Source organism: Nothoprocta perdicaria, unplaced genomic scaffold, assembly GCF_003342845.1.
Source record: "Nothoprocta perdicaria isolate Ctin4 unplaced genomic scaffold, notPer1 scaffold_73, whole genome shotgun sequence".
Classification (NCBI taxonomy): domain Eukaryota; kingdom Metazoa; phylum Chordata; class Aves; order Tinamiformes; family Tinamidae; genus Nothoprocta; species Nothoprocta perdicaria.
The window spans coordinates 1,147,814-1,208,761 of record NW_020456010.1 but is presented as its reverse complement, the minus strand read 5'-3'; the positions used below and the strand labels follow the sequence as shown (position 1 = coordinate 1,208,761).

General features: G+C 41.8%; 1 protein-coding gene across 1 annotated transcript; it reads right to left on the bottom strand.

The window, feature by feature from the left end:
• Window positions 1-467: 467 nt before the first annotated feature.
• On the bottom strand, window positions 468-35,159 carry VIT (vitrin). The gene is made up of 18 exons (XM_026051189.1): window positions 35,096-35,159; window positions 33,481-33,546; window positions 32,701-32,857; window positions 30,434-30,567; window positions 26,917-26,994; window positions 23,967-24,047; window positions 21,922-22,128; window positions 21,177-21,227; window positions 17,622-17,660; window positions 17,464-17,520; window positions 16,788-16,850; window positions 12,525-12,572; window positions 10,059-10,121; window positions 8,499-8,646; window positions 7,612-7,715; window positions 6,852-7,078; window positions 3,860-4,373; window positions 468-3,169 (listed from the first exon to the last, which is right to left on the bottom strand). Exons 1-18 carry the CDS (start codon window positions 35,124-35,126, stop codon window positions 2,991-2,993), a joined length of 2,247 nt encoding a protein of 748 aa, XP_025906974.1. The 5' UTR covers window positions 35,127-35,159; the 3' UTR covers window positions 468-2,990.
• Window positions 35,160-60,948: the final 25,789 nt, after the last annotated feature.

Sequence of the window (60,948 nt, the reverse complement as noted above, 5' to 3'; positions counted from 1 at the left end):
CAGCCCCACAACTGTTATGAAGATTTAAATGTAAGTTATCTTGATTCTTTTTATACMTATATAAAAAATATTATTTTAGAGACTTTCCTGTATTTTGCCAGTATTTTGCTTGCTATGAAAGGTGAAGGTTGAGAGGAGTGTCTTCTGCCTTCATCCATGTGCTTGCTACTGTTAATGGAAACGGGTATTCTTGCAACTTTTGAGACTTATCCCTAAGTTTACAGTGTTTATGAACAGAATGTCTATTAAACTGCTTTCCCACTTTCACACTGTACAATCTTGCGGTGTCCTTGAGAACTTAATAAAAATGCATATTATTGGGCAAGTACCATCAGCACTCTATAAGGGCCAGATAAACTATTTAAGCAACAACAAACCTTGAAATGCGTTTTATAAATGCCTGACAGAGGAGGACTAACAAACAGTTCATCTTCTCTATGAGTAGCATTTGAAAACTTGCTATTGTTGCTTGAAGTTTGAGCTTTGGGAAGGAATTAAAATGCTTGTCCTAAAGAATGTACCTGGCTTTAACTGTCCCTAACGCCTCTGCCATCTGTGCTGTGCAGAGCACAAGTCCTACAGTGGGAATCTCTGAAGAGCATCTTGCTTGAGCTGTGAGAGCATATTCAGTATGGAGCTAAGTATATGGTGACAAATCTGTGACAGATATACACCTTGTTGCATTAAAAACAAGTGCAGTAAGAGTTAAAATGTAGGCTCTTTTCTCAGGTGGATGTAAATAACACCCCAGGCAWGCAGATTTTCAAAGAAAGCTGAGACCTGAGCTAGAGTCCTCAGCAAATCTACTTTGTGAGTATGAGTTTTGTCCAGAGCAGCCTTCGTGAGAGGAGAGCGGCGCCTTCAGCAGGATAGTGCTGAGGAAACGGAGCTGAGRATCAGGGATGGGAAGTACTGGGCGTGTTCTGATCCTATATAATAGCCTGTCCTTTATTTTTTCAAGCAATGAGGCTATTGCTGTGGAAGTGCTGCAGCATAAATCAACGTTAAAAACAAAAGAAAAACCTTATGTGTACATATTGTACRTATTGATATGTGTTAGTGTCCTATTCCTTTTCCTCTAGCAGTAACCTATGTCTTCTGTGTGGGTAGCATTGCTTTGTTTTAGGTGTTCAGTTAAACTGGAATGGACCCCTTCTGAACGGGGAAGCTCCAAATCTTCCCAGGTGAAACTGTTGCTTCCTCCGGTTGTGTTTCTCTCGGGAGGATCCTAGCCTGGCTTCTGGCAGCCCACTRCAGAGATCCTGTAGAATCACGTGCTCTTTAGCTGGGTTTTTGCTTACTTCACTGATCTTTCTAAACTGCTCAAGTCGTATTTTCAAACATAAAGATTCAAAAACTTGTGCTAATTTTGTTGACAGAAAGGAGTCTCCTGTGATGGCATTTACTTCAATTAACATTTTTAAGTGAATAGATATTAAACATCCTTTGGTCATGGATATTTGTTAAAGTGTAAGTCTATCAAAGCCCAGATTTGTGAATAAGAAGTGAAATTTGAGCTTTAATTTATTTCAGTTTCCTGCTGGGTCAACAAGCCTGAAGCAGGATTGCTTTGAGAGCCAGAAGGTGTGTGAACACACACGTTGCACTGGCTCTGAAGCTTCTTTCCTCTTCCATAGCTTCTGCTTCRGGAACATGTTTTCTTAAATGACAGTGTATGGAAACATAACTGGCAACTGCTGCTGCCTAATTAAAGTGTGATTTCTTTGACCCTCTTAATGAATCACTCCTAGCACAGAATCATCAATGGTAGAAGCAGAGGGGTGTTTTGAATAATCACAGGCAAAGGGCAGGTGCACAATCAAGCACAGGAGGGTGCATTTTGAAATCCATCTGTAGAGGAGAAGCCAGTTCCAAATTCTGAAGAGGGCGTCTGTAAATCCTATAAATCCTGCTTTTTCCCAGTGAACAGTACGAAACATTATGATTCTTTCCTCTTAAAATCCTTCTAATGGCCCTTAAATAATTCTTTTTGTGTTAGTGACTGCTACAATCTGACCAACCTGGGCCATTGTGTCAGGACAGAGAAGTGGTTCKCAAGCACTTGTGGATTGTCAGCAACTTCAACCCATGATTTTTCTCAAGAGTCTCTTCTGTCTTTGCAAGTCTTCCCCTGTACTGCAGGCCTTGAGCTGCCTGACAAAGCAGAGCAAGAGAGAGCCAAGGGGGAAAGGTTTTCTTGCCAAAATCAAATTTAATGCAGGGCTGTGGGAAGTAGGAGAGGGAAGACTAAGCTACTAGTTTCTGTGTTGGCTGCTTTGTAGGTCTGCGGCTTTATTGGGATTGATAGATGTTTGTAGGGCCCCACAGCTATAATAGGCATGTGAGCTTGAATCTTTCCTGTCACCTGTTTTCCAGGCTGTGGGTCTAGATAAATCTCCGCTCTTGAATTTACACTAGCTGGAACTTAACTTGCTAGCAAGACAGCTATGGGCAGAGTGGCCTCTTTTAAGAAGGTGTTCAAATTTTAGTCAAAAAAAAAAAAAAATCTGGAATTTCAGTCCTGACCTGGAGGGCAGCTCATGCATGGGCAGTCTCACATGGAGCTGCTTCTGCCACAGCATGGAGCTGCTTTCTGCTTCTGAAAGATGCTGCAGACCAGGGCTGAGGCCAGACACTAGTTCAGGAAGGAGGTGGTTCATTTTAAGGAGCTTTTGTGTGCCTAAATGTGGGAATCAGTAGTTTATCTATACAGGAAGAAACTTTTCAAGCAGCTCCAGTCATCTCCTCCATAAAGCTTACCACTTTTCTAACTCTCCATCAATTTCTGAAGCCTGCAAGAAGAAAACAAAAATCAACAGCCTACACGGAGAATTTCATGCATAGGGAAAGAGCTGCAATCAACCTTGCTAACTGGAAAGTGCCGGAGAATAACAATTCCAGTATTTCTTGAACTTGGAGCTGGCGTTACACCTATAGCATTTTGTGTGTCTTCAGCATTCCGCCCAAGGACTCTGCTTTGCTTGATTCAGTCAGTTCCGTGGCTGAGAATTAAACTCTGTGCAAATGTTTTGAATGAGCTGATTAACAAATTGGTAGAGGTGGTCAAATTCATCCACAAAGAAAGAATGTTCCTTGTCAGGATCTGTTGCAATGGCTTCCAGTTCATCATGGGCTGCCCAAGCAATTCCAATGGAATAAGCTATGACTCCTGAAAAGAAATCCAGAGTTTAGAGGGCAGCTAAAAGCAGTCATTGTGTTAATCTTGGTTTGCTTACATCTGATACCGTAAGTATAGCTACCAGGATACAAAAACATGGGCAGTGAATTGCAGCACTCTCTCTCCCTACAGAAGGGGTATTTTCGAATTTCAACAGGCCTAATCTGCTCTTTGGAGCTAATTTCTGTCACTAATATGAAGTTTTAAATAATAGAGAAATTGTAACTGTGGCAGTAATCAACACRCTCCTGAGTAAGAGGTTCAGTGTGAATGTCTTGCAGTAGGGYAGGCAGAGGAATGAGTAGCCTAACTGGAGAGCCAAGGGAGGCTTCATGTATTASTAAGGCAATAGGAATCCACCAAGATCTCCTAGGAGTAGATACATATTGCTCATTACCTATGTAATCTAGGTAATTGGTGGTTCTTTTGCTTTTTTACTTTTCTTTAAGTTACTAAAGTTACTACATATCTAAGTTAAATAAGTTAACTTAAAGTTATTACATACTTAAGTTAAAGTTACTACATATTCAGGTCTTGCTCAGAGCCTGACTAGACYACACCGCAGGCTGCTGTGTTTCCTTCCTAAAGTTTCATCCTTCTCGTTCAAATCACAGAAGACTCAAATCCTCTGAGCGGGATGAAAGCTGAGGTAGAGAGCAGGCAACAACGAGCCCAGCTTACCACTCTGATGAGCCGCCATGGCCGGCACTCTGACRTCGTCATAGGACCTGCCGTCCGTGATGAGAATCATGATCTTCCTTTTGTTGGGCTTGGATTTGCTGAAGAGCTGCTCCAAGGCGTAGCTGATGGCTGCCCCCGTGCTGGTGCCTCCGCTCCAGTAACTGATCCTCTTAATAGCACTGAGCACRTCCTGCTTGGAGTTGTACCTGTCGAAGGCGAACTCCAGCCGTTGCTCRTAGGTGTACTGAACAGCTCCGACGCGCGTGTCCGTGTCCGAGATCTCGAACTCCTTGCTGACGTTGGCCACAAACTGGAGCACCGTGCGGAAGTTGCCGGTGCCGACGCTGCTGGAGCCGTCGATGACGAAGCCGAGGTCAGCGGAGTTGAGGCACGTCTTGCTGCAGGCCAGCCGGTCCGTGTCGCACACCCGCTTCACCAAGGGCTGCACCGCCTTGTGCAGGCTGAACCAGCTGGGCACGCTGAGGGAGTAGAAGCCGTTTGTTCTGCATACGGCCTGCAAACAAAGCCACAAGGAAGGCAGGGGAGACGCTGTGCGTGTGTTTCAGCTAGGATTTTAGCTAGACTCTAAGTTTGGGTCCTGGAAAGGAAGATGCTGGAGTCCAAAGTGGCCTCTCCTCCAGTTACCAGCTGCTTCCCTTAGAAGTGACGTCAATGCAACATCACAGATACTTGTGTGAAGGGCCAGTCTTTCCTGCTGCTTGTTTATGAATGGAGCGATGGAGCTGATGTTGTTATACTAAGGAAAGAAATGCAATGGGGAGGTTCGCCACCTGTCAWGCTTTTGTAAATAAGCTATATAATTCCTGGGAAAGGCATCCAAAACACAGAACGAGGGTTAATTTGGCTCTGGCGGGCATTTTGGGAGCCTTTCAGTATGGGAACAGCAAGCCCTGCTACCTTGAACTGAAACCTGGGGCTGAAGTTGGGTTCTTCCTGGCTTAGGAATAAATATTCCTAAGCATTAACAAAAAAAGACCAACCAAACAWGGAATTTTAGCCCATAAAGTCTCCCAGTTTTGCTTGCTTTGCAGAATGAATTTTATTGATTTGTTTTGTTATAACTGAATACTGGTAGGGAATTAGGGGTGGCACAGAAAAGTGAGTGGAAGAAGTCAAGCTGCTGGGGACAGATAGAGCAAATTGACCTTGGCTTTAGTACCTCTAAAYTGCTAACGTCTAATTTCTCTGAGAATATTTTGTTAAGCCAGGCCTTCTCTATCAACTTCTTGTGCATAGGCCTGTGAGATGAAGGAACTAGGCATTGTTGTCTTCCTCCCCAGCTTACAGCTGTTATACTTCATGTGAGACAGGTCTTCCCTGTGCCTTTACCTGGCTCACATGAGGTATCACAGCTGCAAGCCASCTGGGCTCCCATCAGGCTGGATATCTTGGCACATCCTGCTCTCATTTGTTTTCTTCTGTTTTGCTGCTTTTTCATGTTATGTTGCAGCTGCACGAAGCCACTGAACACTCTTTGCTTTCCTATATTGGTATATACTATACTCTTAGTTTTGCTCCTCAGAGCTCATAGAGTCTCGCCATAGCTTTACCCTGATAAAAAGAACTGAAGCCAAGGAAACACTGATGAGAGAGAGCGAAGCTCTCTGGGCAGCTCTGAAGCTCACTGGAAACGCGTTTCATGGTGGAGCAACGTGGCTCACACAGGAATCTGTTTTCTAAAAATACCAGATCTCTTCCGCCCTGCTTCCTCTACCCAGGCTGGCCTGGCACTCGATGTGTTCCTCCATAACCTCGTGCCAGTTTGCCCTGAGGTGCTGTTCAAGTGGGCAGCTGCCACTAGTGCTCAGTTCAAGGCTTCTCCTCCTTGATGCACGCTGCAGCTTTTCACTCCTTTTTTTGAAGAGTTTCGTGACAGCAGAAGGACATAACTTAATAGCTTCAGATCAGCCACTAATATAAAACGTTAGTTATCCAGTGTAGCTAAGGAATTGAGGTATCCCTGTATTCGGTGTCCCAACATTCACATGAATGGGTGTTTCTTGKAACTTGGGCATGGATATGTCTGGTCTTGGGGGCTCCTCTCAGAATTGCTGTCCAGATACCCTTTAGCAACATTCAAAAACACTGCCAAAATACTTAAAACTCCCCAAATATGGTACACTTTCATTTAAAGTTGATTAAAATCCTCAGTGTGACCACTGGATTATGCCTAGTGATTTGTCCCAGAATCCCACAATGGTTGAGGCAGGAAGGGACCTCCAGAGATCATCTAGTCCAACCCACCTCCTTATGTTTAAAATGTGGTGAATCATAACTAACAAAGATTTGGTCTTTCTCATCATTGAGCTTAACAGCAACAAAGAAAAGCCCACACATTAAAATGAAGTCACTTCCACCTTKAACATTTCTCTACAAACTGTGTATCTGGCTATCTATATCTTTCTCTATATAAAGCGTGTTTGGCCTTTTCTTTGCTGCACAATGTCGTGACAGAATTTAGTTACGTATGGTAAGCCTAAAAACAAAACAAAAAACTCACTGCAAACCCCAAAAGCCAGCACAGTACCATTTCAGCTTGGCAAAATGTTCATATCATGCTTCAACTTAGATTTAAGAAGGGTTTTTTTGTTTTGTTTTTGTTTTGTTTTTTTTTTTTCTCTGACTCGCCATCTCAGAGCGGTTTGGGTGGATTTAGAGATTCTGGATATCCTGGTACTGATCTGCTGGTGTTTTTTACTCTAATAGGTTTCTCAGCAGTGAATCTCACCATCAGTGTTAATTTATCTGTGAAGGCCTTTAAGAATGTTGTTGTTGCTAGAGCTCTAGCACCTCTGCAAGATGAAATAGATTTTAATGGTCTGTTTTTGTTACCCTGTTCATCCACCTGAGAATGGATCAAGAGCATCAAGAAAACGGGGATCTCCTGTGAGGACTGTGACCCCTGCTTGAAAGAGCTTGAAAAATCAGAGTTGGAGCCCAAATTCCAGCCATAGCCCAGCCCTGCGAGTACCTTGTCCACAAAGTCCGGTTCAATAACGTTCTGCTTTTCACTTTCAGCAGCTTCTTCAATAGTGACAAAGAAAATATTGATCCCTGACTCTCGGGCCAGCCTGGAGGCCTCCTCCACTTTGTCGGTGGGCCATCCGTCCACCATYACTATTGCCACGTTTGGTGCCCCGCCTCTGTTCCCATTGGCGTCCGAGAAGAAGTTTTTGTTGACAAATGAAAGTGCCCTTCCTGAAAGAGAAGGGGAGATGGAGGATGAGTTGGAGGATGGGCAGAGCTTATGTGATCCTGTCTCTGGAGGTAGGGAAAGCCTCCTTGTAAAACACCAGGCAAAGGGAAGATTTAAGCGCCAGTGCTCTGAGGAGCTCTGACAGAGCTCTGGGCAGTGGGTAGGAGCAGTAGGGCAGTTTATCTAGGCGTGCAAGCAGGATAYGGAGGCACCTTTAGGGATACAGGTCACTCTGCCACCCTGCTGCACCCTCGTGGCCACATGAGCCTCCCTTCCTTGCCCCGTGGTGACCGGAGCCGCGCTGTGGCAGGCGGCAAGGGCCCTGGTGGAGCTGCTGCTGAGGACGGAGGTGACTCCTTCCCTCACGACAGGYACACAGGGCCCTGCCTGACATGGCTGCGGAGGCGCCGAGCCCCGGTGTGAGCCACTGGAGCCCTCCGCGCCGCTCAGGCCCTGCCGCCCGCGAGGTGCTCACAGAGCCACSCCAGCCGCGGCTCTGAAGCCTCCCGCGAGCAGGCAAGCAGCCCACACGTACCCACGTTGGAAAGTCCGCCTTTCTGTGGGATTTTCTCAATGGCGTTCCTTATATCCTTKGAGTTGGTGTACGTTTTCAGGTTAAATTCTGTGGAAGGGTCRTTGCTAACAGATCAAAAGAAGAAAYAAAAGCAGTTGTCATTTTGTTGCTTTGCATATATTGTAATAGCTGTAGATCCTGCCRGTGTTTCTGGCTCCTAGGAGTGAAGAGAAGTGTGACCTATCCTGTGATAGCTACACAGCGAAGCCCACAGGGTCGGAGTAGCACGTCCTTCAGAAGCCCCCTGGATAACATCTGGCTGCTTCCACRGGCCATGCAATAAGATGGAGAGGGCTGCATGAGGGTGGCAGGCTGGGATAAGCTACTTGTTGAAGCAGGGAGTGTGACCGTGGGTGTTAAGGGAGGATGCTTCACTTTAGCACACTGCTGTTTTATTTCCCAGGGAAGGGGAGAGCCAGTCTTCCCACACGGCCCACACTCATACTCCATCCTGGTGGAAGGCCCTGATTCAAGCTGCCAGCACTCACATCACACGGTCACCACGCTGTACATGTGAGTGGGGAATGAGCCAGCGAGGCCACAGTAGTGAGATCTTGCAGGCTATTTCTGCAGGGAGCCCCTCTGAATTCAGTAACTGCTGTCTATGGCACTAGTGGAACAGAACTGAGTTTATAGCCCTTAAGGACCACCTTTCATTTGGGTGCTTAGTTTTTGGGCTAGTATCAGCATGTGTTGAAATAAAAGAAAACATGGCAGGTGTAATTTTAAATTATGCTCAACTTTAGGCAGTGCTAGAGGTTAGAAGGCAGATGGCTTGCCCTCAGCTATGGCCTCCCTGGAAACCTGCCACCTGGAAGGAGGTGGTGCTGGTATTAGGAAGTTCTTACCCGTACTGAACGATGCCCATCAGAGGACCAGCACTGCCAACGTCGAGGGCATCAGCCACGTTGCTGAGGAAACGTTTCTGGATCTGAAAGCGGCGCTTACCGATGCTCCAGCTCCCATCGATCAAGAAAGACAAATCGACTTTGCAGTCTGAGATGAGAACACACAAACACAGCAAGAGTTTTTGTTCCTTTCTGACAGCTTTTCTTCTTGCAAGGATCAAAAGTCTAGAAACATCCTCCTCCAGCAGCCTGTCCTGCTATGCAGGCTCCACTAAAAAGCCTCCGCAAGGACAAAAGCGTGTCCTGCTCACTGGCAGGTTCAAGGCTTGCTCAGGTTTTCTTCCATGCTACAAAGCGCCCTCCCACATTGATGCCCAAGCTGGATCTTAGTGAAGCTGTGGGCCAGAAACTCTTCCCAGGGGCACTTGAGACCTTCCATCTCTTGATTTTTCCCTCGTGTTACTTCCTCCCAATCAGACAGTCCAAAASAGCCTGTTTTGATCATTAGATAGCCCAAGGGCTACAAAGCACTGATTGTTCTTGCTGCCTTATGCAACTGCCTCCCCTCTCATTACTTTCCTATCTTTCCTCCTGCGGCTGTCTGTTTTTCTAATTTTAATAATGCTGAATTATGAAAGCATGACCCAGAACTGTGTTCTTTCACAGTAGATCATGAGGCAAGGCCAGGAACCCACAACAAATAATAACTCAATTAAGTGCCAAACTCTCCTCAATTTCCTTTCCTTAAGAGGGCAATTCTTTCATGTGATGTGTATATGTAAAGTGGAAGTTCCTTAGCCAGCTGGGATCAAGCAAGGAAAGACTCACATGCCTTCTCAAAGTTACATACAAATGTAATTTCTAAGGATAATTCATGCAACTGGAGTGTTTCAGTGATTGCACGTTAGCAGGGCTTTGAAAGATCATGTGCTAGATATGTTCTGCAGGAAGCTAAATATTTTCTGATCTGTAGGAGACCTGAATTCTAGCTTATGGTCCTAGAGGTATCAAATGGACAGGACTGGCGCATCCTACTTCTGTTCAGTTGCAACTGTGTGATTGCTCAGATCTCTGCTAAACCACTAAATTTTCCTTTAATGAGAGTGAATCAGTGAATCTGTATAGCAGATTCTTCTCCCTTTCTCCTGCCCGCCCTTATCTCTATATTCATTTTAGGTCTATTTGACATTTTTTTTGGAAAAAAAAAACCCAGAACTTCTAAGTGGTAGATGAAGCACACACTCTCTTTGATACTCCTGTATGGAAAATCTATGCTGTGGGAATGTAGAAACGATAGAGCACCAGACAAGGTAATGGTCGGTAGCCACCATCTTGCTGTCCAAGGATGCCAAATTTGGGATGTATTTCCTTCCTTGCAGAAGAAAAAACTGATTATGTGTATGGGAAAGATCAGTGGAGAACACTTGATATTCCTCCGTGAAGGCAAAAGTTACTCAGGCTCCTTAATAACTTAATCTTTAGTTAATTAATTTCAAAASATTCCAGGAACGTGTAATGAATAAGATGATTAATTATGAAATTAATTCTGATAATACATACTTGGGTTCCCCTGGGATCTTGACTCCAGCGGTTTCGTTTGCAGCTCTTCTTTTGAATTGAAGCCTAGAGAGATAAATGAAACGTTCAGTTGGGGCTCACGCAGGTGCTACCTAACCCGAGCAAAGAGGAGATGCGGGCACAGATGCTCCTGGGCCACATGCGGCTGCTGAATTCACTGTGATCTGAGGAGCTGTGTGAAAATGAATTTAGGATGTGGCCCATATCCTTGGAACTTGCCTTTTGCATCTTCTAGGATAGCTTCCTATAAACCAACAGTGAAGGCATTTCTAGAAAGGCCAGCAAAAGGTATCCAAACAGTCAGCGCCCTATGAATGCCCAGTCAGCAAGTGCTTTTGTTTTTCTGACCCTTTGTCTCTCCTTTTGGAGCTGGTTACCTCACTCAAGGATATGTAAATGGAGGCTTCCTCATATTCAAGAGGAGTGCAAAACAGCAATATAGGCAAGAGTATATATGGACCCATATATAAATGCTTTTGTCAAACGCTTGCATCAAAAACAATGATGATGATGATTATAGTTGTTTTAAATCTGAGACACGCTGTRGTTTCCCCTCATGGCTGTGTATATTCCAGTTTAGCTCCTAATTACATGAGCGCATAACAGCTCCTCCTTAACACATCAAGACCACACTTCCTCTCGCAGCCTGTGTGCTGCATGTGTAACAGGGGCCTACTTGCCGTCGTGTATGTGCAGAACACTAAGTAAGTGGATTTAACACTGTAGTGAAAACAGATATTAATACTTTCCATTCATTTTTAGCAACCAAATAATAYAGGGGAGCTAATTCATACTTAACTGCCTCACACATTCATCTGAATCCAGTAAAATCCATACTCCATACCCAGGCAAGAGGTGATATTCGGTTTGTCAGTATGGAAAATCCGAGCCCAGGCAACACAGCACTTTTCGTTCTTTCTTGCCTGTGCAATTAACAGATCTCGAAGGCTGTGGGTCAGCCRGCTGACGTGCATTTACTCTAACAATAAGGTCAGCCACCAGACTGGCTTCTCCACTAATTGGGGAGGTGGTCGCTTTCCATGGCGCTCCCTGTCCTGACAGTCCAACTTAATGCTATTACTGCATGGGAATCTCAGTTCGCTGTATGGGCAGCTCATTTCATGCTAATTAAAGTCCCCTTCACTGACTGTCACAGCTGTCCATGCTGATTAAACCTCCCATTCATTTAAGGAAGACAGCAGTGGCTACATGGATGCCAGAAACTCTTCCTTTGAAGTGACAATCTGAATTCATCAGCCTTCAGCACGAGTCTGCGCAGACGCATCGCTCACAGAGGAACTATTAATACAACTTCCCTTCCCCCGTGCCCAGCCTCTCATTGCATTTAATGCGATCTGTCGTTTTTTTCCTCTCTCAAAATACTCATCTGCATCCCTGGCCCCAGTGCTGTAGCTTTTTTTTCAGGATAAATGCACTAACAGCTTTAGCTGCATTGACTAGAAAYGATTTCTCCCTCTGCCTCAGCTTACAACCTCTGCAGAAGGGAAATCTGTTCATATTTAGGATGATGCAAATTTGGACCAAATAGTCATTGCTGCTGATACTAGGTTTTCAAACTGATGCCAGTGCTTCAGCTTTTGGTCATGCTTCAGCTTGAAGTCAGGACCACCAGCACAGCACAGTTTTCCTTCAGCAGCAGAACGTGCAATGGAAAGGACATCGTACCCCGCAGACCGAGTCCCTTGTGAGAGAGAGGTTCCAGCCTGTAGTGAACTGCCCTCTGCTTCATATCGTCTGCTTTAAAATATTTCTGAGGAAAAGAGCCCCTAGACACAAGGCATGTAGAAACTGCTGGTAACTATTCCTGACTRAGGGTTGTTGAAGTCCCCTTCTGTTGCTACCGGGGTCTCCTACAAATGTAGGATTTTTTTTTTTTTTAATACATCAGTAATTATAACACTTTGGCATCTCCATATTCTCTGGTTTTGAGTTTTAATGTTCTAAAACATTAGAAATGTTCAATAATGTTTATTTTTCTTTATGTTTACTTTAAATTCTCCTTTTCTTATCTGAATCTTCCTTCTTACATCCATTGACCCTCAGAATAATTCATCTTCCTTGCTGCTTGCATCTCTAGAATGCTCTCTGAACTGTGGCATTCCCCAAATTCACCTTTGCAACTTAAAAATGGGTTTTGGTAGTTAGAATTCACTTTTTTTTTCAGTAGAGCTGCCAACTCTTTCCAGAGCTCATCTGTTCTGTTCCTGCTTGACGCACCACTCGAGACTGATGCAAGCACAGAATAATTTTAACTACTGAGATGTAAAATGTGTACTTCATTTGTCACTTCAAATAGTATAATTAGTCTTTAAAATGAGATTGTTATCAACAGTGTCGTGGGGCTGATTAATAATAGCTTTAGCTTTCCCCATGTGTGTTGGAAACCAATTATTCCCAGAGCAGTTACAGAATGATTTCAATATTTACCTGTATCAAAAAGGCTTAATCCAGGTTTCCACAAGTCTGTTTCCATTGCTTTCACACATGAAAAAAAAGAAGAATTATTACTGAAAATAATAATGCAGTTACTGAAGGCTACAGAGCTCTTGGCTCAGGTTAGAAAGGTCAATTTGTACAATGAATCATCGCTGATAACTATGAGCTAAGGAAATCAGTAAAACTGGAAATCTTCATGGACACATTTTAAGCCATATTTAAGAGTCTTTTATCACTGCCTCCAAAACACTAATTTTTTAATGATTTTAAATATGCCTCTATAGATCAGTTTCAATGTTGTTTTAAATGCATTGATCTTGATGCAAGTATTCTAACTATAGTATACAAATATATACACATACACTCATATATATCTAAACCCATGTATATACATATACCTACACAAATATACACACTAGACATACATTGTGTCTCAGTGAAATTCTGGAAGTACCTTTCTTCTACGAGCTGCTGTCACCTCCACCCATCCAAACACAAATTTATCTAAATCTTGTCTACAACCTATTAGGCATGAAAAACTCTATCAAAATTGCTATTTTCATAAGCAAATCCCAAGGTGTTCCTAGGTTTGGAGACTGGTGAACAGTACAGGAAAGTTTTGTTCTGGACGGCAGCCAGATGAAGCGCTTGGAGCCGACTGAGATAGTGACAAGACTAAGAGCACTGGTGAGATCAGCAGCCTCACCGTCCTCCTCCAAGTGTACCATAGCCTACCTGGCCTGCATTGATAATGCTGAAAAACACAGTTTTTTCCATCCATTCTCCCTTTTTCATCCATTCTCCCCACACCAGTGTTCTCGTTGGAAGCTCACAATACACTTTCTTCGATTTTTTTTTTTKGGGGCGTTTCAGGACATAACTTCAAACCTTATGCACACAACCCTTGTTCCTCGGGCCTTTCTCTGTACTGCCTTTGAGAGCCGGACTCGAGTTCAGCATCATGCATCTCAGTGGGGGACAGGTATCTTGAGGGGAGGGCAGGACTGACTAATTAAGTAGGAAACAGAAGGAAAGACAGGAGGAGAATTCCTAGCTTATCATCCACCTGCACAGGGTTATTTACCAGACTTTCATGACTCGGCAGAGCAAATGTTTTTTCCTGAGAAAACAGTGATGAATCAAGTGAGGGGCATGAACTGAAGTACTGAGACCAAGGGAACCCACCTTTTCCACTTAACGCAGATTTGCTTCTGCTGCCACCTCACTGGCAAGGACTATTCTCAGTCTGTGGTACTAGCCTGTGTGACCGACGCATGGGTCTTTTGACTTTCCTAGAYTGTTTAAGCTCAAGGAAGAAAGATGTTTTTCAATAACTGCATTCAAAGACTGCTTTTGGTCAATAGGAGCACTGCTGAAGTTTCTCTAGATCTACTTTTCTCAAAAAGTACTTTTACTCAGCTAATAACCAGTACTCTAATCCTTCCTAAGCCCTGCAGATGACTGCTATCTATTGCTTCTTTGAGAAGTCTTGCATGGGTTATCTCCTTTAAAACTTCGTATTGTGAGATGACCTTTATGTTTTTCTCCTTAAAGAAGAAATGAATACTAGTTAAGCTGTAGGTGCCAAAGCTTTTCAGTAGCTGTCTGAAAATATAGAGAACATACTGCCTTCTAAGTGATCCATAAATAACTCAGGATTACTTTTTACTTGGTCATGCTCATAAAGAATCAAAGATTGATTTTAAAAATATTACAAGACTGTCTTAAAAACAAAACAAAACCCTTATGAGTATAATTGTCTTTAAAAACACTTGAGCAACTAAGGGATTTCAAGAAATTTGATGTACATTGTCAAGATCCTGGAAGAGTTGGGATGTTCTTAAGAATGTGTAGCAAGAAACAGAGCAAGCAAATGATGTGTTGAGATGGGTGTTTTTCCAGCACACCTTTTTCCTAACCGGAGCTGATGACAGGAAGTTCCTCAAGAGCCTGGCCAAGCCTGTAGAACTGATCATTGTGGTGAAAAGTGTGTGTTCACTTGGTAGGGTCAAGAAAAACAGCCCTCCTTTCCAAGAAAGCAAAGAGTTGACCAGGAATTTCTCTTTGATCATTAGAGAAGCTGGCTGCTTGGAAGAAACACATCTGAGCTGCCAGAGCCTGGGCTGAAAAAAAGATCTGGACTTGTTGGGAACATGGCAAGTATGTGTCTGTGGGGATTTTCCTTCTTCTGTGATTGAGGAGAGAGAGCCATTCATGAGGTTTATATTTTGTAATCACCTTGGGGGAATCTTGAGGTGTTTTAAGCCAGTATATTTGGCAGAATTAAATGCTGGCTTTGCGTTACACAAGCCTGAGCAGTGTTTCGTGCTGCCTTGAGAGCACAGGTTCTGATAGATTGAGGCATGGCCTCCTTTAGCATCCTTTGGTCCACATCACAAGACTCTTCTATTTCAATCCTGCCAGCCATGCAGATCTGCCACCTTGGGCTGTTGTACTCCTGTGTAGGGTGTCACATATTTAGCACATTGCTGTGAGTGGCACATTTACAGGCAGCCTATTTGCCCTACTCCTCTGTACAGGCAACTATTATCCATCTGTCTCTCCTCTGGAGGTGAGCATTGGATTTTGACAAGGGCAAAGGGAATCGAGGGAGAGCAAAAAAAAGCAGAACCAATCAACCAAAAAAATGCACAGCAGGAAAAGGGAATAGCTTTGACATCAGTGTGGCAAAAAGAACACAAGTAGCATAAAGAAGATGAAGAAGAAAGGGAAGACTGACAGAAGCAAGGAGGAGTGGAGGAAAAGTGAAGGGAAAAAGAGAATCTCTGGAGGAGGAGTGGGTACCTATTTTAAATGCACTTCAACTAGGTCAACTACAAAATGTTGTTTTGATTGAGCCGTTAAACTTACTCAGCCTGTATTACCCAGGAAGACATACATGGACTTATGTATAAGATTATAGAACCATAGAATGCTTAAGGTTGGAAGGGACCTCAGAGGTCATCTAGTCCAACCCCCCTGCTCCAGCAGGGTCACCTAGAGCACGTGGCACAGGGCTGCATCCAAGCGGGTTTTAAAGATCTCCAAAGAAGGAGACTCCACAACCTCCCTGGCAACCTGTGCCAGGGCTCTGKCACCCTCATTGTCAAGAAATGTTTCCTTAAGTTCCTGTGGAACTTTTGGTGCCTCAGCTTGTGGCCGTTTCCTCTAGTCCTGTCACTGACCACCACTGGAAAGAGGCTGCTCCCTCCTCCTCACTGCCTCCCTTGAGGTATTTATACATGCTGATCAGGTCCCCCCTCAGCCTTCTCTTCTCCAGGCTGAACAGACCCAGCTCCCTCAGCCTTTGCTCATAGGGCAGATATTCCAGGCCCCTGATCATCCTGGTAGCCCTGCGCTGGACTCTCTCCAGCAGCTCCACATCCCTCTTGTACCCAGAACTGGACACAATGCTCCAGATGTGGCCTCACCAGAACTGAGTAGAGGGGGATGATCACCTCCCTTGACCTGCTGGAGACRCTCTTCTTAATGCACCCCAGGATCCCATTGGCCTTCTTGGCCATGAAGAACTAAACTTGTCACCCACCATGATGCCCAGGTCCCTCTTGACAGACCTGCTCTCCAGATGATGAGTCCCCAGACCTTCCTCCCCAGATATACCTAAGGATGGACTCTGGCCTTCATGTCTATGGCTATATTGCTCTCTCCTTGTGCAGTATCCCTGCCGTGCACTTTCTAGCCCTCAGCAAAGCTGCCAGGACACCGAGCAGACTGAGGCTTTGCCTGATTTCAAGGGCAACTCCAACACAGTAGAGCCTTGGATCAGGATTTGACAAAATATCTGAACCATGAGAAACCTCCCTGCAGTCAAGGAGCAGCTTTTAAGCTCAGACCTTGAGGAAAGTATAGATGATGTTTCTACCCTCGGTATCAAAGGCAATTGCCATGGCTGCGATCAGCTTGGAAGCTTCTGGGAACAGCAGAAAGAGAGAAAAAATTATCTTGCTCATAGACATGATGATAGGCTACAGAGAGCTGATTTTTTTGCTCTTGTTGCACATTTGGACTAACAAGAAAGACAAATTGCACACACTGTGGTAGATGTTCATTCCCACGGCCCAAAACAACAGTTCACCAGTGACTGAGCTCGTCCTTTGCTTTCAAATTCAGGAGGCTGCTCGTTAGCATGCAGCACGTGCATGAAAACAATCTGAAATACTGCCTGCGGGTTTACTTGGGATTACTGAAACTACGAAAGAGAGCGGAAAAATTGCTCCTGCAAGTCCTACTCACCCAGATGGGCTGGAGATCCAGCAGGTTTCCGGAAGGCTGCAATGGGCTCTTGGCGCTGAACCCCTGTGTGGTTTGACAGAGAGGTTAGAGGTTAGACAGCAGCTGGCTGCGAGAAGCAAGCTCCACAGCAAGGCACACAGTGGCCACAAACTGCCTTTCTATACATGTTTTCAAAACAAATGGAAAAAGAAGATGGCAACAATATATTGAAAAAAAATGTATTTAAAAGCAGAAAAGGGAGACAAAAGAAGAATAGCATTTAAATGTTATCTGCACAGGGCAGCTATTGGCCTGAGCATTGCAACACAACATTGGTCCTGAAAGATGTCCAGCAAGCTCATTCCATGGAAACTGAAAACACTCAGCTAAGGATCAGGCCAGTGGTCCCAAACTTGCAAATACTCAAATTTCTCTTGCTGTTTTGCAGCAGGAAATGTTATAAAGATCTCTATAATAGAGATTAGAATTCTAGTTTAAGAAGAATTATAAGCTGCATTACTCCATTTTTTTTTCTAGAAGTCATACTAATATCATACACTAACCAAAGTGATGCCTGCTCATGTTGCATCCTGCTAAGAATGTGATTAGGAGTGGAAACACATCACTACATGTCTCAGTAGATGTGGTGGAACTAGCTCCAGGAAGAAATTAGAGAAGAGATTTTAAATGACTTTACCTGTGCTGGGTCGTAAAACATTCCTGTTACTTGAGGAGATGGAAGAGCCCCTAAATGCTTTGAAAACATCATATTGGTTAGTATATGGAACGTAAACATCATGTTTTCTAATACTCCAGTGATAAAAACCTATTAATTTTTATTAATTTAAAACTTACCTGTATTCTGTCCTCTCCCTTGTGCAGCCTGAATCTGTCCTGAGAAGACATCAGAGTGGAAAACAGTAATTTACACCATGTTTGCTTCAAAGCTACTGTTACCTGGGATTTACTGGGATAATGTTCAATTCAAGTGAATATTCCATTCAAGTGAATTCAATTCAAAGTGAATTCCATTCAAATGAATTCAGTCCAATTCAAGTGAATATTACTTGAATAGGACTCTAGTCTACATTAAAAACGCTTKGCTTGATTTGTTTTGTATTGCTGTGATTTGTTTCCCRTTAGAAATTTAWTATCTATTTTTATTTATATTTCAATAACAATCAATTGTGCTGGCTGTGGGAGGTGGGAAATACCAAACCTGACTGAAACCAGCTTACAGCCAAAAAGGCTTTGTAATTGGAAGTTATGTCTTTAGTCATGCCTTTTGTTTCATTACTTACTCTTAAGAAGCTTGTTAATGAACTTATTCTTCAACAAGCCTCAGTTCATTAAGTTTCCCAAWTCATTTCAAAGCTTGCTGAAATCAATGGGAATATTTTAGGTGACTTTGGTGAACACTGGAGCAAGGCTCATGAGACATTTTTATCAGTAAGATATCATAAATAAGACTATGTTGTATAGTTAGCTCAGAAAATAGGAACTGCTCATATTGCAGCAAATGACAGCAAATATACAAAATATTATTTTTATTTATATATACTAAATATTAGTTTAAAATACATATTTTATATAAAATATATATAATTTTAATTCTAATAAGTAATTTAATAAAACAAAATTATTTTATAATATATTTCTTAGTGGACCCAAACTGGAATATCTCCAGGCCACTGGATGTCCTTTGGCGGGATTCCTAGGAGCTATTCTAAGAGACAGCTTCTTCTCCTGATGACCCTCAGTTAGCAAATGTGTTTTTTTCAGATTCTGCAGTGAAATATCTGTTTAAGCCGCAGTGTTGTAGGGATTTGTGCAGTCTGTGTTTTCCACTGTGGAGATCTGTGTGTGTGCTGAAGAGCCTAAAGGGAACGAATGTCTCTTTAGACTTGTGAAGATGGGCAGACACTGAGTGAAGCCTGAGAACTGGGTCAGAAACTAAAGCAGTGGAGCAGAGAAACGCTTTAAATACCCAGATCAGAGAGGTCCCGCTTCAGATGGATGCTGTGAACTGTGAGAAGGGGTGTAAATAATGAGCAACTAAGAAAGTAAGGAATTAATGTGCAATGTAAAACTGAGAGCAGCTCTGTAGGGCTCTGATGAAATATGGCCAGGCAGAACAGAGAACTAATCAGGGTTTAGGGTCAACAACACACAAATACACTGGAGAACTGTTCAGATCTGTGGCTAGAAACTGATCTCAGCCTCTGGTTGGGAGCTAGTCCTGCAGTGAGAGGGGAGGCAGGAAAAGATGGGTCATCCAGYGGATGGAGCAACAAAGAGGAATGCAGTTTGGAGCGGACCTTGCAAGAGCTGGGTGCTGGTGCGAACAGGGGAGCAGCTACTGCACGCGTGGGGCAGCAGGGGAACCTGCTTAGCACCCTCGGATSAGGCTTAACTTAAGGGGAAGAGCAGCAAGCAAGTGACTGGAAATGGAAACACCTTTGCTAACAGCAGCTGTAGCAGTGCTCATTCTGCCTATGCTCTATTTCCTGTTCATTTTTTTAATGAAGACATTTTTGAGRTGTCTTTTGCAGGCAAATTAGCAATATAGTGCAAGGCAGGTCTGTGAGCCCCCGTGAGTCAAGGTAGATGAGACATTTGATTCTCCCTGCAAGGTTTCTCTGATGTTTTTAGAGTCGTGTTGAGCTGAACTGTGCTAGAGACAGGGGCAGCATCAGAAGCTCTGAGCTGAATAATAGGAGTGAGCGCTAAAGGCTCCTCAGGCAGAAAAAGCTGATGATACTGCCTCATGTGTGGTCATCAGTTCAGAAATATACCATGATTTCTGTGGATTTTAGCTAGTTTTCCTCTCAATAACCAAGAAGACCTCAGGAGAAGTCAGGAAGCCAAATAGCAAGTATAGACATGCTAGACACGATACTAAAAATAGAATTCATAAAATCAGGAGTACCCACTGCTCCTCTAGCTCACAATTAGCTGTCCTAAATCTGACATCTTTTATCCTTTAGGGTTTCATTTACATTATAGCCTTAGTAAAGAGCACTGGGAAGAAATGTGCATGCAAATTGTAGTGAGGTGGCTTTAGAAAGATTTGCAAAAGTGAGAGGCTTTATATTTATTATTATTATTTTAAAATTTTATCTTCTGGGAAGGAGGCTAAAACTTTGGTGTTACTAAAGATACGCAACCTTCAAGCTGACTTCAAAGCTGCCAGAACTTCACTCTTAGCTTGAATCTCTTACTGACTGGGGAACCTCAAATAGGTATTTTTAATTATCAGTAGAAACAGTAAAAGCCTCACTTGTTCTCAACCTGCAGGAAGATGAAAAGGAAATGAAAGCAACAACCTGGACCAGGTTTATAGGGACACTAGATGATCCAGGTTAGCAGTGAATCTGAACCTCACTGCCTTGTGTTGGCACTTCAGAAAATCCTGTCACACACATAGCTGCACATTGCCCTTTGGCACCAGCATCTGCCCGTGTCCTGGAAGGCAGCAGGAGCACATGGAGCCTCCCAAGGGCTGCCTTTCATCTCAGTCTCTTTCTTTCTCCCTGTGCTTTCCAGTTAGACATAGTGAAGTAGGAGAGCTCTGGATTTGCAGCTGAATTGGCCAGAAGATACATGCCATGTGCTTTGGTTCTTTTTTAGGCTACATGGATGGGTCTAGACATGTTTGTGAGAGCAGAACTGTTCTCAAGGCTTTCAGAATTAGTGATAGAACATAAAACTTAATGACTGGCCACCCTTTTTATTTGGAAGCATTGATATGCTAGCACTCAGTGACAGCTGAAATTATTCCCCTTTACTTGACCGCACAGCTGAGCAATTGCACATTGTATGGGAAAACTCCTCTAAATATTTGTATTGCAGCCTGCAGGCTAAAATGGAAGCAGGCTTCTGGAGCAGGATGAAGAGCTTCGAACAGCCATGATTTTGATGTCAATAACACAGATATGATGCCAGAAATAACATCACATTTGTGCCAGGCTCAGAACCACAGCCTGAGGTTTTCGAAAGAGCATTGGTCTAATTTAAGTCGGCATTTCAGAGCTCTCAGCTCTAAGTTTAGATAGCTATGCAACCATCTGTACTATGTATCTTACAGCTAACTCAGATCTTTGAGAGAACAAAATTGAAGGAAGCGTTATGAAAATATGACAGAAATAACACCGGTTTCATCTCAGGTGTTGCCAAACCTAGCATTTGTCAAGGCTGAAACGTGCAGGTATCTGCTAGATAGGCTTCTCCAAAGCCTTGGATGATTAGTAGCTGTGACAACCAGACCAAGTGTCTATTTTCTGGTTTATATACAGCCTTGACTGCAAGCAAGGGGTTTGCTGAGGCTTTAAAGGTTGTTATTGAATCACTGATGCCTTAAAATACACAGTACTCCACATCTCGTGGCACATATTTCTTCACTGTACTTACTTGATGCTGCAGCTGCCACAGATGAATATGCTGGGTGGATACTGCTAGAGCCTAAAACCAAGAAATTTTATCGTTCAGGTATTGCAAAAAAAAAAAAAAAAAGGCAATGTTAATGAATGAGAATAAGTGAAAGGAAGAAAAATATTTTGAGGAAACCTGGATGTGTAAAAATTGTAATCCTTTAGGATGTTTTGATCTTTCAGATTCAAGAGTTGTTATTAAAACCTATATTAAACTCTCACTTGCTGGAAGTTATCACATAATTAATTCTCAACAGAATCTCAATTTGTTTTTAGAATGCTCAGTCCAGGTATGTAACAGGAATTTGTTGACTATTATATCTGAAAATAACAAAACCATTTGGGGATGAAGAATTTACTCCCACATGAAGCAGTTTATATGCCACAGTGTATTATAGCTAGAGATAAGGACTAGCTGTAATTGCATTGTGTATTGCAGATGAACTAAGTTAAATATAGCCTCTTTTACCTTGGAGAATCTGCACAGGTTGTCTGAGTGTATAAGAAATGCACTAGTTTTGTATCCATCTCAAAGCCAATACTGCAACTCCAGCCCATCTGCTGGAATGAATTTCTTTATCTGCTATTTTTACACTGAATTGCTGAATACATATTCACAATCTACTAAATAATGGTATATTTAACTTCATGTCCTGTAACTTAAATTTTAGGAAAACTCTAACCTCAGGAACATAAAAAGATGCTTCATAACTTGTGCTACTGACCTGTGTCTCTAACTCTATGCAGTGCGGGTCGAGGCTTGGCTGTAGCTGCAGCTGTCGTGGTCCTGCTTGTCACAGGGGTTGTAGCTGGTTTTGGTGTTGTGGTGAAAGGCTCTGTTGTTGCTGTTGTCTGTGGTGGGGTTGTGGTAGCCGTTTGTGTAGCTGGATTTGGCACCGGAGAGGTCTGGTACTCTTTGCGGACTGTATTGCCTTTAGGAATACGGTAAAAAAAAAATGTGAATGTCATTCGCTGGGCATGTGACACACGCAGGGAAGCATCATTAACAGTGCTCACTGATTAAGGCATTTCCCTTGGGGTCTCTACAGGCTTCATCACCTTTGGATCCACTAATGATATGTGTGGATATGTGACGCGGGTGCCTGTGTGACGCAGGACTGCACGGCTCTCTGGAGAGAGCTGCCAGAGACCTCCCAAAACATTAATGTTCCCCCTGCCCTTTCTCTGCCTTGGACAGAGAGCCCATAAACTTGACAGCTGTCTCAGAGCTATGGATTAGTTCAAGCAGGGAGTTGCACTCGCAGTTTCTCTTTTGTTGTCATCGTTTCTCGGTGTAATTAGGCAGTGAGAAAATCCATATAAATGGAAATCAGATGACATCTGATAATAAAAGATGGCAATTTCTGAATCAAAGAGTGGAATAAAAGATATGAACCACCTACCACTGCACTGAAATGCTTTTAAACAAAAGAAAACTTTTGGAAAATAATGATGCAGGGAGTGGATCCGAACCAGAAGAGAGAGCACTGTGGCTCTGGCTATGGTGACAGGGGAGAGGAAAACCTTTGGGGAGCAATTTCATTCTAACTTTGAGTCTTGACAGGAAGCAGCAACTCTAGTTGCAAAGATGCACATCGTAAAGATCCTTATGCAAAATTGGTCATATGCTTATACGCTTACTTTTATTTTGCATCATCATCTTAAGGGGGAAAAAAAAAGCTTTCACTATCTTATCCATCTATCCACAGAAAAACTGCCCTAAAATATATGCTATGTTCACCTCGGTCTTGTTCTTTTCCTCTCCATCCATATCCCCAGGCACGGCCTGACAGCCTGACAAACTGTGTATGCTGAAAGGGAATGGTGTGTCTTTATGCACTTTATTCATTGCTACACAGCACAAGCCTGTATTTTCTTCTTGGATGCTCTCCTTTTGGAAAGCATCATCATGAAACTGTCCAGTGGATTAATTACTGTCTAATGCTACCCAGCGAAAAATTCAGATCTCAGGCAGTTTTAATGGGATAATGCTGAAAGAGGGGTTGGATGCAAAGCAAAACAACTCAGCTGAAAAAAATCATTCTGAATGGCTCTCTTTGGGCTGAACTGTGCCTTGCACTAAAATGAAGGAAACAGAGGGCACAGTGATTCTTCCCATGCAGTTGGTGCTGCAGAAACAGGGAGCATGKGTATCTGTGCTCTCTATACCTAGGCTGCAAGAGGTGCAAAAAAGCATGGAGCTAAGCATGGGAAAAAAGATCGGGAATGAGGAAATACCATTAAACAAAGCAGGGATAAGATGGAGCTAAGCATGGGGAAAAAAAAAAAAAAAAAACAGGAATGAGGAAATATCATTAAACAAAGCAGGGATAAGATGATGCCTTGGCGTGTGCTGCCTGGGACTCCGGCAGAGCCTTTAGGGCAACAGGAGTGCTTAGGAGGGCTGGTCCTTCCCAGTGCTCCAGCAGGCAGGATGTCCAGCTCCATCGCAGCATCTAGCGGAGTTTGCAGGGCACATTTCCTGTGTAGGAAATAGCTGAGAGCTGTAATGAAGGCTCTCCAAGGCCTTGACACATGCAGAACACAGGCAGAAGCTGTGCTGGAAGAGGGCTCTCTTTTCTCCAAATTGTCACCTGCTCATGAGTGTAGGTTCCAGGACCTCCTTTGGGGCAGTAGAGCTGTATGCATTACCTGTATACATAATGTATGCATTACCTGAAACYGCCTCATATATATTCCTGTAACTATTTGAGGGTAGCTTAGCCTGAGAGGGACTTTGGAAAGCAGCATCCGGATCCTCAATCCATACCTTGTTCTGATGCTTTTTCTGAAGTGTTCGAGGTGCTGGCATTCTTCATAGCTTTTATGTCTTGCTCTGACTTTTTAGGCTCTAAAGCGAAATTAAGCACATTAGTAAGTGCAACTTTCAGAGAAAATGACTTCACGTCTGCAAGTTAGAGATTATCAGTCCTCAAATGGAGACATCCCACTGCCTAGCTTGGAAGGGCTAGTCAGGCTCATCAGAGCTTTCTCAACGGATGAGAAAAAGTGATGGTTGCCTCTAAATAACCGTCACCCCCTACTTTCAATGTCTGAATTAGGCAGTACCTGCTCCAAAGCTCCTGTCAGTGTCAACAGAACTTCAGAAATGAATATTAAACATGTGATTTTGTGTTCTGATATACTCAAACGCATAAGATTAATACAGCGTGTGGCAGRTTTTTCTTTTGAGTAGCAGTGTCCTGAGAATCAGGGTCACAGTGTGTGCAGGGTGGGTGTTGGTGAATATTAGCTGGCATGTGATTTTTCAGCAGCTAATTCACATGCAGATGCAGTTCTTTCTTGTCTAACACTGTCAAATCAACATGGAGCCAAATGCTGAATTCAGTGCACTGGCTTAGAGGAAAAGATTCTTCTTCATCTTTTTCTTCTTCTAAGACTCAGAGTCAACAAAGTATTTGGAATTTTGTTTATTACAGTTCAGTTATCTCTACCCTGTAATGGAGTTTGCCTATGCTTTTAGATCTGGCTGAGCACTGAGGGGGTTTGTTCTTAATTTTTTTTCTCTTCTCTAGCTATTTTGGCAGCATTGACCTAGTTTAGAAATTACTTCAGGGTTAATAGTTTCCTATTAATTTGGATTTTTTTTTTAAAGAGCAGTTGTTGGTTGTTTTTACCACTGTGAATAGYTGTAATTCTGGGAAGGTTTTTTTGCTATACCTAGTGTTTGGAGAGCACTGTAACCATCAGCAATATTTAAAGAAATGTCAGGTACTATGAATCTCCAGCGCCCTGAGGACCAGGACCAAAATTGCATCTCTGACAGCTGATCAGATGTGAAGCAAGATTTTCCACTAATCTGGTAGTGACTGAGTGTAATCCTCAAAGGACTCACTTTAGCTCCTGSAGATAACAGGTTTAAGTATCCAGCTGTGTAATGAGGTCTCTAAAACTTAAATCAGAATTTAAAAAGCAGCTTTTCTAATTAAAAATAATAAAAAAAGGAAATCCTCTATCACAAGATGGCTCTAGCACCACACTGCAGAGCAGGCAGTTTCTAGCACAATGGGGCTGGGAGAGATGGGCTGAGACCRTGAGGGCAAGGAGGTCTCAGGAGGAGGTTGATTCTAGTCTGGGCTCTTTGCTGCTTCTAAGACAGGGCTGAGGAGTTCTCAAGAGCTGCATTTGACAAAACAGATATTATCTGTTCCTACAGTAATCTTGGATTTTCATGGCATGAATGCACAGTTTTTGTTGCTAGGATCCTAACATTTTCATTCATACTATTTCATTCAAGAACAAAATGAAGGAAGTTATTGGCATCTTYGGGTTGCTGCAGGCACAGTCTTTGGATACTTTGTATAACTGAGATGTGATTTGAGAATGCTCCCCAGTCCTACTCTACTTCTACTACACTACAAGAGAAGTCTACTTCTCTTGTAGTGTGGGTTTTAGCACTTTGAAGAAATCATTGCTTGCAGATGGCTGAGCACTAGCTTGGCTCTGATAGTTCCTGATTTGCTGTGATACACTTGGGCTGATACTTAAAGAAGTGTGGGCACCTTTACGAATGAARGCATCTGTTTTTAGTGAGATTTTCCTGGAAAAGAAAAAGACAAAATTTCCAAGATATGACCCTCCATCCCTTGTAGAGGAGCTTAGTATTCATGTCAGTGATTTCCGAGTGCCTACTCAAGGAGCCTTTATGAATCTGTCCTAATTAGACTGTATGCAAAGGTACTGCAAGCCAGCAGTGTGTATTTGAGTGATGCATTTGCAGTCTAAACAACTACAGTGTTCAGATGTAAAGGTGCCTTTGAGCAAGTAAAAGTGTAAAGATGAGGAGAAATCTTTGTAATTTACCTCCATCGGTAGTAAACAATAATGAAGAGATGAATAGCACAGATTCCAAGTTATCCAAGCACAACCTTTAGATGGAGACATCCAGGGGCAAGTGCACCCAAGAGTGCATGGATAAGCTACAGCACCTCTCATTATACCACAGTTCTTGGCTGATCAGCTCAGTAACATTCAGGCTCAGCAAAGGCTCAGCAAAAGGGCCATGGGAACTGCTAATAGGGAATTATGGTCTATAAGACATTAATTTTTTTTCATTTCATTTCATTTCAAAGAAGATTCTGGACGTCATGCCGTTAGTACAGGAATAACCAACAAGTGGTATTTCAGTGATGGAGACAMCATGTACACTTGAATATCAACTACTGCTTGGTGTAAAACTTTGATCAAAGACCTTTCAAAACAATGAAATTTTTTTAAACTGAGTTCAGTTTAATAGAGTAGGATACAAGCTAAAAGAAAGTTGGTCCTTATCCTTACCTAAGGCTGATGTAAATTGCTGTCATTAATATTCTAAATGTCATTATATATTATTATACTCCCCACATTATCATCCCAAGAGAAAATCATTAAGAGAAAGTCAACATGTAAAAATATCTAATGATTTCATATAACTAATAAAATATCATGCTTTCAAAGAGATTTAAAGCAAGGGGAAACTACTTTGAGAACAGACATTCTGTAGAAAAAAATAGAAGAAAACCAGAAGTATTCTGGCATTATTTTAATATATTTAACATAAGAACTATGAACAGGGATTTGGATGAGACATTAATGCTGATGAGCAAAAGAGATGCATTAATTTTAGGCTTTGAACAATCAAACCTTTGTGTTAYACAACTGAGACACTACAACAGATAAATATGAACTGATTTAAGGGAAAGTCAGTCAAAAACACTTGCCTGATTTAACAACTGTGCTTTTTGAAGAAGAATATTCAAGAGTTGACGGGTACGTCACGCCTTTCCTTGGCTTGCCCTCTACAAAAAGTCATTAAAAGATATCACAAAGTAAAGCTATGGTCACAGAACAGAGGCAAATACTCCAAATAGCTTAGGAGTGCACAAAACAACAGGCAAATGCATGCTTGGTATTTGAAGAATTTAAAGTTTTTGTACACCAAAACTCCCATATAACATATAGGTGCGGAATCAGACCTTGTTTCTCTACCACCCAACTTGTTCTCTTTAAAATTCTTTGATCTCATGGTAGAATGTCAGAGCCATTCCAGTAAAAATACCAATACCTAAACTGAACATCATTAAAAAAATAAAAAAGACATAAAAATGCAAACCTGGGAGCATTTTGAAGAGGCTAGCTAGTTCATTGTTTTGCTTTTGGGCAGTGTTAAGTATAACAACTCTTGTATAACCTGTACTTAAACCCACAGCCGTCCTAGGTAGCCTTTTGCAGTGCCCGACTATCCAGTAGAGTTGGAAAGCATGTTTGATGTGGGATTCCTTTCTTCAGGCACACAGCATTCTTTTCTAACCTCACTTTTGTGATATGCCATTTCTGGCAACAGCCTTTCGCAATAATAACAGTGAGAGAAGCCTGTGTTTGTGTGTGGGAACATATGATAGCTATATTTAGACCTAAAATGAAGGTCCTGTCCTAAAACAATGAGCTATGTTTCCCAGTTAAGCTCGAAACCACAAACCTTTCAGTGCYGTCTCACATGCCATTTCCATTGGCATGTGCAGCCATGCAGTTCCAACTCAAGGGGCAGTTCTGATAATCCAAAGAGATATCTACACCAGTGAATGAAAAATGCAGCAAAGCCCAAGGAACTAAAGGCCACCCTGTCCTCTAGAAGYTGTGTCTGTGGGAGTTTGGACATGGGACTTCTGGACCCAATCGGCTCTTATGAGATGCTGCATGGTTGCATCTGTGCTAGTTCAGGTTAGACCTACCTCTCTCTCCAGCTCCTGAAAGCCCTGAGTTGTGGTGCTGTTTACTTTCCTTTATTCCCACAGCATAATCTTTTAGGTCTGTGTATATGTCACTCTAAGCGTGACAGCTGTCATCTTAGGTCATCAATCTAGAGACTGAATCTTGGAGAGCCTTTCTGCCAGTGTGGTAGGAAACTGGATAAGTTACTAGATAACACGTAATTACTAAGAGCATTTCTGGATCCCTGACAGAGGTAGAACTGTCAGATGTACAAGGTAGTTACACGGATGTAGCAATAATCTAATAATCAGATTTTAATTTAGAATCTCTCTGTGCTCAGTGAGCAAATTTGAGCTTCACTCTGGGACTTTTGATTAACAGCAGCTTGGATCCTATGTGTGGTCCAGAGGTATGTCTGAGCATGGCCTGAGCGTGGCCCTGCTTTCTGGAGCAACAGCAATAGGTCCTTTCTATTGATGAATTATCTGGAAAAAGCTGCATCTAGGCCAGCTTTCCCTAATGTACCTAAAGATGGACTGCATATGGGTTGAAAACCTCACCTTCTGCCTGCTTGAAGTACAAGCAATGAGCTGGTGGCTGCTCACCCTCTCAAGCTTATTTGTCAGGAGCAAACCCGRAGGTTTAGGACTCTATTTTCTTAACCCAGGAGCTGCAAAACTCCCACTACACTGAAAGGAGTCATTCAGCTGAGTGCCAAGGCATTTCAGGGCTTGAAAGCGAATCCCAGGCCATTTGCATACCTCCTGGTGTGCTCCCTGCTTTAATCCCCGGGGACAGGCCTGTCCCCCGCTGCTCCTAAATCATGCCACTTCATCGCCTGGCTCCCCGAGGGATTCCTCTTCAGTGCCCTTTTGTTTGGATGCTTATTCACAATTTAAATATCACAAACTCCGTGTGACAATATTCCAACTAGGAATAAACTGTCAGCACTTTTCCAGGATATATTATCATATGTTTTTGATAGGCTGGAGAACAGGTGATTCAGTTAAAGCTCAAAAGCTGTCCTGAAATTAATGCTTTGGATGACCTTGTATTTTTATTGGGAATCCTTTGACTCATAATTGTTATATATATAAAAAAAAAGACTTTTCTCCTTTTGAGAATCAGGTCTGTTTTCCTTCATCCTCAGGCTAATGAGATGAACAGCACTGGATCCATGGTTTTCATTCTTCTAAATGTCCCACACAGAAACTCACACTTTAAGAAGAGACCATGAGGATTTCCTGCCTACCAATATGTTATAAATTATATTTACTTTAATGCTTGAACCAGTTTATAAACTGAGTCATTCCACTGGCTTCGTTGGGACCACTCAACATGAGAAAATTAAGTTTACAAGGGAGAAATGTCATCATGCCTTTGTATACCCTGATTCTTCACCTCATCTTACATGTGTTTGTAACTTTCCTCCATCTCTTCTTTTGTTAACTAATCAAGAATAAAGATTTGCTACTATAAATCCCAAATTCCTGCAGTTTCATGAGACAGCAAATGAACAGCTACCGAGGTAAAATTTTTATTTCCCATTTATGTACAATGTGCTGTTTGTTGGGAAAAAAAAAACAGCAACAAGTACAAGTAGCAATTCAGCTGTTCCAGGAAATTCCTACTCATCCAAAATAAATCCCTCTCATAATGCGGTCTACCCATGGCAGAATGCTGTAAAAAGGTGCACCCAAATATATTAATACAGATCCCAGATGGCAGCTCACTTTTGTCACTTTCTGAGAGCTCCTTTGCTATTCACAAATTTTCACATGAAAAGAGCATTTCTTTATTTTTAGTRGCTATTTGGTTGCTTCAACTGTTGATTTTTCCAGAAGTGATGTAGTTAACTAATATTAGCTGGTCATACCTATCCTAAATCCTCAGGAGAAGTTAGGACCACATGTATGGATGCTGCAAGAAGTTAGATTTAGAAATAGTGGATAAAGCAATGCAATCTATACCCTACTTCACATGGGCAGGATGGTGGCAAATAGGAAAATCTAAAGTTGGTAGAAAGGGGATCTAATTTCCAAAATYTAGTGAATTTCTTTAGTGAATCCAAGGTTCTGCTGTACACTATGTGGAGAAAAAAGAGTTAGTATTGAAGTGGATTTCCCTGGAAATCAGGGGATGCTGAAACAATTTGGCTAATGGAGATGAAGAGAACCAGCAGCATATTTGGGTTTCATCAGTATTATTGATTAATATAGGATTCTGCATAAATAATTCATGGCTGTCTACGGATTGAGATGGGTGGTAAGCTTTTAGTTTAAAATGTGTAGGCATATAAATAAACTACAAGGAACCTGGAGAACCTGGGTCACTGTAGCCACTAATGGTAGTGAAAATGCAATACTGTATTAGTGGAAGAAATCTTGGAAACCTGCCTTTGCTGGAAAGCCTAAATATATGGAAAAGCTTCACAGTGACACTGCCCTGTCCCCGCTGCCTGATCCCGACTCTCACATTTCATGGCTTTGGGCAGCCTGGTTGGGCCCTGGCGCGTTTCYGCAGTACCTGCAACAAGGAAGGACTCCCTCCAGCGTGGCAGCGACAGGGATCGGACCCCGTTTGAGAAGCTCCCTCTGTACCCAGAATGGCCGGCAACCTTCTGGACGAGGATCTTCCCACCTGCGTTGTCAATTATGCCGCTGCAAGGGGGAAACATGGTATCCAAAGCAGGAAATTCTCCCAAGAAACATAGAAACCGTTCAACAGTGCAGGGGGTAGGATGTCTACACCTCTTTATTTTCTTTAAACCAGGTGTTATAACAAAACAAGGAAGAGGCAGCTAGATTTGCTGTTGATAAATATTTATACTTCTTCAATATAGAGAAAATCAATTTGTTATAAAGCGCCTTCTAGGTCTATCTGCTTTTCCCATTTCCTAGCTCTGTGTTTGAATTTGACCTAATTGCAGAGAACATGTTTCTGTCTTCATTAAAATCCCTACAAGATTTATTGAACTCCTGAAGATTCATGGAAATGTAGTCAGAGGAGTCTTAGAGCCAACCATGCAGCAGAAATAACTAGACAATATGAGACATACCTCCCTGTCCTCATTTTTTTTTTTTGTAAAAAAATGAAGTTTTCTTCAAATTCCAGTATATGTACTGAAAAATTTAGCAGAAAATATAGATTGCTTTTGATTCCAGTCTGGAGCAAATTCAACAAGATGTTACTGAAAGCTGACACGCTGTGTGTGTGGTACACACTAAATGCTGTGCATCATATGTTGCGATACATATCTCAATACAAACAAAAAACTTTCAGTGTATGAAACCTGGCCATTACATTACTAGGTGAGTATGGAAACCAAGATGCTACTATAAAGGGATAATACAATTGACAAAAATTACACAGTGCTGGAAAATAAGAAATGAACAGCAAAAAGTGATGAAGAATATGCTAGAGATGTAGACTTCTCTTGTGATTGCAAGATGCTGTTGGTAAAATAATTGCAAGGAAAGGGAATTCACTGATTATGGGAATACAACATATAAGCTAAAAGTGCAAACAAAGAAAATAGAGATGTTCTACCCCCAAAACACAGACAGCCAGCATTTGAACTGTGGGTATTCACTGTCATCATTTTGAATGAAGGCTGTGACTTGGGGCCAGCTCTGCTAGCAGGGGCATTCACACGGTTCCATGTGTGCAGCTCTCTCAGGGAAGAATGGACTGGTTGTCTGCCAGCCACCTGACAGTCGTTTCCTCAGCCAAGAGCTGAGCACGCCTGGTGGCAGCCAGGAGATGGCAGCGGTATCGCACAGACATATCTATCCACAGAGTGGGTTGCTGAGAGCTTCACAGAGCAGCCAAAAGCTTTGCTTTGATCTCAGCAGCTCATACAGGAACAGCTTATTACATAACAAGAGCAATTCACAGGGTGGGACTGAGAAGAGAGGGAGAAGAGAGAAGATCCCAGCACTGATGCTGCTGGTGTCACCTAAGTTTACAAAACTCTTTTCCTTTCTCCATCACTGCTGCTCCAGGTCCCTAACACACTGTTAAGGGAAATTGCTTTTCAAATACAGTACAAAGTGCCTAAGTTTCAGCTACTCATTATTTCACAGAACTAGAAGCACCACAGTGGTGCTCAAAATGAAGTCAAAATGCCAGTCAGACTACGAGTTCTCACTGCGTTTTCACTTGGATCTTATGGTCTTTGCATCCAGTCTACAATTGTTGTGTTGTTGATGCCAAGTTATTCTCCATTTAAGATTTCTGCACATTTTGACATGGCAAACAAAACTTTGCAAAACATGTTCTGTGCATCCTTCTCCTTTCCTGCGGTCCTTTACTGTAGCATCCTTTCCCGTAGACTATTACTCAGCATTTGGTGTTGAGGATGATTAAATTGAGCCCTGGGCATCCAGCTAATCCCGGAACTATGTGAATTGCATATTTTCATCATTGGTGCCAATTCTTGGTGCCAAGAATGCCARTGCTTGCACAACTTGTCCCTCTCTTCCATTCAAATAATTATAGTGCAAGAACAGTCATTTGCTATRCAAAAATGGGAGATCTGCAGATCTCAGGACATTCCTAATATTGTGAAGCATCTTTAGACATGACTGATTTCATTTGGGATGCAGGATTGATAGCATTTTATGATTTGAATCATAATATGGTAGTCTTTCTCATGTGTTTTCTACTAGAGCAGCAGCTTGCAATCAAACCTGCAAGGCACTGGCAACTGCAAAGAATCTGAAAAAAACAAGAGTTCCCTACACTGAAATAATGATTCTATCTGAACATCTGGCTCATTTAAACTCACTCACCTGTGGATTGCAGCACTACACACACTGGAAAAAGAAGCATAAATGTCTGTGCCATAAACACGGTATTTGATATCTTGACATCCGGGAGGGCATTTTGCAATGAATTCTGGATTGATGATCTTCCCCGCCTTGATGTCACAGTCGATCTGGGGTACATCTGTGAGCACAAAATCTTTGGAGAGTCAGATTGAATGATTYCTTGTTATGAAATGCATGAGCTGGGTGACAGGGAAGTTTTGCTCTCCTATGCTTACACAAACACTATAGGGATGCAAGCAATGCCTACGTGTTATGCATCTTCATAACCACTAYGCTGAGGGAGGTGGCTGTAACTCATGAGGAACAGAAAAGTCTGTGGACATTTTTGACCTTGAATGTTTGTTTCTCTGGGAGCAGAGCTTAAAGTTATAGAGGCCTGCACATAGGACATATTTCACCTCTTTTATGCTAGCTAACTAGATGTCTTCATATTGCAGCACCTTCATTTCACATAGTTACGTCTCTTTGCAGCCTTAGTACTATGATCCTTGTACAGTTCCTGGTTGTCCATGGATACATATCTTAAGAGAGAAACATGTGATATATTGTTCACATATATTTAGTAGTACATATTTTACTCAGTAATGTGACTTCACTAACAGTATGTGTTAGTTAATATATGTTCCCACTGTGTCTACAGAGAATTGTAAAGGGTTACCAAAATATAACTTCATTTTGGACTTTTTCTACACCAGACTTGACTTCTGTAAAGCAACCAAACATGCTACTGGGACCACTTACATAGCTTAGTCTTTTTAGTCTTCTTCATTGCTTCCTTAGTTGCATATGTATATGTAAGAAATATACCTAAAACAAAGAAAAAATAGTATGAGGAAAATGGTGGACAGCAGCATTGGTCACCACAATTTCCTGTATATGGGATTTCATAAGTTTGACTCAACTGGCTAAAGAAATGAGATGGAAATATTCTAAGTCACAATTATTTTTCTGAACTTTGCAAACAAGATGATGTCTATTATACTTGAGTATTTTTCAAAAGGATTAAAAATCAATCACATGTCAGTTTGCGGAACTCGCTGTCAAAAGACACTGTTGAGTACACATAGTCAAGAAAATCATGAAAGATCCAAATATTTTCATAAGTAATGAAAATACTTTATAGTTAGTGAGACAGAGATACTAAGGATATGCAAAATTCTGTGTGCATAAAACACTTGGGAAGTTATGGAGAGAAAACGTCTTCTTAACAGCCTTTGTGAGGTGTCCTTCATAGTGCAATGTGTAATTTCATTCATTGGTCTCTGGTGGTAGCCTTTATGGGCTACCAGACAGCATTATGGGCTGTGTGGGCTGTATGGGCTCTGGGCTGTGTGCAGTGTGGCATGTTGCAGTAAGGGCACTGTTTCCTTCAGTAAGCCTAATTATGATTTGAAAACTGTAATGGCAGGAATGAAACGCACAGGTTAAAACATCTCTCTCTCTTTCTCTCTCTGTATGCAGTTTATCTTGTCAGGTTTACCTGAGAAATGTATGACACACTAAAACTCTTCATTCTGTGTGCTTATCTTATAAGCAATATATTATGGGTAATAACCTTGCAAATATTTTCACCTTCCTATTTACCCTTCCCTGGTCTGACCTTTCAGAAGGAATTAAAACGCTTTATGATGTGTTGTTTGATTCTCTGAAGAATTGTTAGGTTAATCTTACTAAAATATGTGATAGCAATTGTATTTCTTTCTTTGCTTTTCTCCCACAGACTGATTTCAGAGAGTTTCCAGACTTAATAACTCGTAGAACTTGCTCAAAAGAAAGAAGAGAAACTGAAGTGAGAATGTGTAGATGTACCACCGGGGCCTTTTCTCATTGGCATAATTGTGTTACCAAGGATAACTTTTAGTTTAAGAAGAGAAAAGAGAGACAGTACAAAAGAAGGTAAATGTCTTGGCTGAATACAATGTTAGGGCATAATAATTTTATTCAGATAAAATGATTTGCCTTTTGTAGCAAGGAGAGAAGAACTRTATGGTTAGCTATAAAGTTAAATGTCAATCTCCTGCAAGTTTTGAGGGTTTCAGCTAGAGGGAATATTGTATGGGAACATTGAAATGAAAGCCAGACAGCACAGCTAGGTTACATGATGAYTCTATCTCTGTCCAAGAGAGATACATAAGTAAAGTACATGAAGAAATCATGCTTGGCTTATTGCAATCAATCTTCYTTGGTCATTGAAAGCCCTGTATTCTTGGATAAATCAGAGCAAAACAGAGAACCAGTGTTTCCCAAGCGTGTAGCATGCAGACTCATAATCTTAAAGTGATATTGTTGCTTTCCAGGAATCCTTGGCCTAGCTTCACTCCAACTAGTATAAATATAGCAAATCAGGTGTACTTACCAAAAAGGGTTGCAATGACTGAGACCTTCATGGTAAGAAAAGCAAAGTATAGATGTATCAGTAAGAAACTCTGCAAAGGAAAAGAAGAGTACTTCAGAGGAACAACAGCTGACACTGAAAACCATGAAATCATGAAGCAAGAGACACCATGCACCATTTTTCAACCTTTCACATTCCTCATATGCTGAATCCTCTTCTCACAGGCTTTTTTGAGCAGTTGATGTYACTGGGGTAGATTATACCTGGATTATGGTATTCCCGTGGTTTATTTTTTTAATTTATCTTGTATTCCTGCCATCATTTGGGAACCACATGAATAATTKCTTTGCTTTTGTGTTTGTGTATGTGTGCATGCCATTGTGTGTGCTCAAGGTTAAGAGGACTCTGTGAAAACATTTAGATAACAGTCTTTCCTAGGATAGTTAGGAGGCAGGGTGCTGTTCCTTATTTGGAACAGCAGGTCCAACAAAAATGAAGAAATTCCTCCAAATTCATACAAATTGGCTATGCTTGTGTTAAAAGTATGAGCAGCTGTTACTTACCCAACACCCCTTTAGCGTGAGTCTCTGCAGAAGGTAACAAGTACCAGGGCAGCTCTGTCCTGCCTCTGCTTGTCTGTGTGTATTTCTGTCTTTTAATCCCTCTGTAAATGTAGCAGAGTGTGTAGTTGTCTCTGTTTTCTATGCTGCCATTGCACATAGCCCATAAAGCTGCAGTGTAACAGTGGAAGGGTTCCTGGTGACTTCAGTAGGGTTTGCATTAGGCCTGTGTTCATTCCTGTCTGCTCCCCAGGAATATCATTAGGCAGACCATTATTATTAATGATCTACATTAAGCAGACCGTTTCTGCTTATATACACTATATAAGTATTTCTGAGTGAAATTTGCTGGAGAGGTGACTATACATAGCGCAGAATCCACACATGTAAAAGCAATTCATTTTTCTGAACTCTATTCTAATTCTAATGCTAACATTTTCAAGGTCTAAAGTCAAGATGGACAGAGATTTAAACTAATGATATTAACCTATATTCTGAGGAAAAGAAAGCATTTTTTTTTTCTATTTATTGAACATAGAATTGGCTTATTGGCATTTTACCTTATACATATAGAAAGTCTTGGAAAGCCAATAAAATCAATTTAAAAAAAGCAGGCAATTTAGAAAGAGATGTGCAATATTTGTTGCACATGTCACAGACTGAGAGTTGCAATGTATGCTTCCTGCAGATTATTTGCTGGAAACCTTACAGCAACCCATTCTACGGAATCCACTATATCCTCAATTTCAAAGACTGCAAATAGACTGAATGAATTTATTAACCAGCTGAACTAGTCAGTGGACAGAAATTTCTGTATCACTTTGTTGTTTTAATGAGCRAAATGGAACTATTCTTTGCTGAAGACTAATTAGGATACTGTTTTATATAAGACATAGGTGGAAATAAAGAAAAAGAAGAGGAAATTATCCTAATGCACGATGATTAATTCCTCATCTCTACTAACAAGTGTTGGTTATTTGGTGACTGTTGGAAGGGACGTTGTACCAGCAACTTGTAATCAGAGTCATTAAAATACCTCAACATGCCTAACAAACATTGGATTAAAAAGTCTGAAAGAGAGGAAAAAAAAATAAAAAAAAAATGTGTTTTTGTAGAAGAAGGCTGAAGGATCAAAATAGCCTTGGCATCCAAAAGAAGTTCATCATCTGTTTACAAATGGAAAGATTTGTGCTAAAATCAAAATTAGCTTTCTATCAAAGAAGAAAATGCACAGAACATTAAATCTGGAAGGACTAGGGYGAGATTGCTTTTCCTGGACAACATGGAAGAGGCAAATTTCACATAGAGATGCTCATAAGCAGAACCTGCCCCTTTATTCATCCAAAAAAGAAATTTAGAATGATAAAATAGATATGGAAGAGAGAAAAATGTTCTGCAGTCTGTCTTCAGATACAGTTTTTCCACCTTTTTATTTAATTACTCTTCATTTCTTTGTGTGTGCAAAGAATGGCAAGGAAGCTGGTAAAGGTGTTGGAGGGCACATCTTACGAGGAGCAGCTGAGAGAGATGGATTATTTAGTCTGGAGAAGAGGAGGCTCAGGGGTGACATTACTGCTCTCTACAACTACCTGAAAGGAGGTTGTAGTGAGTGGGGTTCAATCTCTTCCCCAGAATAACTACTGATAGGACAAGGATAGGATAGGATATTAGGAAAAATGTCTACATTGAAAGAGCAGTCAAGAACTGGAACAGGCTTCCCAGGTGGCGTCACCATTCTTGGCAGTGTTCAGGAAACATGTAGATGAGGCACTTAGGGATATGGTTTAGTAGGCATGATGTTGAGGGGCTTATGGTTGGACTTGGTGATATTGAAGGTTTTTTCCAATCATAATGATTCTATGATTCTATTCTATGATTTTCAAGCCTGTTTCTTGAGTGAGGATGTCTACAATGGTATGCTAGGTTCTGAACTGACCTCAGCCAACTCTACATCTGTTATAAATTAAAATCTTTTTTTTCTACAGGGGACTGTACCTCTGATTTCTACTTCTATATTATGGTCAGAAAACATAAAATGCCAGGACTGCAAGTACACTAACAATAGCACTTTGGTTTTTTCTTACTATGTCTGTCCCTAGCAATTTTCATAAAGTAGTCTTCCCATTAGGCTGCCAAAACTAAAAGTGACAGAAATTGCTCTGAAGACACAGGACTGAGTTCTGGAGGGGCTTGGGGAATGCTCACCATCCTGAGTAGTTTTCTACAAAATAAGGGACTGTACTATAGTCACGGGTAGCCTTAGGCTGTCCAAGTCATAATGGCAATAACAGTTGCCTGGTAAAGTTTTGCTGTARCTGTTGTTGTTATTTACATGAAAAAAAATCTTGCCTACCTCTGAGAAGAAAAACCTTTGAATCACATGCTGTGGTGTGTTTCTGGAGTAAAGCTCTCAAACAGCAACAACACTTAGTTCAAGCCTAGAGTTTCCCTCCCAGCTCAGATACTTTCCTGTCCACTTATATCCCTCAACCCACTGCTAAGACAGTGAGATCTTCAAATGTATCAAAAAGTAGACTTCCGTTCCTGAGGCAATGACAGTTCTCACTTCCATAACACCTACTGTCCTTTCAGATCAATCCCATTAAAAAGAAAAGGCATATTATGAGAGCTTCTCATYGTTTGTTGAACCATCATATACTGCTACAGGCTATATTGCTGTTGACTTGGTCTTTAAAGAAGACATCTTAACATGAGCATCCCCAAAATCTGCAGCAAGTAAAATCACTGCTGACATCTTTGTTTAAAGTCAAGAGGTGTGTAGGAATTTGTCCTGACAGTATTTGCCTCAGTACTGTTGTCATCTTCAGTTTAACTAGAGTAGAAAATATTTGAGATGGTAAAGGACACATCTAAAAGCTTGGTGGGTTGCTCTGTGTGTTGTGGAGAGATTACCATGCTGCTTAATTTTTCCTGAATGACAAATGTACAAACCGCCTGTATAACCAGTGTTGCACAGAAATTCTCATTATGTTCCTGTGAGTCTGTCATCCCCAGGGCCCTAATGTCCCCRAAGTCCTTCTGTCCCAATGGGCCAGAATTTGCAGTCCCTGAGGCCTTGTGGTCCCTTGGAGCACTGCAGTGCTCTGAGGCAGCACTGCCTCACACTGGGCTGCAATCACCATCTCTCCCTTGACTGCTGGTGGCATTGCTCCTCAAGGCAATAGGATTTGTGGGATTTTTTTTGTTGTTGTTTATTTATTTTTCCTAAAACATTCTGATTTTCCTGTGGAAAGATGCCTTGCAATCTAAGAAGAATTCAGATGTAAAATCTGTCAGGCGCATGACTTCAGTGAGTAGACACAATTGCCTGTAATAATAGATATTATTTCAATAGGAAAATTAACAGAAGCATTTAGATAATACACCTACACAACAGATTTGTTGTCATAGCCACACTTCAATGCACCCTATAGGCATCCTGTGTTAAGTGTCCAGCTTAGATGCTCTAAACTTCCTATTGCAGACAGTCTGTTTACATTCCTGGATGCAAACAGGAGTTTACCTAGATGTTGGGAGTCACCTGGATGAAGGTGCCTCAAATGAGTTTACATGAGACTCTCTATACTCTGTAGTAGTATGAAAGACACTACTTCAGAAAAGTAAAGTGTGAAAAAAAGTCTGGAATAAAATAGTGCTCCTATTTTTCTGTTTCTCAGGAACTAGAAAGTAAGGTTCTGGTCATGCATATGGACACAGGCAAATTACACTCTTTAGTGTATACATATCCAGTGACAGATTCTGAGGTGTTTTACCTTTAGACAGTCAAGAATAATGTTGTGCTATTAAATACTGATGTGTCCCTTTGTTATTTTACCAGATAAATATTTTCCATTAAAACAAAAGTGCCTATATTGTGTTAGTCTTTAGTGTGGGTTTTTCTGTCACTTTACCTTTTATTTTACCATTGTTAATCTCACTACTAAGATGTAGTAAGCTAAATACACTACGCTTTTAACCCATTTTTTTCCTAGAAATATGAGATCAACACATTGTGTGTAAAATGATCAATCTTTATGTGTAAGACAGATTTACATATCAAAGTTGTTAAATCATTTGGTTTTATTCCAAAAAACATAGGGAATCCACCTCCTCCTCCCTCAATTTACCTAATCTATTCTTTTCGTTTCCTACTAAAGTGGGATATGATTCATGCAGGTATAAAGTCAACCATCCCCTTTGCTCCAAGACATTATTTCTTTTCTCAGGATTATTCAACCTGATATCTTTCAAATATGTCTGATATAATCTGACCCCTCACTGAAAAATACCCAATCACAGAGACATCTATCGATAACATTACAAACTTATCATCAGGGAGCCACAAGGATTTACGCTTCAGGCTTTTGCCATTATTTTCCTGACACCTTGTTATTTAAGCACACCTGGTTAAGCTCTCTCTCCTCTTTTCTCTGAGGGAGAATTATATTCAAAAAAAAAAAAAAAAAAAAAAAAAAAAAAACCCCCCAATAATAAAAAAAAAAAAAAAAAAAAAAAAAAAAAAAAAAAAAAAAAAAAAAAAAAAAAAAAAAAAAAAAAAAAAAAAACCCTTCTACAAACAGATTATTCAAATCCATATAAATTGTCACCCTATGTCAAACTGCATTTCTAAATGAGAAAACAGGTTTTAAGTCCTTGAATTCTGGTTAAGGCACCACAGTCCATTGCACGTGCAAACACATGCAAACAGAAACTCTTTGTTAGTGTCATGTGCTTTGTCTCTGCAAGAGTAAGCAGTTTATTTCCTGTAATCTCCTGTGTTGCAGAAATTAATTTTGTGTGCTCTCTTTGTGCAGCAGAAGTGTGTGTGATTGTTCTTCTTCTCAAGAAGTCTTAACACAGCAGCAGCAGTGACACAACAGCAAAACAGAAGTGGACTTTGTTTGGAAGATATTTGAGCAAGTCGTGTGGAGTTCACAACGCTATCTTTAACCACTGTGGGATGAGGTAATTATGTGCTCCTTATAGAAAAAAACAAGTGAGTTTGATGTAGGTGTGAGTAAACTGGTTTGAATAGACAAGAGGTGATCATCACCTTCTAAAATGAAGCTTTGGATTTCTTTTGTTTCTTTTTTTAAAATATTTTTCTCTTTTTCATATTCTTATTCTGTCCCTGTGGTTCTTAAACCACGCTCAGCATTTTGGTTCATCCTAAGTAAGGTGACTAATACTTGCCACATATGGTTTATTCTCACCTCCTTTCTTCCCAGAGGGAAGGTATCAGAGAATCACAGAATGGTGGATGTTGGAAGGGACCCCTAGAGATCATCTAGTCCAACCCCCTGCTCCAGCAGGGAATGATGTATACTTAGGGCATTGTATTGCTCTGACAGACTATATATAAAAACAAAAGTCCTAGTTTATTTTAAAAAGGCATTCACTTAATCCTGTTGAGCCAGGAAAGCAGATTTGATAACTGTATTTCATTTCACAGACTTAGGCTTCCCTGGATGTTTCAGCTAGCCATGTTTCACTGGCTATAAGAAGGTAAGAAAGGTCCAAAATGCGGTTTTGCAAGGGCAAAACTAATTCACATGAAATGCTGAACTTCCTTTTGTGCTAATCTGAGTTAGAATATACTTGGCCAGGAACTAAAAAATACTGCAGACCTCATCACATTCTGCTATTAAAAAAAAAAAAAAGAAAAAGGTGAATGAAAACTGTATTCTTCCACACATGAAGGAAATTGCAAGGCGGGTGCTGTAATGTAAACAAGAGAAAGTTACTATCTGTGCTAGCACCATCTGCTAGGGTAGGACATGCCATATTGTATCATATCAAAGATAAAACTTTATTTGCCTGCACACTGCTATGAGAGGAGTCAGTAAGAGCTCAAGGCTGTTCCAGCAGTCGGGGTCAGGTTGTGCCCCCTTTCTGCAGCCTCCTCCAGTTTTCCTCCAGCCTGTGCAGTGGTCACAAGCAGGACACCTTGGCCAGACAAGAAAGTGGAAATGCCAAAAGGAAGAGCTTAATCTCAAAGTCTGTCCCCTGTTTGAATATGGGTGCATCTGCAGATTAGGAATAAGATAGGAGTGTGGAGTAGGGTGAGCTAGAACTTAAAACCATAAATGCTTCCTGGAGAYTGTAACAGGACTCAGAGCGTGGTGGTGCTTTTTCTGTAATCCTCTAGTGTCTCAGAAGGAAAGCTGTCAAGGAAACACATCGTTTTGTGCCAGCAGGTCCATCCACTGTGATAGAGGAGCTGTATGAAATATTATGCATTACAGGTTAGGGGTAGCAACAGACTCTGTCATTCTCAGGCCACAGGAATCCCACACTCAGGTCTGCAGCGGTCCTCACCTCTGCAAATAATCATCCTTTCTACAGCAAGGCTGGTTATCACAGTCATTCCAATTTGTGTTTAGGCTTTTTCTTCAAACGTGTTACCTGTGGGCTTGAACATTGCTTGCTTCCTGGGAAGGTGTTGTTTTCCACTGYACTGCTGTACAGTTTGCTTTGTTTCTCCAAGAAATGCAACGGATGGGCTGTGCTTACTGTTGCCAGTGTGCAGTGTGTAACTGTACCCACCCTGGGCTCATTAACCTCTTGAATGATCTGTGATCTATCTGCTCCATTCAAGGACCAAAGCCATGAGCTCAGGCTCTTCTCCGCTCCCAGGTGAGAATCGAGATTCTCCATTGCTTTCTTTCTGATCCCATTTCTGGCCTTCCTGGTTGCACTGGGGCTTCAACACAGAGACCAGGGCACACTCTGATCTCACAGGGTGCCTTTGGAGACTGATGACAAGGGACCTCTTTGGTGATGAGGGAAGTGTTGGTTCTACTCCCTGGGGAAGAAGACAGGCCTGAATCTTGTTGTGTGGAATGTGAGATATGGGATCTTTAGGAGCACCTGCCTTCCTTTACTGTTTTTAGAAGGGACTTAGGTATGTGCCACAGGATGTCTGACCCCAATTAAGTGAGTTGCCTGAATTGATCATATTGGATATGGCCTCTTGTCAGTTCCAGGTGTCCTTCCTTCCACCAGAAGTGACATGAAAGAAGGAGAAAATACTAACAGGAGTGTAGAGACCCAAAATGCTGRCAAGACCAGAGCCTCACAGAGCCTCAGCAGCCAGGATGGCTCTTTATGGGTTTCATACTTGAACTCAGAGATTTAAATGCTGTCTAAGGTGTACTTGGGGTGCCTGAGTCCTCTTTCTTAGAGCTGCTTTAAGAGATGTTCCTATGCAGAGTTGCAAAAAGAATTTAGCTCAAAAGGGCTCTGGTCAGGTAGGAATAATGAGAAGATGCTATACCCAGCAATTTAGGAATGAAGAAAAACACCCTAGCAGGCGCGTGCTACTCATTTTTTACCCTTGAGACTCTCTGAAATTAAACCAACACAGTGCTGAAGTAACAGTGATGAATCAAGACCTCTGCTTTCCTTGGAGTGCTTTCAAAAGAAGTTAATTTATTTAAAGCTGTAATGTGATTTATTTTGCCAGACCTTTCTCAGGGCCTAAATAAAACTGCAGTGGTTATACTTTCTCTTCTGCCTCATGAAGATAACCCTCAATTATGCTRAAGTCTGGCCTGTCTCTTCCAGCAAAGGAAGAAATACACACTAAGCATATGCCACCCACAGAGAAAATGGAATTGAGGACATCTCCATGGCTGAATCTAGGGTCATTACATCGGACCTTTCTGTTTCCCACTCTGCCCTCACAGGGCCAGATCTTCTGTGAGCACTGGAGCTTACAAGGTGAAACGGTGCTGCTGAAGAACACCTCCTTCCCTTCCCTAACACAATCAGTCATGATGGTACTTAAGCATCAAACAGCCCCCAAACTGCATCCTCATGCATCCCTGGCACAGCCACTTTCCCCAGAAACTGGGGGCAAAGAGGTGGCTCAGAAGAAATCAAAGTATCATTGGCAGGGTCCGAGGGCTGGTGTTTGGTTTCATACTCCTTTATCTTTCACTTTTTATAAAATGCACTATTTTCTATTTTCAACAAAAATACCCAGATAGAGCGAGTCAAGCGGGCTTTTTGAAGTGTAATACATGCTTTCTGAGGTTGGACACCCAATMAAAAAGCACTGAGTATCCGCACTATTGAGCTGACTGCAAACTGAGAATTACTGTAGTGCATCAGAATTCCCCTGAAGGTAGATATTTGGTCTGAAAGGGAAGAACTGGTGTTAAAGGCACTGAAAAAAACAAAGATTGCCCTGGGGATGGTTTTATGGATTCTTCTAACATGTTCAAACAAAGCTTGAAGCCTTTTGTTTGGGTAAAAACTTAGAAAAAGAAATTCAGAGAAACTTTAGGATATTTGTGCTCTTAAAGGCATGTATCCTTTTATTTTAGGAGTGAGTTATATAAGTATGACAAAGACAAAACTGAAGCATGCTAGTAAGTTTATACAACATCTCTCACACACACACACAAAAGGAAACTKCATTAATTCAGTGTYTCCTGAAGTCATCATGACTATTGAAGCATCATGCCAAAGCCATAGCCTGGTTGAATAACGACTTAGAATAGAGATGTATTTTTAACAAAATATCTGGAGCTGTCCTGTTATGTGTCACTGACTTCAAATAGGATGGTTAAGTGGTAAAACTCATCAATGAAATGGACCATTTAGTAATGATGACTTAGTTTTATTGAGAACAACTACAGTGAATCAGGAGGTATCTGGAGGTATCCCCTAGAAAGCATTTTGGAAAGCTAAGCTGGAATATGCTTCTGTGCTGGAAGCCAGCTGAAAAAAGCTGAGGAAATAATTTCCCTTTTGCTTTATAGCTCTTTCTTAAAATGATAGTTTCAGGCTGAACATTTTCCCCCTAATGCATTTTGTAAATGTCCTTAAAATTCAAAAATCCTATTTCCTCCTGACTTATTACATTAGTTATTCTCTCTCACTCACTCAGATCTACCTCAGATGCCTTTCGGGGGTTTCCTTTCCAGAAAAAAASTATTACTAATGGTTCACATATGACTGAGGAGGGCTGCCTGTCATTGCTAATCACAATTTTCTTTGCTTCCAGAGCAAAACAAAAACTGTGATTCATTCAGGTCTCTCCCAAAAACCTGCAAGCATCCAAGTAACAACCTGATGGCTCTTCCAACCCCTCTTGTCGAACAAGTGTGGTGGCTGGAGAGGAGATCACCCCGAATTTGGCCCAATCACTAGCAGTCTGTTTCCCCAGGTGGAGCCCAAAATTTGAAGAGGGAGCAGCTGTGTAAAACACAGTGCTCCCCAGGACCTGACTCCTCAGGCAGAGTGGGTCAATACACACAAGGATCTGCCCTTGCTTGTGGTGGACAGCTTCAATGAGGCATGTGCCCATTGAGGAAGTGGAGCAGTGGGCAGCCTTGCTAATAGGACCACCTGAAAACCTTCAAGGGGGGATGTCCAACCCCGTAACTGAGGCTTGTGGGTGGCCTCTGAGCTCATGTGTAGGCTCCCACATCGCTTAGGCATGGGGACTGTATGCTGAGGTGCCACCTCAAAGGGTGCTCAGAGGAAATGCGTGGGCACATCTAGGCACAAAAGGCARGTCTGCAACCCTGGAGAGCAAAGTGCTGGAGTCCTGCAGATACGTGGTGAGAAAGGGGGAAGAGATAGGCTGCACTAAGGCATGGCACATTTTGGCTGGTAGGTGCTAAAGCAGCCACAGGAGCCACCGAGCCGTTGCCCTCTCATAACTCTGACTCACTGGAGCTGACCAGGGCCAGGGTACACAGTGCTGCTGCCAGTACTCTTGTATGCCTCASCCTTGTCCTGAGACTCCAGGGTAAACTATGGTTTTGGTGAGAAAAAGAAAGAATGAAGCCTTCTGAATCCTTACAGGAACCTGGCAGAGAGACTGAGAGGTACAGACTGAGGTGACTGCATTCAAATTTTCCTGTAAATAAATAAGCAATTTTGAAGAAGGTAAAAATTTCCACAGTTTTATATATAAGCCTGGAGGTATTGGAAATCCCTGATACACCCTAGTGGGAACATTAAAGGATTGCATGAAGCTACCCAAAGTCATTCAGAATTTTTCCAGAAATTTTGGCTCATGTAAAACCTCACTTGGCAGTTGTGCATTTTTCTAACAGGAAAAAAGCTTCTAGCTGAGAGACTGTTGACTGCTGTGCTACATTTATAAAGCTATTTAAGAAGGTGACAGACAGAGAAAATACATTGTAGATAAATGTTTAAAATACTCTTCATAATTGTATCTATGAGATGCCMTGTGGCTCACTAAGGACATCTGACATTAGCAGTGTTCTTATGTCCACCGGAACTTTTAATAAGCTCTAAAGACAAAGCAGAAGTAGGAATGGACTTTAATGGATGCTAGCAGGCCAGTTTGATCTTGACRATAAGAATCGTCAGCCTAGGAACTGCTCAAATGTTGATGAAGTGGATGAAGCAGAGGAGCTTATAGTTATGCTTGTGGATGCAGGTAGCTAACTGATAAGCTGTGATAACTGTCACACTTCTGAAATAGTCCAGTTAGCTAGTTAGCAATTGGGTGGTGAGCAGAACTGCCCTAGAGTCCATAAGAGCCTACCTAATTTCAGTAGTCTCTCTCACTCATYCTGAGGGCCATCTACCATGGTCATCTATTGTTTTAGACCAGACACATTTCTGGCTAATCTAGGACTTTCCCATCTGCTTCCCTGAGAGTGTGAGGGCTTAGAGACTTCCAGGGACTCCCTCGACCTAAAGCAGTCTGCACGCACTTGGGCTTGGGGCTAAAGGAGCTTAAAGCTTGATGCAGGCTGTTGCGAGTCAGACAGCCAGCATGCCTGGGAATGCTCCCAGGCATGTTTAATTCACTACCATAGACACCTCCTAAATGGCTACAGCTTTTCTGGGAACCTGTGCACCACTCTGACCCTCTTCCATGACACAGGGAGGCTGTACCGCCTAAGCAGCATTCACTCAAGTTTTCCAAGTGTGAAATGTGCAATAAGTAAAGGAATCAGGATGCAAAAGAATGTCACCCGCTTCAAGACTGCTAGGCAGGCGAATGAAGCATAAATTCGCAGTAAGACATTGTTTTCTAAACATAGAAGAAAAAAATGTTGTTATCTTGCTTGGTTGGTCATTAGAGGAGCAATAATTATAGTCTCTCTGTAACAATTGGGAGTCGAACAATGACAACATTGTCCCTGATGCTAGCTGGATTCTATCACATTTACCCAAGGCAGGAGCCCTTGTGAACAATAGGCCTCCTTGTGTCACAGGCAAGTTCAAAAAAGTRCTTAACTGATTAAGTAGGTCTTAAGCACTTACCTGTCTCTATGAATCTGGCCTCATTATAGCTACCCAGCATGTGTAAGAGGAGAGAGGAGGGTGAGGRGAACAGAACAGTATTTACTTCAGCTGCATATTTTGAGGCTTTATGTATAATATACTGTCACTATTCCTCTTCTAAAAGATCTTGTTCTAGTTTTGCAATTCCAACCAGTGACCTGTTGATCCAGCACCTACACATGCCAGTCAATCTACCCGAGGGATTCATGACTATGAGTGTCTCAACATTGTTTTTTATGCATTTGGGCACAAGACACTAGAGATGGAATACAGTCTCAGTTCTGTCCACAGAAAATGGAGCTATCAATTTATTGCTCAGCTGGCATCCCAAATGACTTGCCTGTTATTTAGGAGGCTGTTGGTAGGGCAAAACTCAAATATGAATATCCCGAGAATTGGGTTAGGATGCTAAGCCTAGGGGTCCCTTTTCTCTCTGGTGTTGTGTTTGTGGGATGAAAAGGAAAAAGTTAAAAATTCTCCGGGAAGACCAGCTACAATTTAGTCCTTAATGCCACTGTTATACAAACTTCAGGTTYATTTTTAGCAGTGTTCTCCAAAAACCAATGGGCAGAAGTAATTAATCATTCTGTTCTTTCATATGAATTAATTAGCCTATTTCCCCAAACTTCTGTATTTACATGGTGTCTGTGGCATTCTCCTTTCACAAATATTCATATTCAATCAAATTTTACAGAACTAAGTGTTAAAATTGATCTCTCACTTGAGTGAAAGCAGGCAGCTGGGTGAAGGTGAATCATAGAATCATACAATGCCTAAGGTTGGAAGGGACCTTTAGAGATCATCTGGTCCAACACCCCTGCACAGACAGGGTCACTTAGAGCACATGGCACAGGGCTGCATCCAAGTGGGTTTTGAAGAGCTCCAAAGAAGGACACTGCACAGCCTCTCTRGGCAGCCTGTTCCAAGGCTCTGTCACTCTCACTGTTAAGAAATTTTTCCTTAAGTTCCTGTGGAACTTCTGGTGCTTCAGYGTTTTTGGTGCCTCCTCTGGCTGTTTCCTCTAGTTCTATCAGTGGTCACCACTGAAAAGAGACCAGTCCCATCCTCCTCATTCCCTCCCTTGAGGTATTTATACACACTGATCAGGTGCCCCCTCAGCCTTCTCTTCTCCAGGCTGAACAGGCCCAGCKCTCTCAACCTTTCCTCGTAGGACAGATATTCCAGGCCCCTGATCATCCTCATGCAGTTGAAACACCTTGTTAATGCCCTCACTAAAGGGAAAGACTCCAGTAGGAATTCATTCTTTATTAGACACCAGGGAATCCACGTGGGATCTCCTTCTTGCTTCCCAAGAGTGAGAAAACCAGGTTGCCTACACCATGTCACTCACAAAACCACCTCAGACAGCAGTGTCAAGGCTTGTGTAAGAACATGGGCACTGAACATGAAAGAAGCATCTCACATAATCAATTAGCAAGCTAAGAACATAAAATTCCTATTACAGGCAAAATTATAAAGCAATATTCAATTACATTGGCTGGACACTAAGGATTTTTTTATTGTTGCTTATGCCTTGAATGAAAGGAAGACAGAAAGTGTTTCCTCTTGCCTTGGTGAGAATGACTTGCAATATGAAGCATTAGATTAAAAAATGAAAGCAAATAAGTTTGTGTAAAATAAGATACTATTTTAATATAGAGAAAGTAATGTGAATGTGCACTGCAATAAGTCTGAAACAGTTAAAAGAGATCAATCTTACCTTCCTCACTTTAATTTGATGGCTGAACTTAATAAAGTGTCAACGTAGGGCTACAGAAATAGAAAAATATAAATGTGTATAAATGTTTTCCTTARACACAGACAAAAGCAAAGTGTTTTTAAATATGGTAAAAATCAAGCTATAATCATGTGTAATTATTGCTGTTCTCAGCCAAATGGATTTTAAAAGTCATCTAAACTGAAGGGTTTTGTTTCCATGTGGGTGTGCTTTAGATTTTACTGATTTCTTTAAATTTTGAAGGGGTTAGAGCAAAAGAAGTGTCCTCTAAGATCTGCTTCTATAATCTRTAATTCCTTTTTTGCTCTAGATGTGGCATAGTTCCCATAAGCTGTAGTGGTAAACTATCAACTAGTGTCTTCAGAAGTTGCTCTGTGAAAAGTCTGCTTGGGGCATTTRGTTCATGTTTGTACTAGTCTAACAGAAATTGCAATTTCAAGAGCCTTATCAAGAATCTAATCTCTCTGTRGAGACCTGAATGACTGTGGCAGGCTTGACAATACTATTCATTTTTGGAGCCTCACCAGCAAAACATGCACTCAGCACAAAAGGATATATACTCTACTGTTTATACATTCATATCTATCCATCCAGCAGAAAAGTTCCCACTCTTTCTGCACTTACATATATACATACATGTACATTTATATATAAATCACTGGAATAATAACTTTTTTTTCCCCCATCCTGTATCTCTAAGATTAGTGTTCCCCAGTGTCATATAAAGCTAATTAATGTTACAACACATATGTACTGATCACAGAGGCAAAGAAAAAGTGGTGGAAGTAAAAGCATTTAGAAAATGGGGAACAAGTCACACGACATACTACACAATTTATTTGAGCTGTTAGCCAGTTAGTCTACTGATGTGTGAATAATATTCAASTATGAAATTATGAAATAGTTCAGCCCTTGCTGTGCAGACAATGAGTATATGTGTCCACTTTAACAGTAAGGGATTCCTGCTTTTATATACAATTTATAAAATACGTATATTATTTAAAGTACAGTTTCATTCTATGTCTTCTTCTCAGGTCTTTGATCCCCTGCCTAGAGCTGAACTGTTAGACAAAAAAAGTAAGTTGCTACAGTTTCTCAGTAGTGAAAATAGTTAACTCTTATCAGCATACCAACAAGCAACTCCCCCCTCTCCCCAAAGAACAAATATAATAGAGAAAGGACATGAGAATTACCTTGCTTGAGGTGTGCAACTTTTTATTCCTTTTYTCCACCCAGTATCACAGTGTAATTTTTTCCAAGCTTTTCTGCACCAYGAACTCCGCTCAACATTATTCTACAGAAGCAGAGGCAGCCAARGGGAGGCCTGGACACCTTTTCCCTTTCCGAGAGGAGCTAATCAAACATTCCCACCGAGCTCCCAGCTCTCCGCAAGGCACATTGCCCCCTCTCTGCCTCCCTCTCTCCCTTTCTGCCTCTCTCTGTGTGTCTCTCTCTGYCTCCCTCCCTCACACACAGACATACAGAGCTCCTCACATCGATTTAGCAGCTGAATTAGGCGGGCCTGTTTTAAATATACGTTCCCTCCCACATATTTTTTCATAGGGTTTTCTGTGCTCCTTTTGCACCAGCTTGTCACATTTGTCAGGTTTTTCTCTTTCGGGAAGGGAAGCTTCCCTTTGACTGATGTTTTGGTTCATTTTGTTTCAGTTTCCATGTGCAGTTCAGCATTGTAGTAAAAAGSTACAAGTAGTAGCCTGGGGTAAAGTGAGTAGCTCTGAAGGTGGCAAACACTAGATTAAAAAGGTGTGAGTCAGATTTAAAGAAGAAAATTAGCTTTTAAAGAAATAGATTGCAATGCYTTCACTTACACAAACAGCATYTTACTCCCTTAAACAGTTAACACTRAAGTGGGAGGATTAGTGACAGAACAGGGTCTTTATGAGTAAAGGGCATTTGGGTCTAGTCACAAAGAAGGAAAAGTACAAAATCAGCACTAGTGTGAACTTCTTTTGTGTGAGGGTGTGGAAATTTAATAAAATGCTTTCAAACTGTTTCCAACCAGCATTCATTCAGTGTGGCCTAGCCAAATGAGATGCACAAAATGACTACTTTGATCAAGAATCTCTGCAGGCATCGCTGCCCTGAAAACCTCAGGTAGCCTGAAGGATAACATTTTACTGAGACAATTGAAATATTGCAGCATTTACAGGATTACCACAGACAGATTATATATACTGGAATGCAAGCAATAATCTGCAATTCCACCTAACTATTCAGAAAGGTATAGATAACATAGATAATTGAATATACACTTTTATCTAAATTTAATGTTGGCTAACATTTTTCATAGAGAATGCTAAAATAAATACAAGAGGACTTCAAAAGACACACTGAGAACACATATAAACTACATTTGATCTAACAGTCTTGTACATATACTTGGTTTAATTGAAAGTGATTGCTTTTCATTTGTGACTTCTACTCCACCTCTTGCCAGAAGTGTACAATAGCTCAACATATTGATAGCCAGTACAAGGGGAAAGGTTCAACCAGTTCTAGCCGTGTTACTACTGAATAACTATTCAAAATTTATTTGTGTGATTCCCTTCATGTAGAAGTTCAKTCTTGCCATGTTAATCTCTTGTGAGGTGGAATAAGATCCCTTATGTGTACAGGCAGGAAGTCTTTTCCCGCACCTAAGTGGTCATTTGCCAGTGAAGGCTGAAGTTGTCACAGCAACCCCTTAACTGCAGTTGTTGACAGAAATACTCTGAAGTTTTTGAGCCTACATCTTCAGTGGTATTTAGGCATTTATATGCTACTCCGGAAGATTATTTTCAGAAATCTATAGGCACCTAAGTATGTGTTTTTATGCCTATATTTTTAAAAGCCAATGGATTACCTAAGAGAGTTCTTGAGCCCAAACTAATTAAATCCTGAAGAGATATTATGAAAAGCTGTGTACAGAAAAGGAGACCAGGAGCAATGTTTTGATGAGGGTGCTGGAGAGCAAGGCCCTGCAGGGCAAAGCGAGGCCTTGCCAGGCCACAGAGGCTCCGTGTAGTGTGGCACCGGTTGCAGAGCCCAGCTGTACTGGTGTTACTGGTRCAGCTGAGGCATCAGGAGCGACGGGCTGTCAGTATGGCCTGCAAAGTGTCCTGCTGGTGCAGTCGCTCGGCTGCGGGTCCCCGAGGCAGCTCGTCCGGAKCTGCTAACGTGGTCATCCCCTGCGTGGTCGGCAAGAGGCCGGTGCCACAGACACTGAGCCCGTGCCCGGCCAGGTTTTGTCACCACCGCTYGGTCTGCAGGGGAATCGCTGACAGCTCCACTTTTCATTTTCCAGAGTCAGCAAAGCGCAAGGATCGGAGGTGGCCTGTGGTGCGTGGCACCACGCAGGCGCTGGGATTTGCCCCGTGGGAAAGAACCGTTCACAAAGGAGGTGATATTAGGTGTGGATCACTGTTATCTAGGCCATGGAAAAGGCCACTCTGCGCACACTTCTGGGTCACCTACTGTTATTTCCAACTTCCATTCTTGTTTCCTGTTAGCTGGTCATCTTGTTTGTGGTGGTGGTTTTGCTCTTGCTCTTCTATTCTCTTCTTCAACCTCTTGCTATGTCATATTTTCATTTGCTTATTAATTAAAAGGATAGATAGAACCCTCCATTTGATAACATTATTAAATGTGCATCCATATTTACAGCAGATGACTAATTTCAGAGAATATTTTCTTTACAGCTGTGTGACATATATATATATATCTGACAAGTAAGATGTATTACAGCCTCATTCCAGCACAGCAGTAGAACCCTGKTAACTCTCTTTCAGTAAAATATTTTACCAAATTCACTGCTCATATTAATTTTCAAGTAGGCATCACTGACTGGCAGAGTAATTTTCTTTCCATGTTTATGAAGTTAGAAAGCAAAGGAACTCAAATCTCCTGGTCTCTAAATGTAGCAGTTCATGAACATGAACAGTGAGTSTAAATACCTGATTTTCAAAGACAGCCTGATAAAATTCTTCTTTTTTGAGAAATATTAAGTGACCACATTGAATTAAGATCTAGTCTCAGATTACCAACTCACTGAAAGACAAACCACCAGAAAGCGAGAGCTGTAATAGACGTGTGTCTGCTATGTCTGCATATGACTTTTTTTTTTCATGCATGACTTTTTTTTTTCTGACCCTGCCTTTTTTTTCCTCTCTAAAACCATAGGAAGATAGTTGGCCAAGGAATGAGTGGGTTTTCACTGGAAACCTTTCAAATATTGTTGTCAGGAAAATGTCAAGAACTCTTTTGCCTAAGGCTGGTTTAGTGACTGATGTCGAGTGCRTTTTGCAGTCGGGGTGCCCTCTAGTGACTGATGTTTTAAAGGTCGCCTTGAGTCTCTTGATTGCCGAGTGATAAATACTTACTTGCCTTTGAGAAACTTCAGTGGAAGGAAAGGTCGTTTTTGCCTTAATGTGCAGTGAGGAAGAGGAGGCGAGTGCAGGGTCTGCTCTTACTGCTGGTGAAGTGGAGAGGGAGGGTTGGTGGCGAGAGCGTCTCACTGGTTTTCATGTCATGGATTAGCTGGTGCTGGCAAATACAGCCCCGAGACTTGAACCTGGCCTGGAAAACCACTAAAATGGGGTTTCTACATCCCCTTCAGCCACATAAGCAGAAAGAAGCCATTTGCAGCTGTGTCCTGAGGCTGATCATGAGTGTTAAGCAGAAGTCATTTGCCAGCCAGGTTAGGTGTTTCCAGAAGATCCCACATTTCTGATGGGACCTGGATCTATAGMTGCTGTTTCTTGGCTTTGCTCCACATGACTCCAGCTTTATGCAGTGACTCGTCACTCCTGTGCATCAGGTCTTTGTCCCACCCGTGGAGCCCATTTTGCATGTTGATTTTCTGGGATGGGACTGTGGGCCACTCTTTTAAAACCTTTGGGCCATTTGCTCTTCAAGTTGCAAGTGGAAAAATTTGAGAGGACTCAAGGTAAAAGTGAGCCAAGGCCAGGCTAGCTGGTCTGTGATCACTGTGCAGAAACTATTGAATGTATTTTCTTATCTTCTCAGCAAACCACTGTGGGCTAAGGAAGTACTGCAAAGTCCTGACTCTGTGTATAAAGATACACAGCAAAGACAAACTAAATGATTTCCGCAAGATCACACGTAACTATGTCACATCGAATTCCATTCAAGTGCTTAAGCAGTGAATTCAAGTCAAGGAATGAGTTTTCTGCTCTCAAACAATTACCCTCAAGTCTTCTCACCAAATACTACCACAGGTGGAATACTCTCCGAGTTTTAACACCCCAGAATGTCATTGCAGATCCTTGCAGTGCTGGCTCTGCTCAAAGAGGGTTCAGTAACATGACTTACTCATCAGCTCCTACCAAGTGACAGCATGCAGTGTTTCTGAATTCTTGAAAGTCTGTGAAAGACAGTAGTAATTTATGCATTACTGTTCTCAAAGCAATCTGTGCTTAAAACATCTGTATGTAAAGAAAACAAGGCGTGGGGAGAATGCAGAACAARGTAGATCTATAATTGTGACCATAAGACAGTTAGAGGTTAACATTGTTTGGCTTCAGCTGCTTAAAGCACTTATATCTAAATTGACCTCAAGTAAATAAAGTAACCAATGTCCTGGAAGGCTTATATAAAATACAGTGATGCACTTGTCTGGTGTTTGAGAAGGTATGGAGGCTGAATTATGTATGCTGTAGCTGCTGCCAGCATCAGTAACTGCTTTAAATAATTAGAGCAATCCAGTAGCAAGGCATCTGGGATTTCTTTTTTTTATTATTTTTAATGGATGAGGAGACCTCATGGACCAAATGAATGCATAATGTTGGCATGCTTGGCTTAAATGGATGGAGACCAAACTTACATGGTATAAATGTGATCCACTGGGTGTTTCTCAGCTAGGGTGGTAATGGTCGTATTTTCTGAGACTGCAGAGAAAYTGGGCTCTCTGTAAAGCCCAAGCCTCAGGTCCATGTGTACACCCCACATGGAAGGGATGTGCACATGGCTTAGCTATTGCAGGTTTGCCAAGAGGAAGGRCTCAAGGGAGACCTGAAAAGCACTTTGCCCTCCAGCTCCTGTCRTGAGAACTGGACCAGACACATAGTCGTGGGGTGCAGGAGTGCGAGGTCTGTCTAGGACTACCCCCAATCCCACCAGGCAGGCTCAAAAAATGGGAATTTGTAATGGGAAATGGGAAACAGATAGTTTTCTCATCAGTTTTTGTAATAATCAAAAGACACAATGAAAAGTGAACTTGTGATTGGACAGAGAATATAGTAAGGTATTTGAGCAAAATCAGAAATTATTCTCATCTCTAAAGAGTGTTGGCATGCTTTTACACTAATACAATGTGCAGTGTGTGAGCTATCAGCACGCAGAGAGTGTGTGAGCTATCAGCACGCAGAGAGCATATGACCAAAAAGTCAGCTTGGTCTGTTTGTAGATCTTGGACTGTAGCAGAAAGCAGCAACACTCAGATATTGCTCTCCTTTGACTAGCTCAAGAAGAAAAGAGAAAATGGCCATGTAATGCATTTGAAATACAGCAAAGAGYTATCATGGGCACCAGGAAAATACTTCGTAATTTTTTCCCTGTGCAGTTGAACTACCCATGCCCCATGTGTCCCTTGTGCCAGGGTTAGAACAGAGGCTGCCACAGATRCAGTGCTGGAACAAAAGCAAAGTGAACAGTAAATGCCAAGACCAAACAGTACCCATTGCATTCGGGATCAGGAAATTCCAAAGGCTGCTATATGGGAGGGGGTTTGTCCTGATTATGCCCACAGGCCTTTGAAACTGCATGGCTTGTAACCAGCCCTAAAAACTGTTACCTTATGGAGGCAGATGGTGATGTCTGCATCTCGGTGCTCTACTGTCAGAAACTCTGCAGCAACCACAAGGRATCCTGTTATAAGAGCTGCATTTCTCTCTGGTAGAACCTTTGGTTATCACAGATCAAAATGTAGAGTGACTCTGGATCCTGAAGCACCTTGCCTTGGCAGCAAAGCTCAACTATTCACTGCAAATCGGGCCTGGAAAGTGCAAACCCAGCAACAATCTTCCGTCTGTTCCTCCTGAGCACTTTGCCTGGGTGTTTTCTGCTTTCGCTCTGCCTGGCATCACGTGTCGGAGCGAGCAGAAGGTGCCAGCAAAACCACTTCAGAGCAGAGAGCTTGTGGCTGCTGACCAGCACTCCCTGCATCCCTCTGTGGTGCCCTTATCCTTGTCCTTTCCCGGACTGGCTCCCAGCACTGAAGGCTGTTCAAAACATAGATTGTTTGTGGAGGCAACATGCAGAAATCATAGTGCTGCTCTGGCAAGMCAAAGCGTCCAAACATGTTCTCAGGCCAGAAGTGCCAGTGTATTTAAAGGGTGGATTAAAGTATTTTCTTTTTTTTCAAAACAGGCTTGTGCCAGAGCTCATAAAGAGCCCCTCTGCCCACAGTCCCGCTGCAAAGACTCTCCATGCAAGAGCTTAAATTACTGCATGCCAGTGCCCTGGGGCCTCGACAGGTCCCTCTGCCTTCAGGAYGGCAGAAGGTCCCTGAGGGACCTGGCAGATGGTGGAGGGACAGGGCAGCTCACGCTATGTGGGAAGAAGTGGGGACACACAGGGCACCGCTCCTTGGCCATGTGGGGACAGACAACAGCATTTCAGCGGAGTGGATCACTTTGGGATGCGCTGGGGAGAGGAGGGACATGGTAGGGGGTTTGCAGGGGGAGACACAGTGTCCACACATGCAAGGCCTCGTCCCTCTCCTCCCCAAGACGAGGGCGAATGGGAGGTGCCTCCTGCACCCCCTGTCTCCTGCAAAGTGAGGAGGCAGAATAACCTGATGGTCACCTTGACCTCCCCGATCTCCTTCTGCACGTSGTCTTTTTCCACTGCTCAGGACATTGGTGAACACCCTCCCCCTCCCCCTTTCCACCATTTCATCCAAGGATCAGGTCATTTTGGGGCACCTCCAGCCACATGGAGCAGTGTGGTCTGCCATAAGGCACGGAAGATGTTAGACACAATTTCTGCATTGCACTAGTCTGCACCCATATGTTTGGTAAATCAGTAATATCTCACAGTTCATTTCACCTTAAAAAAATCCAAACAAATGGAAAACTGATAAGGCAAGTAAACCTCACTCCATATTGCAGCCTTTCAATTAACAATGAACTCAGTAATGTAGAAATATAATAGCAAAGCAGAGCCATTCCTATTTCRTCTATGATGCTGTTAAGTAGCAGAGAAAAACGAGTGCAATTTTAATTCCTCCTTTGAAATCAAACCTTGAAAATAAATACTGTTCTTCTGCTGGATTTAAAAGAAAATAGAAAAGCCTTTGCAAATCTTATTAGAAAGATAAATCTTGCTCAGTAAGCTCAGTCCTCTGTTCCCTGTTTCCAGTGCCACAACTATCTATTATAAGTTGAGCTCTGCATCTTGATCTCCAAATTAAGTAAATTACTTCTAATAAATTGCTTAGTCACATGCAGAGTTAAGCTGGAAAGACCACGTGCATTCTTGTAATTGCCAACATCAAATCTTCATAAGAATTGCCAGGGAAAAGCCTCTATATATTATGCTTGCTAACTCCTTGGAATGCATTATTCTGTGGAAAATGCTTTCAAAGTGCTTTAATAATTGACAGTTTTCACCTTAGATTCTCAAAGCTCTTTGCAAAGAAGGGCAAACACAGAGAGAATCTGAAAAATGCTATGGGGAGAGAGCAGATTAAAGTACCTGCAAGCTCTTACAAAGTGTCAATTTTTTTTTTTTTTTTTTTCAGAAAGGGAAGCTGAGAAGCACAATCTTCTCAGAACAGATTGTAAAAGGCATTTTGTCCCCCAAAGATTTTGTCCCAAGCGCACATAAGCACATATATCTACAGAGAGATTAGGAATGCACCTCTTAGCACTCTGCTGAGTACAATCCCCTCTGCCCATCAAGGTTCTGTATAAAGTACAAATCACTAGGCTGCATGAAAACACTCCCAGAGCCCCTATTTGTGGGATGGCAGGGGTGCTGTGTCCGTGCTTCATGAGCTTGGAGAGAACATAATGAACATAATTCACTAAGATCAGTGTGAATATTTTCTATTTTACAAAATAGTTTCTATTTTACAAAACTTTAAAAATCTGAGAACAATCAGTCTTATACATAGCAATTTTGATAAGAGGGATTAACTATGCCTAGACATTTGGCCTTGGTGCTCTCATACGTCTTCAGTTTACTCGTTCTGTGACTTGGTTTCATCTCGAGACCCTGTGGATGCAATCTTTGCTAGTTAAAATTAATCGGAGTTTTGCGGTTGCTTCCAAGGGATTTCTGTCTCATAACTCGAGGCTGAAGAGATATTTTCTTTGCTGCCTCTGCTGCAAATGAAAGGCTTAAAATCATAGCAAAGGCATAAATGACAAGGGAGGAAGAAGGTGGTATGTTTACATTCTGCTATCCTCTCTTCCTACTTCCCTAAGCAGTTGTGGGATGCTGTAGGGAGGATACAGGCAGGATCCCAACTGCTTTGAATCTAGACCCAAGAACAACTGAAGTCCCTGGGGAAGACGGTGGCCTTTCCTCAGTGCCATGATGCTGATCTTGTGGACTTGCCTGTGTTTGTGAACTGCCATGATCAGAAACAGAAGTTGAGCTATTCTAAAGCATTGGGACAATTTGGTCCTGGGTTTATAAGGGATAAGGTAGGTGATGACTCTTTCTAATGGAAAGAACAGACTGTGGGGCTTGTTACAGTCATTTGGCTTCTTAATCGCAAGGTTTTTCACAGAGAGAGTCAAGACTAGAGTAATAGTATAAAGAATTTGAGCCAAAATTCTGAATTTTCATTGCTACAGGGGGCAGAGGAATTGCCTCTCTCTCTAAATGGTATTTAGGGATTTCTGAAGCTGAGTGCTATTATGAAGCACTGCATTTCAGATGAAAAGCCCTGCACGTATATTCCACTACTGCAATGTGAATAATTGTGAAAATTCTTCAGTCTTCCTCTTGTCTCCCCTAGCCTAAGCACTTACTTTAGGGCTAAAGATAAAYTCTTAGCTCCCTTCTGACATTCCTTTTTGTTGTCTAATAAAGGCTGGTTTGACAGGCTAGAGAAAATCTATGTGATCTGTTCCTTTGGCCTCATTGTAGAGTCAGCAGTGGGCAGCACTTGCAAATGTTGACATTTGCCTCTGGAGTACKTTTAATTGCAACCCTGAATATCTACATGGTGTGCAGGGCTCTGTCCCCCGCCTGCCTTGTTTTTCTGAGTCCTAGTGAAATGTCACCATCCCGAGTACCTCAAGGTCCAGAGAGCTCTTTGAGCTCTCTTGTTCAGGGGGAYAGTCCACAAGGGGTGTGCTGGCTGCTGCTCTGTGTTTTCCTAACCATTTCCAAGCACTTTTACACRCTAATTCTTTCATTAATTGGATTATTGTTTTTCATCTCCTTACTGAGCAAGTCCAGTTGTCCCACCTCTGATTGACAAAGCCAGAAATAATTGCGACTAGGTCAAGGCAGTATTTAAAGGGGAGACCAGGCTCACACACCAGACTGGTTTCCTGGCCCTGCTGACCCTGCTGCAAGTGCTTCGTTTGCACTGGGTTTATCCCCATGCCAAGCAAAGGTCAGAATGGCAACCAGCAGCTCAGAGCGTGCCCTTGTTTGCCTGACAGTCCGACATTGGTAAGCTGGGTTGGTACAGGGATTTACAGACCACTAACAGGTAGCTTTCTTGTGGGGTGTCCGTAAGGGCCTGCTGTGCTGTTTTGCCCACCTCCTAAGGAATCCAGATGATGTCCAGTTCAAAATGGGGTCCTTCTTTGCACGGCTGGAAGGGCATTTTCCTCTGAACTGTCCATTGTAGGGGAGGATGAGAGCACACTTCTGCTCTGGGGCTTTGGAGGTCTGGGTAGCTCAGATCTCTATAGTGATATGTTGYAAAACCCCAAGGTTTGTTTTCCCAACAGATGAGGCATAGTTGTTTTTTCGATTAAGGAGAGAAGACAATTTCAACACTTTACTAACAGTGACTGCCCAGATATACCCCTGGTTTTCACTTTAATTACTGTGTAAAATCCCATATTTGAAGATAGGATGAATGTGACACAACAGACGTACTTTCACTGTGCTCTGCCATTCAGAAAAATGATCACATTCTCCAGGATTAGAAATGGCTGAGTCATGTCACATCCATTAAAACCCTTTGAGATCCCAGAGCTAAGACACAAGAATCAGGTGTCCCTAGGCTGTGCCAGCTGAACTCMAGTAGCATGTGCTGGATAAACGGCAATTCAGACTTTACAGCCAGAGGCATTAGGAAAAAGCTGCTATATTATTAACTAACCCTGGATTAACCTTATTTGTAAGATGTAACTCTAGGAGGCCCAGCAGTATCACCCCAGGAACAGACAGCAGTTGTAACTGTTAGCTTCATTTCCGYCATGTGGTGTGACTCCTAATTCTGTGTTGACTTTGAAGGAAGACTTTAGGGAGAAAAACTCTTCATAGTGTTTTTTGATACCTATGCCAAGGCTATTCTTTTGTCTAAAGCCTGAAGAGGTCTTTTTATGGACTATCTGCACAGTTAACTTGAGAACTCAAACTATTTCTCATATTGTATTACTTAGTGGCATGTGTCATTCTATTTCTTAGTCACGCAAAACTTGCAAATTGGGCACAATAACATTCCTTTTAAGCCAAATCTCACAAGTATAGAGTACAACACCACCACAGAGATTCATCACCCCAGAGTAGGCATTGCTTGGATCTCTGAACCTCACTCCCAGCACCCTAAGAAAAAATGAAAGCAATTTTCAGGGCAAATATACTGTGCCTCTACTCCTTGCAGGTATTTATACACCTCAGTTGGATTACATCTTCTCATGAAACAAACTGAATCATGAGATAACTACAGCAGCTTTACATTAATTATATCTGGCTTTTCTTTGGCCTTACATGTGTTGCATTCATTTTTTTCCTTGATTTGTGGAGCTATTCTTGTGCTTTAATATCTAGGCAATGATCAGTAACTTTTTTACGTTCTACTCTACCTCCTCTGAACTACATTCCACTCCACACATTAAGTATAATATCTTTCCAAGAATAGATATTTCCAGGAATTTATATCATCTTTCAAAGAACAAGTTTCCAAGGTGTCAGGTTTCCAAGAATATGTGCTTTCCTTGGCCATGACACCTAATGATGGAAAATGGTCTGGTAATAGCTGTCCCAAATTATAGGACGATATGGATCTCATCTCTGAAGCTATGACTTAAAGTCTGAAATTACTTTCAGAGTTTCATTACTGGAATGACCTTTCTGTCTTG